This window comes from Ranitomeya imitator, chromosome 1 (genome assembly GCF_032444005.1).
Source record: "Ranitomeya imitator isolate aRanImi1 chromosome 1, aRanImi1.pri, whole genome shotgun sequence".
In the NCBI taxonomy this organism is placed as follows: domain Eukaryota; kingdom Metazoa; phylum Chordata; class Amphibia; order Anura; family Dendrobatidae; genus Ranitomeya; species Ranitomeya imitator.
The window spans coordinates 181,226,575-181,298,663 of NC_091282.1; positions in this window are offsets into that span (position 1 = coordinate 181,226,575).

The following is a 72,089-nucleotide window of genomic DNA, read 5'->3' on the forward strand; positions in this document are numbered from 1 at the left end:
TTTTAGATGCCATTTATTTACATTCCATTTGGGGCTCAACCTTACATACAGGTGTACTTAGGTATGTGTTCCATCCTCTTACTACTTTACTCCTTCCTCACCACACTTACTCCACTGCCATCTTATTATATATTTATATTATTCTCCGGTTCCCTGGCCACTATACGATCTATGTAGGTTCTGATTCTAGTCCCACACTGGCACTTATGTTCTACTTCTTGCGGTTCTATGTCCACATTCTATTTTGCAGCCTTTTTAGTACACAAACGGCGGTTATGCTGGTTGTATTCTACGATTATATATTATCTGACGTCCTATGACATTTTGTATTCATATGATGTATATACTTCTGTTTATTTGGTTAATTTTTGTTATCACTGTGTCCTATTTTGTTTACACTCCCTGTTTTTGTTTACATATATTTCTGTTTTGTATTTATTTTCTTTGTAGCACACTGATGAAGGTCTAGAGTTGACCGAAACGTTTGTGACTTTGTATGTAAATAAACCCCTCCATTTTGCATCACAATCCCTAGCAGTGTGCTAGTCACTTGTTTTCTATATATCAAGGTTTGGGCACCTTTCGACTGTGCACCTCCCCCCTCGGCTGTGCTTTGCATTTTCTATATCACATGCTGAACTTTGGTGTGACGAGGCCATAGTGGAAATATCTTATTATTATTCAACCACAAAATGCGGACAAACATGGGGCCATAATGATTAAATACCTTGTCTGTTTACATCATATGCATACAGTAGGGGAAATAAGTACTTGATCCCTTGCTTTTTTTGTAAATTTGCCCACTGACAAAGACATGAACAGTCTATAATTTTAAGCGTTGTGTGGTGCAGTGACCACTAATGGGTTGGGGAATACTCGCTTGGCAACGGGATAAATGCACACAGGAACACTTTTTGCACATAACAGTCTATGTGGTTTATTGTAGAGTCATAAGCCTTCCCACGAACAGTCCATACACACTGTATCAGAAGATGTCATTAGGTTGCGGTCACTAAACATGCTGGACCCCAGTCCGTCCAGTTACCAAGGGTGACCGCACAGTTCATAATGCTTCTTAGTACTCAGCTTTAATACGGAGTCTCTAAACACGCCCAACTTCTCTGCCCAGTTTCCGTGGGAGACCACACGCCAAACAGTTCATTATATCTACTGGAGAAGCTGCTTAACGGGGATCACCAATTTGCCTGACAGTCATACGCCAGTCGGTTCCAGACCCACCGAAGGACGGTAGCTTCCCCTACACAGCAGCCGTCACCGGCTCTGCAGATCCATGGCCTCACCTTGTGCTCTTCAGGGATCCGGTCCGCACACAGGACCTCCCAACACAGAGGCCACTCAGGATCAGGGCCTCACCAAGTGCTCTTCAGGGATCCAGTCCGTACTCTGGACCTCCCAACACACAGGCCTTACAGCCAAGAACCATTCAGGTTCATACACTCAGAGACCATGTGACACACACCCTGGTCACATTATGAATCTGTAACCACCCCCATAGGTGGGCGGTGAATGTGTGGTTAGTCAGACCCGCCCAGCTCTCCAACCAACCCTGCAAGACTCCCTTTAAAACTAAGCAAATACTTGTGGGACTACAGGTCCCAGAACAACCTTACTTCAGGCTTACAGCACAGAGTATCTTCCTCTGCGACACATACCGGCCATTCACAATAATGCCGGACTTTGTCTCATCACCACAGTTATGCCTGCGACTGCCATGCATTCCTATAGCCTTAATACAGTATGCCTCTGTGTGTATTTTGAGGAGACCATGCAGCGCGGCCTACCTGTAACAGGGGTCACTGCACCACAGTAGGTTAATTTTAACATTGAGAGATAGAATATAACAAATAAAATCCAAAAAATCACATTGTAGAATTTATATACATTTATTTGTGTGTTGCAGTGAAAAATTAGTACTTGATCCCTCTGCAAACAAGACTTAATACTTGGTAGCAAAACCTTTGTTGGCAAGCACAGCAGTCAGATATTTTATTTATGTAGTTGATGATGAGGGTTGCGCACATGTCAGGATGAATTATGGTCCACTCCTACTTGCAGATGATCTCTAAATAATTAAGATTTTGAGGCTTTTGCTTGGCAACTCGGAGCTTCAACTCCCTTCATAAGTTTTTTTATGGGATTAAGGTCTGGAGACTGGCTATGCCACTCCATGACCTTAATCTGCTTCTTTTTGAGCCACTCCCTTGTTGCCTTAGCTGTATGTTTTGGGTCATTGTATTGCTGGAAGACCAAGCCACAACCCATTTTTAATGTACTGGCAGAGGGAAGGAGGTTGTCACTCGGGATTTTACGGTACATGGCTCCATCCATTCTCCCATTGATGCGATGAAGAAATCATGTGCCCTTAGCAGAGAAACACCCCCAAAACATAATGTTTCCACCTCCATGCTTGACAGTGGGAAAGGTGTTCTTTGGGTCATAGGTAGCATTTCTCGTCCACCAAACATGGTAAGTTAAGTTAATGCCTAAGACCTCAATTTTTGTCTCATCTTACCACAGCACCTTCTCCCACTCACTCACAGAATCATCCTGGTGTTCATTGTCAAACTTCAGATGGGCCCGCACATGTGCCTTCTTGAGAAGGGGGACCTTGCGGGCAGTGCAGGATTTTAAACCTTTATGGCGTAATGTGTTACTAATGGTTTTCTTGGTGACTGTGGTCGCAGCTGCCTTGAGATCATTAACAAGTTCCCCTTGTGTAGTTTTAGGCTGATCTCTCACCTTCTTCATGATCAAGGATACCCTACGAGGTGAGATTTTGCATGTTGCCCCAGATCAATGTCGATTGACCGTCATTTTGAATTTCTTCTATTTTCTTACTATTGCACCAACAGTTGTCTCCTTCTCACCCTGGATCTTACTTATGGTTTTGTAGCCCATTCCAGCGTTGTGCAGGTCTATGGTCTTGTCCCTGACATCCTTATAAAGCTCTTTGGTCTTGCCCATGTTGTAGAGGTTATATGTCATGATTCCAATGGCAGGGAATCACAAAAGGACAAGCACCAACGAGCTCTAGGGTGATGGAACCTGAGCTGACCGCGACCCTAAACCTGAACACACAAATAACAATAGCCGGGGAACGTGCCTACGTTGATCCTAGACGTCTCGCACCAGCCGAAGATCTAACTTCCCCTATTAGAAGAAACACAGACCTCTCTTGCCTCCAGAGAAATACCCCACAGAAATAGCAGCCCCCCACATATAATGACGGTGAAATGAGAGGAAGGCACATACACAGTATGAAAACAGATTCAGCAAAATGAGGCCCGCTAAAACTAGATAGCAGAGGATACAAAAGTAAACTGCGCGGTCAGCAAAAAACCCTTCAAAAAACCATCCTGTAATTACTTGAACTCATGTTCCAACTCATGGAACATGAGGAGCAATTACAGCCCACTAGAGCAACCAGCAGCAAAGAAACAATTATATGCAAGCTGGACAAGACAAAAATAAAGCAAAACGTGGAACAAGAAAATCAAAAACTTAGCTTGTCCTGAAGATTACTGAAGCCAGAAGCTGAGGTAACAAAACACTCTGATAACCTTGATAGCCGGCGGGGAAATGACAAGAAAGCCCGGTTAAATAGGAAACTCCCAAATCCTAATAGAACAGGTGGACACCAGAGACAGCAGAACACAAATCACCCAGTACCATCAGTAACCACCAGAGGGAGCCCAAAAACAGAACTCACAACAGTACCCCCCCTTGAGGAGGGGTCACCGAACCCTCACGAGAACCACCAGGGCGACCAGGATGAGCCCTATGAAAAGCGCGGACCAAATCATCAGCATGAACATCAGAGGCAACCACCCAAGAATTATCCTCCTGACCATAACCCTTCCACTTGACCAAATATTGGAGTTTCCGTCTGGAAACACGAGAATCCAAGATCTTCTCCACAACATACTCCAATTCTCCCTCCACCAGCACCGGAGCAGGAGGCTCAAGCGAAGGAACAACAGGTACCTCATACCTCCGCAACAACGACCGATGGAACACATTATGAATAGCAAACGATGCCGGGAGATCCAAACGAAACGACACAGGGTTAAGAATTTCCAAGATCCTATAAGGACCGATGAACCGAGGCTTGAACTTAGGAGAAGAGACCTTCATAGGAACAAAACGAGAAGACAACCACACCAAGTCCCCAACACGAAGTCGAGGACCCACGCGGCGACGGCGATTAGCAAACTGCTGAGCCCTCTCCTGGGACAACTTCAAATTGTCCACCACATGACTCCAAATCCGATGCAACCTATCCACCACCATGTCCACTCCAGGACAATCAGAAGGCTCCACCTGACCAGAGGAAAAACGAGGATGAAACCCCGAATTACAAAAGAAAGGAGAAACCAAGGTAGCAGAACTAGCCCGATTATTAAGGGCAAACTCGGCCAGCGGCAAAAAGGTAACCCAGTCATCCTGATCAGCAGAAACAAAACACCTCAAATAAGTTTCCAAGGTCTGATTAGTTCGCTCCGTCTGGCCATTCGTCTGAGGGTGGAATGCAGACGAAAAGGACAAATCAATGCCCATCTTAGCACAGAACGTCCGCCAAAATCTAGACACAAACTGGGATCCCCTGTCAGAAACGATGTTCTCCGGAATCCCATGCAAACGAACCACGTTCTGGAAAAACAGAGGGACCAACTCAGAGGAGGAAGGTAACTTAGGCAAGGGTACAAGATGAACCATTTTAGAAAAGCGGTCACACACAACCCAGATGACGGACATTTTTTGAGAGACAGGGAGATCTGAAATAAAGTCCATGGAAATGTGCGTCCAAGGCCTCTTCGGGATAGGCAAAGGTGACAACAATCCACTGGCTCGAGAACAGCAAGGCTTAGCCCGAGCACAAACCTCACAAGACTGCACAAAAGAACGCACATCCCTCGACAAGGAAGGCCACCAAAAAGACCTAGCCACCAAGTCTCTAGTACCAAATATTCCAGGATGACCTGCCAACGCAGAAGAATGGACCTCGGAGATGACTCTACTGGTCCAACTATCCAGAACAAACAGTCTCTCAGGCGGACAACGATCAGGTTTACCCGCCTGAAACTCCTGCAAAGCACATCGCAAGTCTGGGAAGACGGCCGACAAAATCACCCCATCCCTAAGGATACCAGTGGGCTCAGAATTTCCAGGGGAGTCAGGCACAAAACTCCTAGAAAGAGCATCCGCCTTCACATTCTTTGAACCTGGCAGGTATGAAACCACAAAATTGAAACGAGAGAAAAACAGTGACCAACGAGCCTGTCTAGGATTCAGACGCCTGGCAGACTCAAGGTAAATCAGATTTTTGTGATCAGTCAAGACCACCACACGATGTCTAGCACCCTCCAGCCAATGACGCCACTCCTCAAATGCCCACTTCATGGCCAAAAGTTCCCGATTACCCACATCATAATTCCGCTCAGCGGGCGAAAATTTTCTAGAAAAGAACGCACATGGCTTCATCACCGAGCAATCGGAGCTTCTCTGTGACAAAACCGCCCCCGCTCCAATCTCGGAAGCATCAACCTCAACTTGGAAAGGAAGCGAAACATCAGGCTGACGCAACACAGGAGCAGAAGAAAACCGGCGTTTAAGTTCCTGAAAGGCCTCCACAGCCGCAGGAGACCAATCAGCAACATCAGCACCCTTCTTAGTCAAATCCGTCAAAGGCTTAACAACACTAGAAAAATTAGTTATAAAACGACGATAGAAATTAGCAAAGCCCAAGAACTTCTGCAAACTCTTAAGAGATGCAGGCTACATCCAGTCACAAATAGCCCGAACCTTGACGGGATCCATCTCAATAGTAGAAGGGGAAAAAATATACCCCAAGAAAGAAATCTTCTGGACTCCAAAGAGAAACTTTGAGCCCTTTACAAACAAGGAATTAGCCCGCAGGACCTGAAACACCTTCCTGACCTGCTGAACATGAGACTCCCAGTCATCAGAAAAAAACAAAATATCATCCAAATACACAATCATAAATTTATCCAGATATTCACGGAAAATATCGTGCATAAAGGACTGGAAGACTGAAGGAGCATTAGAAAGTCCGAAAGGCATTACCAAATACTCAAAATGGCCCTCAGGCGTATTAAATGAGGTTTTCCACTCATCACCTTGCTTTATTCGTATAAGATTATACGCACCCCGGAGATCAATCTTAGTGAACCATTTAGCCCCCTTAATGCGAGCAAACAAATCAGTCAACAAAGGCAAAGGATACTGATATTTTACGGTAATCTTATTCAAAAGACGATAATCTATACAAGGCCTCAAGGACCCATCTTTCTTGGCCACGAAAAAAAAACCTGCTCCCAAAGGGGACGAAGATGGACGGATATGTCCCTTTTCCAAGGACTCCTTAACATAATCCCGCATAGCAGTATGATCTGGCACTGACAGATTGAACAAACGACCTTTAGGAAATTTACTACCAGGAATTAAATCTATAGCACAATCGCAATCCCTGTGAGGGGGAAGCGAACTGAGCTTAGGCTCCTCAAAAACATCCCGATAATCCGACAAAAATACAGGAACCTCAGAAGGAGTAGATGAAGCGATAGAAATCGGAGGTGCATCATCATGAACCCCCTGACATCCCCAGCTTAACACAGACATTGTTTTCCAGTCAAGGACTGGATTATGAGTTTGTAACCATGGCAGACCAAGTACTAGAACATCATGTAAATTATACAATACCAGGAAGCGAATCACCTCCTGATGAACGGGAGTCATACGCATGGTCACTTGTGTCCAGTACTGAGGTTTATTCATAGCTAAAGGTGTAGAGTCAATTCCCTTCAAAGGAATAGGGAGGCTCAAGACTAAACCCACATCGCTTGGCAAATGACCAATCCATAAGACTCAGGGCAGCGCCTGAATCTACATAGGCATCGACGGAAATGGATGATAATGAGCAAATCAGAGTCACAGACAGAATGAACTTAGACTGTAACGTACTAATGGCAACAGACTTATCAACCTTTTTTGTGCGTTTAGAGCATGCTGATATAACATGAGCTGAATCACCACAATAAAAGCACAACCCATTTTTCCGCCTATAGTTTTGCCGTTCACTTCTAGACAGAACTCTATCACATTGCATTGTCTCAAGTGCCTGTTCAGAAGACACTGCCAAATGGTGCACAGGTTTGCGCTCCCGTAAACGCCGATCAATCTGAATAGCCATAGTCATAGACTCATTCAGACCCGTAGGCGCAGGGAACCCCACCATAACATCTTTAATGGCCTCAGAAAGGCCATCCCTGAACTTTGCAGCCAGGGCGCACTCATTCCACTGAGTAAGCACTGACCATTTCCGAAATTTTTGACAATATATTTCTGCTTCATCTTGCCCCTGAGAGAGAGCTAATAAAGCTTTTTCAGCCTGAATCTCTTGGTTAGGTTCCTCATAGAGCGAACCCAATGCCAGAAAAAACGCATCCACATTAAGCAACGCAGGATCCCCTGGTGCCAATGCAAATGCCCAATTTTGAGGGTCACCCCGCAGGAAAGATATAATAATCTTAACCTGCTGAGCAGGGTCTCCAGAAGAGCGAGATTTCAAAGAAAGGAACAGCTTGCAATTGTTCCTAAAATTCAGAAAACTAGATCTATCTCCAGCAAAGAACTCTGGAATAGGAATTCTAGGTTCAGACATAGGAGCATGTACAACAAAATCTTGTATATTTTGAACCTTAGCAGCAAGATTATTCAAGCTGGAAGCTAAACTCTGGACGTCCATGATAAACAGCTAAGGTCAGAGCCATTCAAGGATTAAGAGGAGGAAAAAAAAAAAAAAAAATCAGCCAGGCTGCAATTAGGGCTAGGCAGCAACCTCAGAGGAGAAAAAAAAAAAAAAAAAAACTTCCTCAGACTACTTTTCCTCCTACTTCAGCCCAAACATTTTTGGCCGGCTATACTGTCATGATTCCAATGGCAGGGAATCACAAAAGGACAAGCACCAACGAGCTCTAGGGTGATGGAACCTGAGCTGACCGCGACCCTAAACCTGAACACACAAATAACAATAGCCGGGGAATGTGCCTACGTTGATCCTAGACGTCTCGCACCAGCCGAAGATCTAACTTCCCCTATTAGAAGAAACACAGACCTCTCTTGCCTCCAGAGAAATACCCCACAGAAATAGCAGCCCCCCACATATAATGACGGTGAAATGAGAGGAAGGCACATACACAGTATGAAAACAGATTCAACAAAATGAGGCCCGCTAAAACTAGATAGCAGAGGATACAAAAGTAAACTGCGCGGTCAGCAAAAAACCCTTCAAAAAACCATCCTGTAATTACTTGAACTCATGTTCCAACTCATGGAACATGAGGAGCAATTACAGCCCACTAGAGCAACCAGCAGCAAAGAAACAATTATATGCAAGCTGGACAAGACAAAAATAAAGCAAAACGTGGAACAAGAAAATCAAAAACTTAGCTTGTCCTGAAGATTACTGAAGCCAGAAGCTGAGGTAACAAAACACTCTGATAACCTTGATAGCCGGCGGGGAAATGACAAGAAAGCCCGGTTAAATAGGAAACTCCCAAATCCTAATAGAACAGGTGGACACCAGAGACAGCAGAACACAAATCACCCAGTACCATCAGTAACCACCAGAGGGAGCCCAAAAACAGAACTCACAACATTTATAGTCAGAGTCTTTTATAAAGGTGACTATTAGGGTTGAGCGAAACAGGTCGTTCATTTTCAAAAGTCGCCGACTTTTGGCAAAGTCGGGTTTCATGAAACCCGATCCGACCCCTGTGCGGGGTCGGCCATGCGGTACGCGACTTTCGCGCCAAAGTCGCGTTTCAATGACGCGAAAAGCGCCATTTCTCAGCCAATGAAGGTAAACGCAGAGTGTGGGCAGCGTGATGACATAGGTCCTGGTCCCCACCATCTTAGAGAAGGGCATTGCAGTGATTGGCTTGCTGTCTGCGGCGTGACAGGGGCTATAAAGGGGCGTTCCCACCGACCACCATGTTACTGCTGCTGATCTGAGCTTAGGGAGAGGTTGCTGTCGCTTCGTCATGTGACGCCCAGGAGACCGGGATACCCAGCACCGGACCAATGGAGTCTGTCTCTTGAGGGGGATGTCACGGGTGGCTTGACCCGGTGCTGTGGCCTCAGGCAATGCACAGTGTAAGGGGTATCGTGAGGGGACAGGCACTTACTTGATCAGCAGCAGGTTCTCCCAGCGGTGACGATCCCGATCCTGGATAGATGGCTATTGTCCAAATGAAAGACTGAAGCACTGAAACGTTTAACCAGTTTACTTTAACATAAAGGGATTTACAACCAGTCCTGTCACCGGAGTCTGTATGGGAACTCTGAGTTACTTTGACCCTGCCGGGGTCTTCGCCTCTTATTGTGCGCAATTTCTGTGTGGCCCTGCTGCTGTATGTGAACTGGCTGCCGGCCCAATCTGTCCCCTCCGGGTCCTGGTTCGACGGGCAACCCGAGTCCTTTTATCGGCTTACCCCCTCTGGGAGTACCGCTGAACTCTGTATCTGTTGCTGCGTCCGGCCCTAGTGAAGCTGATATCACCTCACGTTTTTCCGGTTGCTGTATTATATATAATGAATACAGCCACGGATCCGGTATCCGTCTTTGCGCCTGTTCTGGGTAGTGATTAATGCTACCCGGTTCTCACAATGTCCTTTTTCTCTATCCCTCTTCTCCTCAGGCCGGTGATTTAGGCCTGGTAACAGTCACAGGGCTGTTAGATATTCAACTGTATGACCTCTCACTTTCAGCTCCTTGGCCCAACTGCCATTTCTTCTCTCAGACCAGAATGGATTAAGGGGAGTCTCTGGAGCTCCCCCTTCTGGCCGGAGGTGGTAGTGCAGTTTTGCTATCTTAATATTTGTGTTTAGTGTCAGTAACTATTTTTGTGGCAAATACCCCTAGGGGTGCCACAGTCAGAAGCAGGGATAGCATTAGGCCGGGTCCATTAACCACCAAACCGCTTGTGCTGTAGCGATTTCCACTGCCCAGCACTACCTTCAGTGTGCAGGGACAGTGGAAGCTACATTTTTTTTTTCCCCTCAGCGCTGTAGCTCATTGGGCTGCCCTAGAGGGCTCCCTGATAGCTGCATTGCTGTGTGTACGCCGCTGTGCAAACCAACTGCTTTTTTCAAAGCACAAATCCTCTTGTTCCTTCCTTTCTGCACAGCTATCTTTTTTGTTTGTCCACACTTTTTATTTAATTTGTGCATCAGTCCACTCCTTATTGCTGCCTGCCATACCTGGCTGAGATTACTGCAGGGAGATAGTAATTGTTGGACACTCCCTGTTTTTTTTTTTTTGTTTTTTTTTTGTGGGAGATTAAGATTGACATTTCTGCTAGAGTGCCATCCCTGTGTGTGCCATCTCTCACTCAGTGGGCCATAGAAAGCCTATTTATTTTTTTGCTTGATTTGGGTTATAAAATCTACCTGAAAAAATCACTACATCAATCAGTGGGAGAAAAATATTGGCCTCAGGGCTTGTGTGCCACTCTTGACTCCTGTGTGCATCATCACTCACTCAGTGGGCCATAGAAAGCCTATTTTTTTTTTGTTGCTTTATTTGGGTTCTAAATTCTACCTGAAAAAATTAATAAATCAATCAGTGGGAGATTAATATTGGCCTTTGGGCTTGTGTGCCAGTCCTGAGCGTGCCATCTCTCTCACAAATAGTGGGCCATAGAAAGCCTATTTATTTTTTTTTTTTTGGTTTCATAAATTCTCCCTGAAAAAAAAAAGGGAGATTAATATTGGCCTTTGGGCTTGTGTGCCAGTCCTAAGCGTGCCATCTCTCTCTCTCAGATAGTGGGCCATAGAAAGCCTATTTATTATTTTTTTTATTGGGTTTATAAATTTTCCCTGAAAAAAAATAAAAAGTGGGAGATAAATATTGGCCTCTGGGCTTGTGTGCCACTCCTGACTCCTGTGTGCGTCATCTCTCACTCAGTGGGCCATAGAAAGCCTGTTTTTGTTTTATTTGGTTTCTAAATTCTTCCTGAAAAAATCATTTTATTCTATTATTTTTTTTCCTAAAGTCTCCCTGAAAAAAAAAAAAAATCAAATCAGTGGGAGATTAATATTTACATTTGTGCTTCAGTGACAGTCCTGCGTGTGTGGCATCTCTCTCATTTGTTGCCACCAACAACAGAGTGTGTAACATTGTGCCTGATTTTCGTTGTGGTCTCACTCACCTGTAAAGGGGTAGCTAAATCATACTGAAGTTATAGCTTACCGTGTAAGTTGTGTGACAGCAACAAATACCGTTAGTTTGGTTACGTTTTTAAAACAATGAGGAAGTCTGGTGGAAGAGGTCGTGGCCGGGGGCGTTCATTGTCAGCTGGTAATGAGGGTAGTGGTAGTGGTGGAGCATCAGCTGGTCGTGGGAAAAAAAATATTGCACCTAAGTCTGGAGCTGTGGAGCCAGGTTCGTCGTCTGGCTACACAAGGCCTCGAACGCTCCCTTTTCTGGGAGTAGGAAAACCGCTTTTAAAGCCGGAGCAGCAAGAGCAAGTTTTGGCTTATCTTGCTGACTCAGCCTCTAGCTCTTTTGCCTCCTCTCGTGAAACTGGTAAATGTCAAAGCAGCGCGTCGTTAGTGGATGTTCACGGTCAGGGACAAGTCGCTTCCTTGTCCTCTTCAGCAAAAACAACAACAGAGAAGAATGCAGCAGGCGACACAACGGGTTACTCCATGGAGCTCTTTACACATACCGTCCCTGGCTTAGAAAGTGAAGCAGTTAACAGTCCATGCCCATTACAAGTTGAATCTGACATGGAGTGCACTGATGCACAGCCACAGCCAGACTACTATGCTGGTCCTTTGACTCAGACCACAACATTGCCCTCGCAGGGTAATGATCAAGAATCAGACCCTGATGAGACTATGTTTCCCCATCACGAACGCTATACCACCGACCGACACGGTGACACAGACGAAGTTGCACACGAGCTACAAGAAGAGGTAATAGATGACCCAGTTCTTGACCCCGATTGGCAGCCATTGGGGGAACAGGGTGCAGGCGGCAGCAGTTCTGAAGCGGAGGAGGAGGGGCCGCAGCAGGCATCAACATCGCAACAGGTTCCATCTGCCGGGCCCGTATCTTGCCCAAAACGCGTGGCAAAGCCAAAACCTGTTGGAGGACAGCGTGGCCATCCGGTTAAAGCTCAGTCTGCAATGCCTGAAAAGGTATCCGATGCTAGAAAGAGTGCAGTCTGGCAATTTTTTAAACAACATCCAATTGATCAGCGCAAAGTCATCTGTCAAAAATGTTCAACTACCTTAAGCAGAGGACAGAATCTGAAAAGTCTCAATACAAGTTGCATGCATAGACATTTAACCACCATGCATTTGCAAGCCTGGACTAACTACCAAACGTCCCTTAAGGTTGTAGCACCCTCGGCCAATGAAGCTAGTCAGCAACGCAACATCCCTTCCGGCAGTGTAGGGCCACAATTTTCCGCACCACCTGCAGTATCTGTGCAGGTTTCTTTGCCAGGCCAAAGCAGTCAGGGTCAGGGAATCACCAGTTTCGTAGTAGGAAACACTGCATCTAGGGCACCGGCGGCAACAATACCATCTCCCACCGTCTCTCAGTCTGCCATGTCCACCGGCACCCCCGCTAGTTCCACGATCTCCAGCTCTCCAGTCCAGCTCACCCTACATGAGACTATGGTTAGAAAAAGGAAGTACTTAGCCTCGCATCCACATACACAGGGTTTGAACGCCCACATAGCTAGACTAATCTCGTTAGAGATGATGCCCTACCGGTTAGTTGAAAGCGAAGCTTTCAAAGCCCTGATGGACTACGCTGTACCACGCTACGAGCTACCCAGTCGACACTTTTTTTCCAGAAAAGCCATCCCAGCCCTCCACCAGCATGTTAAAGAGCGCATCGTCCATGCACTCAGGCAATCTGTGAGCACAAAGGTGCACCTGACAACAAATGCATGGACCAGTAGGCATGGCCAGGGACGTTACGTGTCCGTCACGGCACACTGGGTGAATGTTGTGGATGCAGGGTCCACAGGGGACAGCAAGTTTGGGACAGTTCTGCCTAGCCCACGGTCTAGGAAACAGTTGGCTGTAGCCGTTCGCACCCCCTCCTCCTCCTCGTCCTCCTGCAGAAGCGAGAGCTCGTCCACAGACCGCAGTCGCACAACCACTCCATCCGCAGCTGCCACTGTTGTACACCAGGTCTCCCATTATGGGGCAGCTACTGGCAAACGTCAGCAGGCTGTATTGGCTATGAAGTGTTTGGGCGACAACAGACACACCGCGGAAGTTCTGTCCGAGTTCTTGCAGCAAGAAACGCAGTCGTGGCTGGGCACTGTAGATCTTGAGGCAGGCAAGGTAGTGAGTGATAACGGAAGGAATTTCATGGCTGCCATCTCCCTTTCCCAACTGAAACACATTCCTTGCCTGGCTCACACCTTAAACCTGGTGGTGCAGTGCTTCCTGAAAAGTTATCCGGGGTTATCCGACCTGCTCCTCAAAGTGCGTGGACTTTGCTCACATATCCGCCGTTCGCCCGTACACTCCAGCCGTATGCAGACCTATCAGCGTTCTTTGAACCTTCCCCAGCATCGCCTAATCATAGACGTTGCAACAAGGTGGAACTCAACACTGCACATGCTTCAGAGACTGTGTGAACAGAGGCGGGCTGTTATGTTTTTGTGGGAGGATACACATACACGGGCAGGCAGTAGGATGGCAGACATGGAGTTGTCAGGTGTGCAGTGGTCGAAGATTCAAGACATGTGTCAAGTCCTTCAGTGTTTTGAGGAATGCACACGGCTGGTTAGTGCAGACAACGCCATAATAAGCATGAGCATCCCCCTAATGCGTCTGCTGATGCAAAGTTTGACGCACATAAAGGATCAGGCGTCTGCAGCTGAGGAAGAGGAAAGCCTTGATGACAGTCAGCCATTGTCTGGCCAGGGCAGTGTACAGGACGAGTTAGCGGGCGAAGAGGACGAGGAGGATGATGGGGATGATTATATTTTTAATGAGGAAGCTTTTCCGAGGCCACTGGAAATTGGTGGCGCGGCAAGGCCGGGTTCTGGTTTTTGGAGGGACACAAGTGACGTAGATTTGCCTGCAACTGCCCCTCAACCAAGCACAACCGCAGATTTGAGAACTGGAACTTTGGCCCACATGGCGGATTATGCCTTACGTATCCTCAAAAGGGACACACGCATAACTAAAATGATGAATGATGACGATTACTGGTTGGCCTGCCTCCTTGATCCTCGCTATAAAGGCAAATTGCAAAATATAATGCCACATGAGAACTTGGAACTAATATTAGCAACCAAACAATCAACTCTTGTTGACCATTTGCTTCTGGCATTCCCTGCACACAGCGCCCGTGATCGTTCTCACACGAGCTGCAGGGGCCAGCAGACCAGAGGAGTTAGAGGGGCAGAAATCAGAAGTGGCGTTGGCCAGAGGGGTTTTCTGACCAGGTTGTGGAGTGATTTTGCTATGACCGCAGACAGGACAGGTACTGCAGCATCAATTCAAAGTGACAGGAGACAACATTTGTCCAGTATGGTTACAAACTATTTTTCATCCCTTATCGATGTTCTCCCTCAACCGTCATTCCCATTTGATTACTGGGCATCAAAATTAGACACCTGGCCAGAATTGGCAGAATATGCATTGCAGGAGCTTGCTTGCCCGGCAGCTAGTGTCCTATCAGAAAGAGTATTCAGTGCTGCAGGTTCAATACTAACAGAAAAAAGGACTCGTCTGGCTACCCAAAATGTAGATGATCTAACCTTCATTAAAATGAACCACAACTGGATTTCGAAATCTTTTGCCCCACCTTGCCCGGCTGACACCTAGCTTTCCTATGAAAAGGTCTTGCCTGTGGACTATTCTGAATGCCTTTTCCAATCTCGTAATTTTCTGCACCTGATTGTCCAACATACGACATGTTTACACCTCACTAAATGGCCAAACTCCCCACACGGGGCCGTGGTATCGACACTTGGCGACAGCACCCGTGAGAGTGCAGTTTGTCTGAAGAGGTGGGTGTGCCCGCTTTTGGTCGACGGCACTGCCACTGGGTCCCTCCTAGTACAATAAAGTGTCTCTGGCGGTGGTGGTGCGCACCCAACGTCAGACACACCGTTGTAATATGAGGGGCCCTGGGCCTGTACCGCCGGCCACAAGACAGTTCCCCCCCCCCCCAGCTCAAACAGTGCTCTACCACTTGCAAAATTATCTCACAGCTCCACCAATGTTTAGTCTATGCGCTGACATCCTTCAATGCCTGCCACTGACAATACCATTGTATTGACATTTTTGTTATGTTAGGCCTTCGAAGCCTGTCTGCGGTCACTCCTTCCACTATGCCTCCACTGACCACACCACTGCTGCCCGTGTACCCCTGGAACCAATTTAAAATTGCCTACAGCCATGTGTTATTATTTTAGGCCTTCGATGCCTGTCTGTGGTCACTCCTTACAATATGCCTCCACTGACCACACCACTGCTGCCCGTGTACCCCTGGAACCAATTTAAAATTGCCTACAGCCAGCCCAATTTTTTTATTTTAGGCCTTCGATGCCTGTCTGCGGTCCGTTCTTTCTACTACTACTACTACACTGACCAGGCCACTGCTGCCCGTGTACCCCTGGAACCAATTTAAAATTGCCTACAGCCAGCCCAATTTTTTTATTTTAGGCCTTCGATGCCTGTCTGCGGTCCGTTCTTTCTACTACTACTACACTGACCAGGCCACTGCTGCCTGTGTACCCCTGGAACCAATTTAAAATTGCCTACAGCCATGTGTTATTATTTTAGGCCTTCGATGCCTGTCTGCGGTCACTCCTTCCACTAGGCCTCCACTGACCACACCACTGCTGCCCGTGTACCCCTAGAACCTATTTATAATTGCATAGAGCATCCTTTTTTTAATAGTAGGCGTACAAAGTCTGTCTGCGGTTCACTATTGAAATTGTCCTCCACTGCCCAGAGCACTGCAGCTTGTGTACCCCTGTAACTTTTTTCTGCTGCAGTGAGCCACATTTTTGGTTTGAGTCCTACTACCTGTGTCTGTCTGCGCCACTCAATTCAGCTGTGTTCCTTTGAAAAAAGCTGAGCGTCAATAGTCTTGTTTTCAGCCTCTAGGAATTTTAAAACTGCATTGGGTGTACAACTTTGGTAGGGCCTACTAACGGTGTCTGCCTCCCCAAGGTGTTCCCCAGGTTTCCTCTCCATTGCTTCAATCTTCATGCTCTCGTTTAGTAGTTGTTGGAAACTACGCTGCATTAGGCCTACAAATTGGGTATGGGGTGTAGAGAGATGGTGTGTTCCACTCCAAGGTGTTCTCCAGGTTGCCTTTCCTGAGCTTCAATCTTCATGGTCTCGTTTAGTAGTTGTTGGAAACTACGCTGCATTAGGCCTACAAATTGGGTATGGGGTGTAGAGAGATGGTGTGTTCCACTCCAAGGTGTTCTCCAGGTTGCCTTTCCTGAGCTTCAATCTTCATGCTCTCGTTTAGTAGTTGTTGGAAACTACGCTGCATTAGGCCTACAAATTGGGTATGGGGTGTAGAGAGATGGTGTGTTCCACTGTAGAGAGATGGTGTGTTCCACTCCAAGGTGTTCCCCAGGTTTCATCGCCATTGGTTCGATCTTCATGCTCTCGTTTAGTAGTTGTTGGAAACTACGCTGCATTAGGCCTACAAATTGGGTATGGGGTGTAGAGAGATGGTGTGTTCCACTCCAAGGTGTTCCCCAGGTTTCCTCTCCATTGCTTCGATCTTCATGCTCTCGTTTAGTAGTTGTTGGAAACTACGCTGCATTAGGCCTACAAATTGGGTATGGGGTGTAGAGAGATGGTGTGTTCCACTCCAAGGTGTTCTCCAGGTTGCCTTTCCTGAGCTTCGATCTTCATGCTCTCGTTTAGTAGTTGTTGGAAACTATGCTGCATTAGGCCTACAAATTGGGTATGGGGTGTAGAGAGATGGTGTGTTCCACTCCAAGGTGTTCCCCAGGTTTCCTCTCCATTGCTTCGATCTTCATGCTCTCGTTTAGTAGTTGTAGAAAACTACACTGCATTAGGCCTACAAATTGGGTATGGGGTGTAGAGAGATGGTGTGTTCCACTCCAAGGTGTTCCCCAGGTTTCGTCCACATTGCTTCGGTCTTCCGACTCTCGTTTAGTAGTTGTAGAAAACTACACTGCATTAGGCCTACAAATTGGGTATGGGGTGTAGAGAGACAGTGTGTTACACTCCAAGGTGTTCCCCAGGTTTCGTCCACATTGCTTCGATCTTCCGACTCTCGTTTAGTAGTTGTTGAAAACTATACTGCATTAGGCCTACAAATTGGGTATGGGGTGTAGAGAGATGGTGTGTTCCACTCCAAGGTGTTCTCCAGGTTGCCTTTCCTGAACTTCTATCTTCAGGCTCTCATTAAATTGTAGTTAAATGGAACAACTGCATTTGGCGTACTAGTTGGTTTGGGGCCTACTATCGGTGTCTGCCACTCCTTGCTGTTCTCCTGGTTTCCTGTCCTGAAATTCCATTTTCAGGCTCTTGTTAAGTAGTTGTTAATGTTAGACTGCATTTGGCCTACTAGTTGGGTTGGGGCCTACTATCGGTGTCTGCCAGTCCTTGCTGTTCTCCTCAACTGAACAAAGCTGGGCCGCCTGTTTACTACGGTTGCCAATTTTGAACTGCATGTCGACTACTTACTGATTTGGGCCTACTCTCTGTGTCAGCCTCTCATTCCAGTTGTCCTCCACTGCAATGCCCCCTGGTTAGTCCTGTGTTACCAATTTTGAACTGCATTTAGCCCACTTTATTCTTTGGGCCTATATCTGTGTTTCCTCCTCATCCTGCCCATTGCCCAGCCAGTGATAGATGAGTCTGCTGGTACATTGACCCATAACGCAAAATTCCCCGTGCACGCTACACAGCAAGATTGTGACCCTGCTGAAAGTCTGGTTCCTCTTCCCGCATACCATACCACCTTACACGGGGACAAAGAGGAAGGTGCAGATGAAAGTGCAGGTTCCTTCATCAGGTGAGGGGAGGAATACTAGTTGGCGACGTCACTGGCACAGGGCCTCTCATAGTACGCAAAAGTGTTGCTGCCGGTGGGAGGCGCCCCGGCCGTGCAAACACACCGCTGTACTTTGAGGGGCCCTGTGCCAGTGCCAATGCCAACGAGTGGGCCCCCCCTGCTTGCTCAGGATCACAGCACTTGCAAAGTTTAAATACTTACCTCTCCCTGCTCCACTGCCATGACGTGGTCCAGATTTACTGGGCCCACAAATTACTTGAACCAGCCCTACCCCCCACAACTTTAGCCAAATGACCCCCAATTTCAAATGCCTTCCAATTATTATAAGGTAAATTACGATTGACAAGCTTCTTTAACAAGAATGGATGTTTTTGCCATTAAAATGGGCAGTGTAGGTGTTTTCCTGGCCTCCACTCACTGCCGACTATGCTCCCCCATTGACTTGCATTGGGTTTCGTGTTTCGGGCGATACCCGACTTTTCGCGATAATCGGCCGATTCCACTCGACTCAACTTCTAAGATAGTCGGGTTTCGCGAAACACGGCTCGACTCTAAAAAGGTCAAGGTCGCTCAACCCTAGTGACTATGTAAGACATCTGTCTTTAAAGCAGGTAACAAGTTTATTAGGAGCGAAATAACACAGAAAAATAGGAGTTCATGTCCATAAATAGTTACAAATCTTTATTAAATTTACAGCAAATATGGCAAAAAGTACACTGACAATTCACTTTAAAGTTAGATCACATATAAAACATCAAAAATGACGAGGAATGGTGGTAGCAAAAAGATGGCAAAAACACACTGCGTGGAGAAACCTAATGCTTAAGGTATTCTTAAAAGTGCATAGTGCCGCTAACAACTGGGCCTAAAATCGAAGCACTGTAATGCTCCTGCAATGGGTCAATTAACGTGTTATACAGAGTAACACCGGGCCCTGCGCAATGGCTCCGGAGACTGACATTCAATATACGTCACTATAATAAAAAGCCCATAATCCTTACCCAAATGACAGCAAATAGGATGCTCCACGCAGTGGCCGCTACGCGCGTTTCGCGTCAGCTTCTTCAGGGGGGGATCAACTGGGTTGTAGGAGCCAGAACTCTTAATAGTTGGTAGGGAATCAAATACTTATTTCTCACTGCAAAATGCAATTAAATTGATATAATTTATACAATGTGATTTTCTGGATTTTATTTTTGATATTCTATCTCTTAATGTTTAAATAAGCCTACCCTTAAAATTATAATCTGTTCATGTCTTTGTCAGTGGGCAAACTTACAAAATCGGCAAGGGATCAAATACTTATCTCCCCCACTGCATAAAGGTGTGGCCTGCCTTTCCTTTGAGCTGGGCATTTTATTGATATGATCTCCCATATCTGTGTGTTCACTAGTTGGACTCAGTCTGCCTCAGCCCTTACACATGCATGTCACTTTACAAACGGTAAGGTTTTTAATGTTAGAGTTAGGACTATCCCAATTATGGTCACCATGAAGAAATGGGATGGCTTTTGCATTTTTTCATAAGTACAGTATATTATTTTTATGCACTGTGCTATTTATTTATTCACTGCAGGGTATTTAATCATTATGTTTGTCTTTGTTTTATTTCTCCATGCTGTCTTGTAGCTTCAGCCCTTGATTCAACATCACAACTTTCACTTCCATATTAGAGACAGGGGAAGATGGTAATGGTGAGAGTCCACTATGGAGCGACATGGCACTATAACCAGGAATACTGCATTATTGCAAATGATGCACAGGCTGCCTGATGGCTGAGGGACCTCTGCCCAGAGAGGTGACACTGGGAAACTCTTAATCAAGTAAATAAGGTAGCACACTGCAGCGCTAAAACATGCAAACATGAAACACGAAAATTGAACTGCATTACTGCACTAGAAATATGAAAAATTAAAGTGTTTAGCGCATAAAAATGGCCAATTTTATGTGTACCTGGTAGCCACTTTACGGCATCTCTCTTACACCAGGTCCTACACTTGCCTTTCCAAAAAACTGGGAAACAAGGTTTCAATTGTGGGACACAATCAAATGTGGAGAGCTACTTATTCCTACTCAGAAAAAGGAAGAGGGGACAACTCTCCAGTATATTACGAGGTACTCTAACAGGGCCAATAAGGTTATAGCTATCCTTCAAAAGCACTGGCCCATCCTACTGATGGATGATGACGTTAGGGATAACATCAAGACCATATAGCAAGGTCAGTTCCCTAAAAGATAGATCAGTCTAGAGCCATTACCAGACTACTACCGCCCCATCTTGGTTTGAAGTTCAGACCAAGGGCTGCTTTAGATGCAGTGGGTGCAAAGCTTGTAGATCAATCATGCACGGCAAAGAATTAAAAAGCAATGTGACAGGGGAGGTTTACTCCATTAGAGACTTCATCAACTGGTACTCTAAATGTGCAGTCTACAAGGCCACATGCGAGTGTGGTGCTGTATATACAGGGAAAATTAGGAGGGAATTCTGGAAAAGGGAGGGTGAACATCTGCGCGATATTGTGAATGAAAGGGACACCCCAGTAGCCAATTACCTCAATCACTCACAGCAAGATGATACAAACAAACAAAATAAAGTTTATGGTAATAGACAAAATCACACATCCTGCTAGGGAAAAAATTGTGACAAAATTATATTGCAGAATGAGGTTAAATGGATATTCCACTTCAAGACAATTTATCCCTTCAGATTAAATGAACATGCTTTTCTATGCCCAATTCCTTTAATGCAGGTCTGAAAAAAGAAGAGTAGGGACAGATACCATTGGAGTGCAGGTGCCATTTTGCGAAGGTTTCTTAGGGTGACAACCTCCGCAATATGTAGTTGATAGATGAGTTCCAATTATGGTTCATGTCTGTCTCTTGATTTGTAAGGATTGTGAGGTTGGGTTCTTGGAGTGACCACCATGATTCATCATGAGTATTGATATTCATCATTTTTTATTGCTGCATAAGTACTGGGTTACTTTATTCCCAATACCACAGTTATTTGTCCAGGCAGGCTCCATTTATAGGTGTTCTGCTCTAATGTTGATTATTACGGAATGTGGATACCGGGCTATGGTCTTATGAACCCCATATGTTATGAGTCCTGCTTTTTTGCTATTTGTAAGTATTGTTAATGCTGGTTAAGAATCAATATTATTTTTTAATCATATTAGTATATGTGATTTTATGGGTAAGGAAGAGTGATCCCGAACCGCAAAGTTTGAGGTTCATACTGGACACCTAGTGTCCGATACCAAATAATAACATTTTACTGTATGTCCGGTTTCCTGTTTGGGTTCTCTAGTCTAATAAAGCTTGTTTAACCCCTAAAGCCCCAAGGGTGGTTTGCACGTTAATGACCGGGCCAATTTTTACAATTCTGACCACTGTCCCATTATGAGGTTATAACTCTGGAATGCTTAAATGGATCCCGGCGATTATCACATTCTTTTCTCATGACATATTGGGCTTCATGATAGGGGTAAAATTTCTTTGATATTGCCTACGTTTATTTGTGAAAAAAAATGGAAATTTGGCAAAAATTTTGAAAATTTCGCAATTTTCCAAATTTTAATTTTTATGCCCTTAAATCACAGATTTGTCACACAAAATACTTAATAAGTAACATTTCCCATATGTCTACTTTACATAAGCACAATTTTGTAACCAAAATTTTTATTTTGTCACGGAGGGACAAGGGTTAAAAGTTGACCAGCAACTTCTCATTTTTACAACACAATTTTTTTTAGGTACCACATCACATTTGAAGTCATTTTGAAGGGTTTATATGATAGAAAATAACCAAGTGTGACACCATTCTAAAAACTGCACCCCTCAAGGTGCTCAAAACGACATTCAAAACGTTTATTAACCCTTCAGGTGTTTCACAGGAATTTTTGGAATGTTTAAAAAAAATGAACACTTAACTTTTTTTCACAAAAAATTTAATTCAGCTCCAATTTGTTTTATTTTACCAAGGAAAACAGGAGAAAATGGACCCTAACACTTGTTGTGCAATTTATCCTGAGTACGATGATACCCCATATGTGGGGGTAAACCACTGTTTGGGTGCATGGCAGAGCTCGGAAGGGAAGGAGCGCCATTTGACTTTTCAATGCAAAATTGACTGGAATTGAGATGGGACGCCATGTTGCATTTGGAGAGCCACTGATGTGCCTAAACATTGAAACCCCCAGCAAGTGACACCATTTTGGAAAGTAGACCCCCTAATGAACTTATCTAGATGTGTGGTGAGCACTTTGACCCACCAAGTGCTTCACAGAAGTTTATAATGTAGAGGCGTAAAAATAAAAAATAATATTTTTTCACAAAAATTAAATTTTCACCCCCAAATATATATTTTCCCAAGGATACCAGAAGAAATTGTACCCCAAAAGTTGTTGTGCAATTTGTTCTGAGTACGCTGATACCCCATATGTGGGGGTAAACCACTGTTTGGGCGCATGGCAGAGCTCGGAAGGGAAGGAGTGCCGTTTGACATTTCAATACAAAATTGACAGGAATTGAGATGGGACACCATGTTGCGTTTGGAGAGCCCCTGATGTGCCTAAACATTGAAACCCTCCACAAGTGACACCATTTTGGAAATTAAGGAACTTATCTAGATGCGTGGTGAGAGCTTTGAACCCCCAAGTGTTTCACTACAATTTATAACGCAGAGCCCTGAAAATAAAAAATATTTTTTTTTCCACAAAAATTATTTTTTAGCCTCCAGTTTTGTATTTTCCCAAGGGTAACAGGAGAAATTGGACCCGAAAAGTTGTTGTACAATTTGTCCTGAGTACACTGATACTCTATATGTGGGGGGAAACCACTGTTTGGGCGCATGGCAGAGCTCGAAAGGGAAAGAGCGCTATTTGGAATGCAGGCTTAGATGGATTTGTCTGCAGGCGTCACGTTGCATTTGCAGAGCCCCTGATGTACCTACACAGTAGAAACCCCCACAAGTGACCCCATATTGGAAACTAGACCCCCCAAGGAACTTATCTAGATGTGTTGTGAGAATGTTGAACCCCCAAGCGTTTCACTACAGTTTATAATGCAGAGCCATGAAAATAAAAAATATTTTTTTCCACAAAAATAATTTTTTTGCCCCCAGTTATGTATTTTTCCAAGGGTAACAGGAGAAATTGGACCCCAAAAGTTGTTGTCCAATTTGTCTTCAGTACTCTGATACCTTATATGTGGGGGAGAACCACCGTTTGGGTGCATGGCAGAGCTCGAAAGGGAAGGAGCGCAATTTGAAATGCAGAGTTAGATGGATTGGTCTGCAGGCATCACATTGCATTTGCAGAGTCCCTGATGTACCTAAACAGTAGAAACCCCCCACAAGTGACCCCATATTGGAAACTAGACCCCCAAAGGAACTTATCTAGATGGGTTATGAGAAGTTTGAACCCCCAAGTGTTTCACTACAGTTTATAACGCAGAGCTGTGAAAAAATAAAAATCATTTTTTTCCCACAAAAATTTTTTTTAGCCCCCCAAATTTTTATTTTTCCAAGGGTAACATGAGAAATTGGACCCCAAAGGTTGTTGACCTATTTGTCCTTAGTATGCTGATACCACATATGTTGGGGTAAACATCTGTTTGGGCACATGGGGGAGCTCGGAAGGGAAGGAGAACTGTTTTACTTTTTCAACACAGAATTGGCTGGAATTGAGATCGGACGCCATGTCGCATTTGGAGAGCCCTGGTGTGCCTAAACAGTGGAAACCCCCAATTGTAACTGAAACCCTAACCCAAACACATCCCTAACCCTAATGCCAACCACACCCCTAACTCCAACTCACCGCTAACCCTAATCCCAAACATAACCCTAACCATACCCCTAAGGCCGGGATCATACACAGCGAGATACGGCCGAGTCTCGCAGGTTAAAACTAAGCTCTGGCTCCGGCACTCCGGAGCGGAATGTGCGGCCGCATAGCAATACATGGAACTGCACTCTCCGCTCTGGAGTGCCGATGCCAGAGCTTGTTTTTAATCTGCGAGACTCGGCCGTATCTCGCTGTAGTGTGACTCTGGCCTAACCCTGACACACCCTTAACTTTAATCCCAACCGTAAATGTAATCCAAACCCTAACTTTAGCCCCAACCCTAACTGTAGCCCTAACCCTAACTTTAGCCCCAACCATAACCCTAACCCTAACTTTAGCCCCAACCCTAACTTTAGCCCCAACCATAACCCTAACCCTAACTGTAGCCCTAACCCTAACTTTAGCCCCAACCCTAACTCTAACTTTAGCCCCAGCCCTAACCCTAACTTTAGCCCCAACCCTAACTGTAGCCCAAACCCTAGCCCCAACCCTAACTCTAGCCCCAACCCCAACCCTAACCCTAGCCCTAACCCTAGCCTGTTGTGAATTCTGTTGTCGGGCTCCCTCCTGTGGTCATGAATGGTACTTCGGCTGGTTCTGTCCATGGACTTCCTCTGGTGGGTGTTTCTGAGTTTCCTTCTACAGGTGACGAGGTTTATTCGTTAGCTGGCTGATCTATTTAACTCCACTTAGATCTTTGCTACATGCCACCTGTCAATGTTCCAGTATTGGTCTTGTTCACTCCTGGATCGTTCTTGTGACCTGTCTTCCCAGCAGAAGCTAAGTTCCAGCTTGTATTTCTTTTGTTTGCTATTTTTCTGTCCAGCTTGCTATTTTTATTGTTCTCTTGCTTGCTGGAAGCTCTGGGATGCAGAGGGAGCGCCTCCGCACCGTGAGTCGGTGCGGAGGGTCTTTTTGCACCCTCTGCGTGGTCTTTTTGTAGGTTTTTGTGCTGACCGCAAAGTGACCTTTCCTATCCTCGGTCTGTTCAGTAAGTCGGGCCTCACTTTGCTAAATCTATTTCATCTCTGTGTTTGTATTTTCATCTTTACTCACAGTCATTATATGTGGGGGGCTGCCTTTTCCTTTGGGGAATTTCTCTGAGGCAAGGTAGGCTTTATTTTTCTATCTTCAGGGCTAGCTAGTTCCTTAGGCTGTGCCGAGTTGCATAGGGAGCGTTAGGCGCAATCCACGGCTATTTCTAGTGTGTTTGATAGGATTAGGGATTGCGGTCAGCAGAGTTCCCACGTCCCAGAGCTCGTCCTTTATTATCAGTAACTATCAGGTCATTCCCTTTGCTCTTAACCACCAGGTCCATTATTGTCCTGACCACCAGGTCATAACACTAACCCTAACCTTAACCCTAGCCCTAACCTTAACCCTAGCCCTAACCCTAATGGGAAAATGGAAATAAACACATTTTTTAAATTTTATTATTTTTTCCTAACTAAGGGGGTCATGAAGAGGGGTTTGATTTACTTTTACAGTGGGTTTTTTAGCGGATTTTTATGATTGGCAGCCGTCACATGCTAAAAGATGCTTTTTATTGCAAAAAATAGTTTTTGCGTCTCCACATTTTGAGAGTTATAATTTTTCCAGATCTTGGTCCACAGAGTCATGTGTGGTCTTGTTTTCTGCAGGACGAGTTGATGTTTTTATTGGTAATATTTTCGGGCACGTGGCATTTTTTGATTGCTCTTTATTCCGATTTTTGTGAAGCAGAATGACCAAAAAACAGCTGTTCATGAAATTCTTTTGGGGGGTGTCTATACCGTTCAATGTTTGGTAAAATTGATAAAGCAGTTTAATTCTTCGGATCACTACGATAACAGCGATACCTCATTTATATAATTTTTTTATGTTTTGGCGCTTTTATACGATAAAAACTATTATAGAAAAAATAATTATTTTTGCATTGCTTTATTCTGAAGACTATAACCTTTTATTTTTTCGCTGATGATGCTGTAGGGTGGCTCGCTTTTTTCAGCGGTACCATGGTTATTTATATCCATCTTTTTGATCGCGTGTTGTTTCACTTTTTGTTCGGCGGTATGATAATAAAGCGTTGTTTTTTGCCTCTTTTTTTTTTTACGGTGTTCACTAAAGGGGTTAACTAGTGGGACAGTTTTATAGGTCGCGTCATTACGGCCGCGGCGATACTAAATATGTGCAGGTTTATTGTTTTTTTTATTTAGATATAGAAATGTATTTATGGGAACAATATTTTTTTTCTTTATTTAGGAATTATTTTATTTATTTATTTTTTTACACATCTAAATTTTTTTTTTTTAAATTATGACATTGTCCCAGGGGAAACATCACATTATAGTGACAGATCGCTGATCTGACACTTTGCAGAGCACTATGTCAGATCAGCGATCTGACGTACACTGTTGGAGGCTTACAGTGGAGATGCTCGGTACAAGGTGAGCACATCCCCTTGTACCGAGGGTCTCAGGGAAGGCCGCAGGGAGCCCCCTCCCTGCGTAATGCTTCCCTATGCCCCCGGAAAGCTGCGATCATGTTTGATCACAGTGTTCAGGGGGTTAATGTGCCAGGAGCGGTCCGTGACTGCTCCTGGCACATAGTGCCGGATGTGAGCTGCGATAGTCAGCTGACACCCATCCGCGATCAGCCGCGCTCCCCCTGTGAGCGCAGCCGATTGCATATGATGTACTATCCCATCACTGGGAATTAAGTCCCAGGTCACCTTGATGAAATAGTACGTCATATGGGATTAAGAGGTTAAGGGCTGCAGTGCAGCCAATCTACAAGCTTTTAGACTAAGGGAACTTTCAGAGCCATCACAGCCATATCAACTTTTGACATGGCTGTGACTGGCCAGCACAGCACGTGACCTGGCCTGTATAAAGTCCAGATCACTAGTGCCATTGCCATTATGCTTTCATTAGTGCAGGGATAGGATGTTGCAAGAGTGAGGGACAGATTCTGACTATCCACTCTGCAAACACAATGCTGTGTGTACTTGATAGGGGAGCCAGTGCTGTAGTCGTGGCTCTCAGGGGTGGCTGTTTTAGCGCTCCCTGGCCCTCCGTCACATGAACACAATGTCCCAGTGGTAGCGTACCTTTTTGTCCACTTTCCTGTACATCTGAGTCCTTTCTGATCCGCTGGGGGTTTCTTTCTTTAGATTCCAAATAAAGAGAGATAAAGTCACGTTCAAACTTGAAACAAATGATTTTACTTGTTTCCATTCTCAGCTCGTCCAGTTCACAATTAGGTACAGCACAGGTTACTTCACAAGGCACATCATTTTCTGTCCCTGTGCTATCCTTCTCTTCTTTAGGAATACTTCCGGGTCGCACTGTTGTCCCCGCTACTGCAGCACTTTGTCTGACCAGTCTGACTAACTGTAGGAGTTCCCGATCCGTTTTCACACCAGACACGCAGGCATCTTCCTAAGTAGCTGACTACCATCATGACACAGCTGCCCTGTATTCCTCTGCTTCTTAACAAACATTATTCTTAGGCCCTGGATGAGCTGGGCTCCTTTACTTGTAGAATGTTACGTGACTCAACTGCCCTGCATGGGCTGTGAGGATCTTCTGACTCAATACAGGAAATCCTTCTAGATACTCCAGTTGGCCCTTCCTAATTTAACTAGTTCCTATCATCCTATCCTATTGCTGTTTTTTACTATTGTGTCCCCCTTGAGTGGGCTAATTTGAATACTATACTTTCCCTAATCAATAACATATGTACATGGCATCAGGAATCTTATAATACACGTAACATTTAATAGTTACATACAGTATAGCAGCAGTGCATGTTAAACACATCAGTTCATTAGGGAAGTATAACATGGGCCAAGGAATATGGGTACAGCTAGTTCTTGTGCACCCTTTACAGTACATCCTCTGTAGATGCTATTTCTAGGGTAAAAGCAGCTGTGTGTACTCTGCAAACCCATCTGTGAAAGTACTCTGCTAAAGCTGCTGTGTGTACTCTGCATCTTCCGCCTGTGGGAGTACTGTGCCTTTAAGCTGCTGTGTGCACTCTCCACCCTCTTCTTGTGTATTATCCTTTAAGTACTCTGCTAGAAGCCACTGTATGTACTCTGCCCCCTCCACCTGTGGGAGTACTGTGCTTCTAAGCTGCTGTGTGAACTCTGCACCCCCCGTCTGTGGGAGTACTGTTAATTTAAGCCGCTGTGTGTTTTCTAGTAGTCTGAAAAATACATAATTGGCATCATTCATCTCATTGCTGTTAGTAGGACCTAAAATTATTTTTTCACCCCTGGTATGGTTTTTATACTACTTTTACAAATCAACATATCGCAGTCTCATTGTCATTTCTAAGCCCCAAAAATAATTTTTCTGGACTGGTGTTTTTAGTCTATGAAATAAAAAAATTTGGCATCAGCCGTCCTGTGGCCTTTTTTGAGCCTCCAAAATATTTTTTTAGGCCTAGTGTGTGTTTTTTTGTAGTGCTTTTGCAAATCAATATATTGCATCAGCCTTCTCCTTGTCATTTCTAGGCCACAAAAATAATTTTTCAGGCCCGATGTGTGTTTTCTGCTACTTTCACAAATGAATATATTGCATCAGTGGTCTCTTCATTTCTAGGCCCCCAAACTACATTTTCAGGCCAGGTGTGTTTTTTGTACTACTTTTACAAATCAATATATCACATCAGCCATCTTGTTGCCATTTCTTGCCCTCAAAAATAATTTTTCTGGACTGGTGTGTATTTTTTATTAGTCTGGGAAATGAAAAATCATTTTCTTGCTGCCATTTCTAGTCCCAAAAAATAATATTTCAGCTTTGGTGTGTGTTTTCTAGTAGTCTGAGAAATAAATAATTTGCATCAGACTTCTCATTGCCATAAGTAGTCCAAATAAATAATTTTTCTGTATCGGAAATACATACATCTTCTTGTCCGGTGTGTGTGTTTTAGTAGTCTGTGAAATAAACAATTTGCATCAGCAGGTTTGTTGCCATTTCTAGGCCAAACCAATTATTTTACTGTCTTGCTCTGTCTATATGAGCAGTGTGTGTAAAAAAGAAAAAATAATACAAGTTCCACCTTCTGCAGCTCAGTCTTTGCATGCTGATGATGTTTGGATCGGATCCGCACGCATGTGCAACTTGAGTCTTGGTGGGCTCCGGCATCTCTATGCTGCCATGGTGATGGGTCACATCACATGTTCCCTGTCATCATCGGCCGCATGACGCCGGCGCTCACTACTTCCGGGTCCTCCTGGCTGCGCATGAGGCATTTACTGTTATGACCTGGTGGTTAGGAGCACCCGGAACGACCTGATAGTTAAACCTCATACAGGACGAGCTCTGGGATGTGGGAACTCTGCTGACCGCAAGCCCTAATCCTATCACACACACTAGAAATAGCCGTGGAGCGCTCCTGACCAGACCTAGGCGCCTCGTCACAGCCTAAGAGCTATCTTGCCCTAGAGATAGAAAATAAAGCCTACCTTGCCTCAGAGAAATTCCCCAAAGGTAAAGGAAGCCCCCCACATATATTGACTGTGAGTAAAGATGAAAGTCACAAACGCAGAAATGAAACAGGTTTCAGCAAAGGGAGGCCAGACTTACTAAATAGACAGAGGATAGGAAAGGTAACTTTGCGATCAGCACAAAAACCTACAAAAGACCACGCAGATTGTGCAAAAAGACGTCCGCACCGACTCACGGTGCGGAGGGGCCACTCTGCATCCCAGAGCTTCCAACTAGCAAGGAAAAATCATGATAGCCAGCTGGACAAGGAAACAATGAACAAATAATGACTATCAGGAACTTAGCTTCTGCAGGAGAAGGCAGGTCACCAGAGAGATCCAGGAGCGAACTGTTGTGAATTCTGTGGCCAAGCTCCCTCCTGTGGTCGTGAGTGGTACTTAGGCTGGTTCTGTCTATGAGCTTCCTTTGGTGGATGAGAGTGGTACTGCGGCTTCTGAGTTTCCTTCCTCAGGTGTTGAGGTTAAGTCGTTAGGTGCTGCTCTATTTAACTCCACCTGGTGCTTTGATCCTGGCCTCCAGTCAATGTTCTAGTATTGGTCTTGCTTCCTCCTGGATCGTTCCTTTGGCCTGTCTATCCTGCATAAGCTAAGTTCTGCTTGTGTTACTTTTGTTTGCTATATTTTCTGCCCAGCTTGCTATATTGGTTTTTCTTGCTTGCTGGAAGCTCTGAGACGCAGAGGAAGCACCTCTGTACCGTTAGTCGGTGCGGAGGGTCTTTTTGCCCCTCTGCGTGGTTGTTTGTAGGTTTTTGTGTTGACCGCAAAGCTATCTTTCCTATCCTCGGTCTATTCAGTAAGTCGGGCCTCACTTTGCTAAATCTATTTCATCTCTGTGTTTGTATTTTCATCTTTACTCACAGTCAGTATATGTGGGGGGCTGCCTTTTCCTTTGGGGAATTTCTCTGAGGCAAGGTAGGCTTATTTTTCTATCTTCAGGGCTAGTTAGTTTCTCAGGCTGTGCCGAGTTGCATAGGGAGCGTTAGGCGCAATCCACGGCTACCACTAGTGTGGTGTGATAGGACTAGGGATTGCGGTCAGCAGAGTTCCCACGTCTCGGAGCTCGTCCTATGTTTTTGGTAAATGTCAGGTCACTTTGTGTGCTCTGAACTTCAAGGTCCATTGTGGTTCTGAATTACCTGTTCATAACAGTACTGGAGGCCCAAAGTACTAATGCTTCTCAAGCAATCCATGGCTATTTCTAGTGTGTGTGATAGGATTAGGGATTGCGGTCAGCAGAGTTCCCATGTCTCAGAGCTCGTCCTATATTATTTGTAACTATCAGGTCATTCCGTGTGCTCTTAACCACCATGTCCATTATTGTCCTTACCACCAGGTCATAACAGTACAGGTGGCCCAAAGTATTAATGCATCTCAATAGAGGGAAAAGAGAAGTTCTGAGACCATTTTTTTTTTCTTTGCACTGTGTTCTGTCTTTCTTTTCCCCTTTACATCAGGGTGGTTCAGAACACAGGTGTGGACATGGACATTCAGGGTCTGTCCTCTTTGATGGATAATCTCACTATAAGAGTACAGAACATTCAAGATTTAGTGGTTCAGAATCCTATGTTAGAACCTAAAATTCCAATTCCTGAGTTATTTTCTGGAGATAGAGCTAAGTTCTTGAATTTTAAAAATAATTGTAAACTATTTCTGGCTTTGAAACCCCGCTCCTCTGGTGACCCAGTTCAACAAGTTAAGATCATTATTTCTTTATTACGTGGCGACCCTCAAGACTGGGCATTTTCCCTTGCGCCAGGAGATCCTGCATTATGTAATATTGATGCGTTTTTTCTGGCGCTCGGATTGCTGTACGACGAACCTAATTCAGTGGATCAGGCAGAGAAAAATTTGCTGGCTCTGTGTCAGGGTCAGGATGAGATAGAGATTTATTGTCAGAAGTTTAGAAAGTGGTCCATGCTCACTCAATGGAATGAATGTGCGCTGGCAGCTATTTTCAGAAAGGGTCTCTCTGAAGCCCTTAAGGATGTCATGGTGGGATTTCCTATGCCTGCTGGTCTGAGTGAGTCTATGTCTTTGGCCATTCAGATCGGTCGACGCTTGCGTGAGCGTAAATCTGTGCACCATTTGGCGGTATTATCTGAGCATAAACCTGAGCCTATGCAGTGCGATAGGACTTTGACCAGAGCTGAAAGGCAAGAACACAGACGTCAGAATGGGCTGTGTTTCTACTGTGGTGATTCCACTCATGCTATCTCCGATTGTCCTAAGCGCACTAAGTGGTTCGCTAGGTCCGCCACCATTGGTACGGTACAGTCGAAATTTCTTTTGTCCGTTTCTTTGATCTGCTCTTTGTCTTCCTATTCTGTCATGGCATTTGTGGATTCGGGCGCTGCCCTGAATTTGATGGACTTGGAGTTTGCTAGGCGCTGTGGGTTTGTCTTGGAGCCCTTGCAGTGTCTTATTCCATTGAGAGGAATTGATGCTACGCCTTTGGCCAAGAATAAGCCTCAGTATTGGACCCAGCTGACCATGTGCATGGCTCCTGCGCACCAGGAGGATATTCGCTTTCTGGTGTTGCATAATCTGCATGATGTGGTCGTGTTGGGGTCCATAACCCAGTATTAGATTGGAAATCAATGTCTGTGTCCAGCTGGGGTTGTCAGGGGGTACATGGTGATGTTCCATTTCTGTCTATCTCATCATCCATCCCTTCTGAGGTCCCAGAGTTCTTGTCTGATTACCGGGATGTATTCGATGAGCCCAAGTCCAATGCCCTACCTCCGCATAGGGATTGTGCTATCGATTTGATTCCTGGTAGTAAGTTTCCTAAGGGTTGACTGTTTAATTTATCTGTACCTGAGCACGCCGCTATGCGGAGTTACGTGAAGGAGTCTTTGGAGAAGGGTCATATTCGCCCGTCATCGTCGCCATTGGGAGCGGGGTTCTTTTTTGTGGCCAAGAAGGATGGTTCGCTGAGACCTTGTATTGATTACCGCCTTCTAAATAAAATTACGGTCAAATTTCAGTACCCCTTGCCGCTGCTGTCTGATTTGTTTGCTCGGATTAAGGAGGCTAGTTGGTTCACCAAGATAGATCTTCGTGGTGCATATAATCTTGTGCGTATTAAACGGGGCGATGAATGGAAAACAGCATTTAATACGCCCGAAGGCCATTTTGAGTACCTGGTTATGCCATTCGGGCTTTCTAATGCTCCATCAGTGTTTCAGTCCTTTATGCATGACATCTTCCGAGAGTACCTGGATAAATTCCTGATTGTATACTTGGATGATATTTTGGTCTTCTCGGATGATTGGGAGTCTCATGTGAAGCAGGTCAGAATGGTGTTCCAGGTCCTGCGTGCTAATTCTTTGTTTGTGAAGGGGTCAAAGTGTCTCTTTGGTGTTCAGAAGGTTTCATTTTTGGGGTTCATTTTTTCTCCTTCTACTATCGAGATGGACCCTGTTAAAGTTCAGGCCATTTATGATTGGACACAGCCAACATCCCTGAAGAGTCTGCAGAAGTTCCTGGGCTTTGCTAATTTTTATCGTCGCTTCATCAATAATTTTTCTAGTATTGCTAAACCGTTGACTGATTTAACCAAGAAGGGTGCTGATGTGGTCAATTGGTCTTCTGCTGCTGTGGAAGCTTTTCAGGAGTTGAAGCGTCGTTTTTCTTCTGCCCCTGTGTTGTGCCAACCAGATGTTTCGCTTCCGTTCCAGGTCGAGGTTGATGCTTCTGAAATTGGAGCAGGGGCTGTTTTGTCGCAGAGAAGTTCTGATTGCTCGGTGATGAAACCATGCGCCTTCTTTTCCAGGAAATTTTCGCCTGCTGAGCGAAATTATGATGTTGGCAATCGAGAGTTGCTAGCCATGAAGTGGGCATTCAAGGAGTGGCGTCATTGGCTTGAAGGAGCTAAGCATCGCGTGGTGGTCTTGACTGATCACAAAAACTTGACTTATCTCGAGTCTGCCAAACGGTTGAATCCTAGACAGGCTCGTTGGTCGCTGTTTTTCTCCCGTTTTGACTTTGTGGTTTCGTACCTTCCGGGCTCTAAAAATGTGAAGGCGGATGCCCTGTCTAGGAGTTTTGTGCCCGATTCTCCGGGTTTGCCTGAGCCGGCGGGTATTCTCAAAGAGGGGGTAATTTTGTCTGCCATCTCCCCTGATTTGCGGCGGGTGCTGCAAAAATTTCAGGCTAATAGACCTGACCGTTGCCCAGCGGAGAAACTGTTTGTCCCTGATAGGTGGATGAATAAAGTTATCTCTGAGGTTCATTGTTCGGTGTTGGCTGGTCATCCTGGAATCTTTGGTACCAGAGATTTGGTGGCTAGATCCTTTTGGTGGCCGTCTCTGTCGCGGGATGTGTGTTCTTTTGTGCAGTCCTGTGGGATTTGTGCTCGGGCTAAGCCCTGCTGTTCTCGTGCCAGTGAGTTGCTTTTGCCCTTGCCGGTCCTGAAGAGGCCTTGGACACATATCTCTATGGATTTTATTTCGGATCTCCCCATCTCTCAAAGAATGTCGGTCATTTGGGTGGTTTGTGATCGCTTCTCTAAGATGGTCCATTTGGTGCCCTTGTCTAAATTGCCTTCCTCCTCTGATTTGGTGCCATTGTTTTTCCAGCATGTGGTTCGTTTACATGGCATTCCAGAGAACATCGTTTCTGACAGAGGTTCCCAGTTTGTTTCGAGGTTTTGGCGAGACTTTTGTGCTAGGATGGGCATTGATTTGTCTTTTTCCTCGGCTTTCCATCCTCAGACAAATGGCCAGACTGAACGAACCAATCAGACCTTGGAAACATATCTGAGATGTTTTGTTTCTGCTGATCAGGATGATTGGGTGTCCTTTTTGCCTTTGGCTGAGTTCGCCCTTAATAATCGGGCCAGCTCGGCTACTTTGGTTTCGCCGTTTTTCTGCAATTCTGGGTTCCACCCTCATTTCTCTTCAGGGCAGGTTGAGTCTTCGGACTGTCCTGGTGTGGATACTGTGGTGGATAGGTTGCAGCAGATTTGGACTCATGTAGTGGACAATTTGACTTTGTCCCAGGAGAAGGCTCAACGTTTCGCTAACCGCAGGCGCTGTGTGGGTCCCCGACTTCGTGTTGGGGATTTGGTTTGGTTGTCATCTCGTTATATTCCTATGAAGGTTTCCTCTCCTAAATTTAAGCCTCGTTTCATTGGTCCATATAGGATTTCTGAGGTTCTTAATCCTGTGTCTTTTCGTTTGACTCTTCCGGCTTCTTTTTCCATCCATAACGTGTTCCATAGGTCATTGTTGCGGAGATACGTGGCACCTGTGGTTCCATCTATTGATCCTCCTGCTCCGGTTTTGGTTGAAGGGGAATTGGAGTATATAGTGGAGAAGATTTTGAATTCTCGTGTTTCGAGACGGAAACTCCAGTATCTGGTTAAGTGGAAAGGTTATGGCCAGGAAGATAATTCCTGGGTCTTTGCCTCTGATGTCCATGCTGCCAATCTGGTTCGTGCCTTTCATGTGGCTCATCCTGGTCGGCCTGGGGGCTCTGGTGAGGGTTCGGTGACCCCTCCTCAAGGGGGGGGTACTGTTGTGAATTCTGTGGCCAAGCTCCCTCCTGTGGTCGTGAGTGGTACTTCGGCTGGTTCTGTCTATGAGCTTCCTTTGGTGGATGAGAGTGGTACTGCGGCTTCTGAGTTTCCTTCCTCAGGTGATGAGGTTAAGTCGTTAGGTGCTGCTCTATTTAACTCCACCTGGTGCTTTGATCCTGGCCTCCAGTCAATGTTCTAGTATTGGTCTTGCTTCCTCCTGGATCGTTCCTGTGGCCTGTCTATCTTGCATAAGCTAAGTTCTGCTTGTGTTACTTTTGTTTGCTATATTTTCTGTCCAGCTTGCTATATTGGTTTTTCTTGCTTGCTGGAAGCTCTGAGACGCAGAGGAAGCACCTCCGTACCGTTAGTCGGTGCGGAGGGTCTTTTTGCCCCTCTGCGTGGTTGTTTGTAGGTTTTTGTGTTGACCGCAAAGCTATCTTTCCTATCCTCGGTCTATTCAGTAAGTCGGGCCTCACTTTGCTAAATCTATTTCATCTCTGTGTTTGTATTTTCATCTTTACTCACAGTCAGTATATGTGGGGGGCTGCCTTTTCCTTTGGGGAATTTCTCTGAGGCAAGGTAGGCTTATTTTTCTATCTTCAGGGCTAGTTAGTTTCTCAGGCTGTGCCGAGTTGCATAGGGAGCGTTAGGCGCAATCCACGGCTACCTCTAGTGTGGTGTGATAGGACTAGGGATTGCGGTCAGCAGAGTTCCCACGTCTCAGAGCTCGTCCTATGTTTTTGGTAAATGTCAGGTCACTTTGTGTGCTCTGAACTTCAAGGTCCATTGTGGTTCTGAATTACCTGTTCATAACAGCGAACTGAACAAATGCAAAAACATTGACAGCTGGCATGGAGTAACGATCTGAGACGAGTTAAATAGAGCAGCCAACCAAAGGATAAACCACGTCACCTGTGTAAGGAACCTCAGAAGCAGCAGCTTCACTCATAGCAACCAGAGGGAGCCCATAGACAGAACTCGCCGAAGTACCATTCACGACCACAGGAGGGAGCTCGACAACAGAATTCACAACAGTACCCCCACCTTGAGGAGGGGTCACTGAACCCTCACCAGAGCCCCCAGGCCGATTAGGATGAGCCAAATGAAAGGCACGAACAAGATCGGCAGCATGAACATCAGAGGCAAAAACCCAGGAATTATCTTCCTGACCATAACCCTTCCACTTGACCAGGTACTGGAGTTTCCGTCTCGAAACACGAGAATCCAAAATCTTCTCCACCACATACTCCAACTCCCCTTCGACCAACACAGGGGCAGGAGGATCAACGGTGGAAACCATAGGCGCCACGTATCTCCGCAACAACGACCTATGGAACACATTATGGATGGCAAAAGAAACTGGAAGGTCCAAACGAAATGACACAGGATTAAGAACTTCAGAAATCTTATATGGCCCAATGAAACGAGGCTTAAATTTAGGAGAGGAAACCTTCATAGGAACGTGACGAGATGACAACCAAACCAAATCCCCAACACGAAGTCGGGGACCAACACAACGCCGGCGGTTAGCGAAACGTTGAGCCTTCTCCTGGGACAATGTCAAATTGTCCACCACATGAGTCCAAATCTGCTGCAACCTGTCCACCACCGCATCCACACCAGGACAGTCCGAAGGCTCAACCTGCCCTGAAGTGAAACGAGGATGGAAACCAGAATTACAGAAAAAAGGAGAAACTAAAGTAGCCGAGCTGGCCCGATTATTAAGGGCGAACTCAGCCAAAGGCAAGAAGGACACCCAATCATCCTGATCAGCAGAAACAAAGCATCTCAGATATGTCTCCAAAGTCTGATTAGCCCCTTAGTGACGGAGCCAAATTTTTGAAATCTGATCAATGTCACTTTATGTGGTAATAACTCTGGAACGATTCAGCATATCCCAGTGATTTTGAGATTATTTTTTCACGACACATTATACTTTATGATAATGGTAAATTTAGGTCGATATGTTTTGTGTTTATTTTTTAAAAATATTAGAAATTTGAGAAAAATTTAAACAAATTAGCAATTTTCTAACTTTGAAAGATTATCCCTTTAATCCAGATAGTCATACCACAGCAAGACATTAATAAATAACATTTACCACATGTCTGCTTTACATCTGCATCATTTGTAAAGTGTTCTTTTATTTTGTTAGCATTTTAGTCGGTTTAAAAATGTTGCAGTAATTTTTCATTTTTTCAAGGAAATTTACAAAATTTATTTTTTTAGGGACCTATCCATGTTTGAAGTGACTTTAGGGGTCCTATATATTGGAAACCCCCAATAGTGATACCATTTTAAAAACAGCACCCCCTGACATATTGAAAACTGCTGTCAAGTAGTTTATTAACCCTTCAGGTGATTTTCAGGAATTAATGCAAAGTGGCATAACAGAAATGAAAATGTCTATTTTTACCACCTAAATGCCTCTAACTTCTGAACAGGTTACAACAGCCGTCAGACTCTAAGGCCGCCATTTGGTCATGAATTGCCATGGCAAACATCAGGACCACAAAATCATGATCTGAGGGCACCAATTTGGATAAAGAGGGAGCTCCCACACTCTGTTAACCATTTATAATGATGCAGTCACTATTGACAGCAGCATCTAAGGGGTTAAACAGATTTAGACGGTGGAAACACTGATTGCGAGTGATGCAGCAAGTTGTCAGCTATAGTGTACAGCCGACAGCTGCTGGATTGTCACCTGTGTGGGGATGCTATTCTCTTATATCTCAGGTCAGTTAAAAGACGTATTGGCGGTCATTAAGGGGTTAGTTCGTTCGGTTTGGCCATTAGTCTGAGGATGGAAAGCCGAAGAAAAAGACAAATCAATGCCCATCTTAGCGCAAAAGGACCGCCAAAACCTCGAAACAAACTGGGAACCCCTATCCGAGACGATGTTCTCTGGAATGCCATGTAAACGAACCACATGCTGGAAAAACAATGGCACCAAATCAGAGGAGGAAGGCAATTTAGACAAGGGTACCAAATGGACCATCTTAGAGAAGCGATCACAAACCACCCAAATGACCGACATCTTTTGAGAAACAGGGAGATCAGAAATAAAATCCATGGAAATATGCGTCCAGCAGCGTCGGACTGGAGCACCTTGGGCCCACCAGAGAAAATCATTCTTGGGGCCCACTATGTAGCTACATAGAAATAGATACAAGACCACCAATTGTGCGGTAAAAAGCGCTAATATCAGGGTATAATATAAGGTAGTTCACGTCTTAATAATGTAGCAAGGGTTGGGGTAGCCCCCTCACAGAATATAATGTAGCCCCCTCATAAAATATAATGCAGTCCCCTCTCATAGAATATAATGCAGCACCCCACAAAATATAATGCAACCCCCTCAGGTATGACACAGTCCCCACCATAGAATATAATGTAGCACCCCATAGGGTATAATGCAGCCCCCCCCATATAGTATAATGCCACCCACCACAGAATATAATGTAGTCCCAAGAGAATGCAGTTCCACCACAGAATATAATGCAGCCCCCCCATAGAGTATACTGTAGCCCCCTCATATAGTATGATGTAGCCCCCATAATATCATATAGTACCTTGAGTATAATGCAGTCCCCCCACAGAATATAATGTAGCCCCCCAGGGCCGTATTTAGAGTTTCTGCTGCCCTAGGCACTTTTAGTGCTGCCTCCCCCTTTGGTGAGTATGACACTATCGGCATAGACTTTGGCAAGAATCGCTGATGTGAAAGTCGCCTTTTGCAGCAGATCCGGCAGTTTTTCTGCATCTGCCGCGTAACGGATTACTTACGGCAACACTGCGTTCGGCCTCATTCATTCCCTATGGGATTTGCGGCACATCCCCGTGATCTGGCAAATGTGGTACCATACCTCCCAACTTTTGAAGAAGGGAAGGAGGTATAACGTTTGCGGCGCGCGTAGTGCGCCGTGGCAAATTTTAGGCCACGCCTCTGACCAGACCCATTTCACAACTAGTCACACCCATATCCACGTCCCAACCGCAGCCGTTTAGCACTGCTGATCACACTGTTTGCTTATAATTATTGTATATAAAACAAAAATATGGCCACACAGTGCTCCATACTGTATAATGGCCACACATGATGCTCAATACTGTATAACGGACACCACACATGATGCTCCATACTGTATAATGGCCACACATGATGCTGCATACTGTATAATTGCCACACACAGTTCTTCATACTGTATAATGGCCACACATGATGCTCCATAGTGTATAATGGCCACACATTGCTCCATACTGTATAATGGCCAGACAGTGCTCCATACTGTATAATGATCCCACATAATGCTCAATACTGTATAATGGCCACAAATGATGCTCCATACTGTATTATGTCCATTGGCCACACATGATGCTCCATACTGTATAACGGCCACACATGATGCTGAATACTGTATAATGACCCCCCTCCTGTATGCATGGCTCATCTCCCTCCTATCCCATATACATAGCTCATATTACCCCCCCCCTGTATGCATGGCTTATATTCCCCCCTGTATGGCTCATATTCCCCCCGTATGCATGGCTCATTCCCCCCTGTATGGCTTATATTCCCCCCTGTATGGCTTATATTCCCCCCTGTATGGCTCATATTCCCCCCCGTATGCATGGCTCATTCCCCCCTGCATGGCTTATATTCCCCCCTGTATGGCTTATATTCCCCCCTGTATGGCTCATATTCCCCCCTGTATGCATGGCTCATTCCCCCCTGTATGGCTTATATTCCCCCCTGTATGGCTCATATTCCCCCCCGTATGCATGGCTTATATTCCCCCCTGCATGGCTTATATTCCCCCCTGTATGGCTTATAGTCCCCCCTGTATGGCTCATATTCCCCCCCGTATGCATGGCTCATTCCCCCTGTATGGCTTATATTCCCCCCTGCATGGCTCATATTCCCCCCTGTATGGCTTATATTCCCCCCTGTATGGCTCATATTCCCCCCTGTATGGCTTATATTCCCCCCTGTATGGCTCATATTCCCCCCTGTATGGCTCATTCCCCCCTGCATGGCTTATATTCCCCCCTGTATGGCTTATAGTCCCCCCTGTATGGCTCATATTCCCCCCCCGTATGCATGGCTCATTCCCCCCTGCATGGCTCATATTCCCCCCTGTATGGCTTATATTCCCCCCTGTATGGCTCATATTCCCCCCTGTATGGCTTATATTCCCCCCTGTATGGCTCATATTCCCCCCGTATGCATGGCTCATTCCCCCCTGCATGGCTTATATTCCGCCCCTGTATGGCTTATATTCCCCCCTGTATGGCTCATATTCCCCCCCGTATGCATGGCTCATTCCCCCCTGCATGGCTTATATTCCCCCCTGCATGGCTTAGATTCCCCCCTGCATGGCGGCTTATCTCTCTGCACCCGCACCTGCTCCTGCTCCTGCTCGGCGCGCCGGCTTATGTCCTCCTTCCTCCCCCCGTCCCCCCTGTCCCCCCCGTCCCCCATACTCACCTGTTCCACTGCACGGCCGTGCCGACATCCCTCGCGCTCTGTCCCGACTCCAGGCGGCGGCGCCGGTGCAGCAGCTTCTTCCTGCTTGAGCGGTCATGTGACACCGTTCATTAAGATCATGAATATGCGCATATTCATGATCTTAATGAGCGGTGTCACGTGACCGCTCGTTCAGGACGAGCTGCAGTGCAGAGGCCGAGACCATCGCTGGAGCAGGGTGAGTATTCAAGGCGGGTGGCGGGGGGGGGGGGCCCTGGAGCAGGGGGGGCCCTGGAGCAGTGGGGGCCCTGCCAGTAGGTGTCAGTGCCAGGGCCCACCGGAGGATCCTCCGGTTCCCCGGTGGGCCAGTCCGAGCCTGGCGTCCAGGACCTCTTCGGGATCGGCAAGGGCAAAAGCAACCCACTGGCACGAGAACAGCCGGGTTTAGCCCGAGCACAAGTCCCACAGGACTGCACAAAAGAACGCACATCCCGTGACAAAGAAGGCCACCAAAAGGATCTAGCCACGAAATCTCTGGTACCAAAGATTCCAGGATGACCAGCCAACACTGAACAATGAATCTCAGAGATAACACTAGTAGTCCATCTATCAGGGACAAACAGTTTCTCCGTATGACAATGGTCAGGTCTATCAGCCTGAAACTTTTGCAGCACCCGCCGCAAATCAGGGGAAATGGCAGACAAAATTACCCCTTCTTTAAGAATACCCGCCGGCACCGGAACACCCGGAGAGTCGGGCACAAAACTCCTTGACAGGGCGTCAGCCTTCACATTCTTAGATCCCGGAAGGTATGAAACCACAAAATCAAACCGGGAGAAAAAGAGCGACCATCGAGCCTGTCTAGGATTGAACCGTTTGGCAGACTCGAGATAAGTCAAATTCTTGTGATCCGTCAAGACCACCACGAGATGTTTAGCTCCTTCAAGCCAATGTCGCCACTCCTCGAATGCCCACTTCATGGCCAACAACTCCCGATTGCCCACATCATAATTGCACTCAGCAGGCGAGAATTTTCTAGAAAAGAAGGCACAGGGTTTCATCACCGAGCCATCAGAACTTCTTTGCGACAAAACAGCCCCTGCTCCAATTTCAGAAGCATCAATCTCAACCTGAAAAGGGAGCGAAACATCTGGCTGGCACAACACAGGGGCAGAAGCAAAACGACGCTTCAACTCCTGAAAAGCCTCTACAGCCGCAGAGGACCAATTGACCACATCAGCACCTTTCTTGGTCAAATCAGTCAACGGTTTAGCAATACTGGAAAAATTAGCGATGAAGCGACGATAAAAATTAGAAAAACCTAGGAACTTCTGTAAGCTCTTCACAGATGTTGGCTGAGTCCAATCGTAAATGGCCTGAACTTTAACAGGGTCCATCTCGATAGTAGAAGGGGAAAAAATAAAACCCAAAAATGAAACCCTCTGAACTCCAAAGAGACACTTGACCCCTTCACAAACAAGGAATTCGCACGAAGGACCTGGAACACCATTCTGACCTGCTTCACATGAGACTCCCAATCATCCAAAAAGACCAAAATGTCATCCAAATATACAATCATGAATCTGTCCAGGCACACTCGGAAGATGTCATGCATAAAGGACTGAAACACAGATGGAGCATTAGAAAGCCCGAATGGCAGGTACTCAAAATGGCCCTCGGGCGTATTAAATGCCATTTTCCATTCATCACCCTGTTTAATTCGCACAAGATTATACGCACCACGAAGATCTATCTTGGTGAACTAACTAGCCCCCTTAATCCGAGCAAATAAATCAGACAGCAGCGGCAAAGGATACTGAAATTTGACTGTGATCTTATTAAGAAGGCGGTAATCAATACAAGGTCTCAAAGAACCATCCTTCTTGGCCACAAAAAAGAACCCTGCTCCCAATGGTGACGACGATGGACGAATATGACCCTTCTCCAAGGATTCCTTTATATAACTCCGCATAGCGGCGTGCTCTGGCACAGATAAATTAAACAGATGGCCCTTAGGAAACTTACTACCAGGAATCAAATTAATAGCACAGTCGCAATCCCTATGAGGAGGTAGGGCACCAGATTTGGGCTCTTCAAATACATCCCGGTAATCTGATAAAAACTCAGGGACTTCAGAAGGAGTGGAAGGCAAAATTGGCAACAATGGAACATCACCATGTACCCCCTGACAACCCCAGCCGGACACAGACATAGATTTCCAATCCAACACTGGATTATGGACCTGTAGCCATGGCAACCCCAAAACGACCACATCATGCAGATTATGCAACACAAAAAAGCGAATATCCTCCTGATGTGCAAGAGCCATGCACATGGTCAATTGAGTCCAGTACTGAGGCTTATTCTTGGCCAAAGGCGTAGCATCAATTCCTCTCAATGGAATAGGATACTGCAAGGGCTCCAAGAAAAAACCACAGCGCCTGGCAAACTCCAAGTCCATCAAATTCAGGGCAGCGCCTGAATCCACAAATGCCATAACAGAATAGGACTACAGAGAGCAAATCAGAGTAACGGACAAAAGAAATTTAGACTGTACCGTACCAATGGTGGCAGACCTAGCGAAACGCTTAGTGCGCTTAGGACAATCGGAGATAGCATGAGTGGATTCACCACAGTAAAAACACAGCCCATTCCGATGTCTGTGTTCTTGCCGTTCAGCTCTGGTCAAAGTCCTATCACACTGCATAGGCTCAGGCCTATTCTCAGAGAACACCGCCAAATGGTGCACAGCTTTGTGCTCACGCATGCGCCGATCGATCTGAATGGCCAAAGACATAGACTCATTCAGACCAGCAGGCGTGGGAAATCCCACCATGACATCCTTAAGGGCTTCAGAAAGACCCTTTCTGAAAATTGCCGCCAGGGCTCATTCATTCCACTGAGTAAGCACAGACCACTTTCTAAACTTCTGACAGTACACCTCCGCTTCATCCTGACCCTGACACAAAGCCAGCAAGATTTTCTCTGCCTGATCCACTGAATTTGGTTCATCGTAAAGCAATCCAAGCACCAGAAAAAACGCATCAACATCACGCAATGCAGGATCTCCTGGCGCAAGGGAAAATGCCCAGTCTTGAGGGTCACCACGTAACAAATAAATAATGATTTTTACCTGTTGAACGGGGTCACCAGAGGAGCGGGGTTTCAAAGCTAGAAACAGTTTACAATTATTTTTGAAATTCAAGAACCTAGATCTATCCCAAGAAAATAAGTCAGGAATAGGAATTCTAGGCTCTAACATAGGATTCTGAACCACAAAATCTTGAATGTTTTGTACCCTTGCAGTGAGATGATCCACACAAGAGGACAGACCTTGAATGTCCATATCTACACCTGTGTCCTGAACCACCCAAAGGTCTAGGGGAAAAGAAAGACAAAACACAGTGCAAAGATAAAAAAATGGTCTCAGAAGTTCTCTTATCCCTCTATTGAGATGCATTAATACTTTGGGCCAGCTGTACTGTTATGACCTGGTGGTTAGGAGCACCCGGAACGACCTGATAGTTAAACCTCATACAGGACGAGCTCTGGGATGTGGGAACTCTGCTGACCGCAAGCCCTAATCCTATCACACACACTAGAAATAGCCGTGGAGCGCTCCTGACCAGACCTAGGCGCCTCGTCACAGCCTAAGAGCTGTCTAGCCCTAGAGATAGAAAATAAAGCCTACCTTGCCTCAGAGAAATTCCCCAAAGGTAAAGGAAGCCCCCCACATATATTGACTGTGAGTAAAGATGAAAGTCACAAACGCAGAAATGAAACAGGTTTCAGCAAAGGGAGGCCAGACTTACTAAATAGACAGAGGATAGGAAAGGTAACTTTGCGATCAGCACAAAAACCTACAAAAGACCACGCAGAGTGTGCAAAAAGACCTCCGCACCAACTCACGGTGCGGAGGGGCCACTCTGCATCCCAGAGCTTCCAATTAGCAAGGAAAAATCATGATAGCTAGCTGGACAAGGAAACAATGAACAAATAATGACTATCAGGAACTTAGCTTCTGCAGGAGAAGGCAGGTCACCAGAGAGATCCAGGAGCGAACTGAACAAATGCAAAAACATTGACAGCTGGCATGGAGTAACGATCTGAGAGGAGTTAAATAGAGCAGCCAACCAAAGGATAAACCACGTCACCTGTGTAAGGAACCTCAGAAGCAGCAGCTTCACTCATAGCCACCAGAGGGAGCCCACAGACAGAACTCGCCGAAGTACCATTCACGACCACAGGAGGGAGCTCGACAACAGAATTCACAACAATTTACATCACTGGTCCACTCTCATTGGCCACATCTTCCGTTTTAAGTGTCCTGCTATCTATGGACACCACCCCCTGATGAAGGACTCGATCCGAATTGGTATATCACCCAATGTGGCCATGCCTGTTATTTTGTTCATTTACGTTACCTTGCCATTGCACATGTCTAGGTTTCCATTTCTGCTTTGTCATTGTAGATTGTTGTGAGTTCTGTTTTTGGGCTCCCTCTGGTGGTTACTGATGGTACTGGGTGACTTGTCTTTCCTGGGTTTCTGGGTTCCACCTGTTCCATCAGCATATGGGAGTTTCCTATTTAACCTGGCTTTGCTGGCATTTCCTCGCCGGTTATCAATGTATCCAGTGTGTCTTGTTACCTCTGCTCCCTGCTCCTAGAACCTTCTGGACAAGCTAAGTTTGGATTTTCCTGTTTTGTGTTTTGCTTAATTTGTTTTTTAGTCCAGCCTGCAGATATGTGATTCTCTGCTGCTGGTTGCTCTAGTGGGCTGAAATTGCTTTTCATGTACCATGAGTTGGCACATGAGTTCAAGTAATTTCAGGATGGTTTCTTGAAGGGTTTTTCGCTGACCGCGCAGTTCACTTTTGTATCCTCTGCTATCTAGCTTTAGCGGGCCTCATTTTGCTGAAACTGTTTTCATACTACGTATGTGCTTTCCTCTCATTTCACCGTCATTATATGTGGGGGGCTGCTATTTGCTGTGGGGTATTTCTCTGGAGGCAAGAGAGGTCTGTGTTTCTTCTGATAGGGGAAGTTAGATCTTCGGCTGGAGCGAGACGTCTAGGATCATCGTAGGCACGTTCCCCGGCTACTTTTATTTGTGTGTTAGGTTCAGGGTCGCGGTCAGCTCAGGTTCCATCGCCCTAGAGCTTGTTTGTATCTGTGCTTGTCCTTTTTGTGATCCCCTGCCATTGGGATCATGACAGTATAACCGGCCCACAAAGTGTTAATTGTATTGGCTGAAGTAGGAGGATAAGTAGTCTGAGGAAGTTTTTTTTTTTTTTTTTCCCCTCAGAGTTTGCTGCCTAGCCTTATTGCAGCCTGGCTACTTCCTCCTCCTCTTAATCTTTGAATGGCTCTGATCTCAGCTGTTTATCATGGACGTCCAGAGTTTGGCTTCCAGCCTGAATAATCTTGCCACTAAGGTTCAAAATATACAGGATTTTGTTGTACATGCTCCTATGTCTGAACCTAGAATTCCTGTCCCAGAGTTTTTTTCTGGAGATAGATCTCGTTTTCTGAATTTTAGGAACAATTGCAAGTTGTTTCTTTCTTTGAAATCTCGCTCCTCTGGAGACCCTGCTCAGCAAGTCAAGATAATTATATCTTTCCTGCGGGGTGACCCTCAGGATTGGGCATTTGCATTGGCACCAGGGGACCCTGCGTTGCTTAATGCAGATGCGTTTTTTCTGGCATTGGGTTTGCTCTATGAGGAACCTAACCAAGAGATTCAGGCTGAAAAAGCTTTGTTGGCCCTCTCTCAGGGGCAAGATGAAGCAGAAATTTATTGTCAAAAATTTCGGAAGTGGTCGGTACTTACTCAGTGGAATGAGTGCGCTCTGGCTGCAAAGTTTAGAGATGGCCTTTCTGAGGCCATTAAAGATGTTATGGTGGGGTTCCCTGCGCCTGCTGGTCTGAATGAGTCTATGACTATGGCTGTTCAGATTGATCGGCGTTTACGGGAGCGCAAACCTGTGCATCATTTGGCGGTGTCGTCTGAACCGTCACCTGAGATAATGCAATGTGATAGAATTCAGTCCAGAAGTGAACGGCAAAAGTATAGGCGGAAAAAAGGGTTGTGCTTTTATTGTGGTGATTCAGCTCATGTTATATCAGCATGCTCTAAACGCACAAAAAAGGTTGATAAGTCTGTTGCCATTGGTACTTTACAGTCTAAGTTCATTCTGTCTGTGACTCTGATTTGTTCATTATCATCCATTTCCGTCGATGCCTATGTGGATTCAGGCGCTGCCCTGAGTCTTATGGATTGGTCATTTGCCAATCGCTGTGGGTTTAGTCTGGAGCCTCTGGAAGTCCCTATTCCTTTGAAGGGAATTGACTCTACACCTTTGGCTATGAATAAACCTCAGTACTGGACACAAGTGACCATGCGTATCACTCCCGTTCATCAGGAGGTGATTCGCTTCCTGGTACTGTATAATTTGCATGATGTTCTAGTACTTGGTCTGCCATGGTTACAAACTCATAATCCAGTCCTTGACTGGAAATCAGTGTCTGTGTTAAGCTGGGGTTGTCAGGGGGTTCATGATGATGCACCTCCGATTTCTATCGCTTCATCTACTCCTTCTGAGATTCCTGTGTTTTTGTCTGACTATCGGGATGTTTTTGAGGAGCCTAAGCTCAGTTCGCTTCCTCCTCACAGGGATTGCGATTGTGCTATAAATTTAATTCCGGGCAGTAAATTTACTAAAGGTCGTTTGTTCAATCTGTCAGTGCCAGAGCATACTGCTATGCGGGATTATGTTAAGGAGTCCTTGGAAAAGGGACATATCCGTCCATCTTTGTCCCCTTTGGGAGCAGGTTTTTTTTTCGTGGCCAAGAAAGATGGTTCCTTGAGGCCTTGTATAGATTACCGTCTTTTGAATAAGATTACCGTAAAATATCAGTATCCTTTGCCATTGTTGACTGATTTGTTTGCTCGCATTAAGGGGGCTAAATGGTTCACTAAGATTGATCTTCGGGGTGCGTATAATCTTATACGAATAAAGCAAGGTGATGAGTGGAAAACCGCATTTAATACGCCTGAGGGCCATTTTGAGTATTTGGTAATGCCTTTTGGACTTTCTAATGCTCCTTCAGTCTTCCAGTCCTTTATGCACGATATTTTCCGTGAATATCTGGATAAATTTATGATTGTGTATTTGGATGATATTTTGGTTTTTTCTGATGACTGGGAGTCTCATGTTCAGCAGGTCAGGAAGGTGTTTCAGGTCCTGCGGGCCAATTCCTTGTTTGTAAAAGGCTCAAAGTGTCTCTTTGGAGTCCAGAAGATTTCTTTCTTGGGGTATATTTTTTCCCCTTCTACTATTGAGATGGATCCCGTCAAGGTTCAGGCTATTTGTGACTGGACGCAGCCTACATCTCTTAATAGTCTACAGAAGTTCTTGGGCTTTGCTAATTTCTATCGTCGTTTTATAACTAATTTTTCTAGTGTTGTTAAGCCTTTGACGGATTTGACTAAGAAGGGTGCTGATGTTGCTAATTGGTCTCCTGCGGCTGTGGAGGCCTTTCAGGAACTTAAGCGCCGGTTTTCTTCTGCTCCTGTGTTGCGTCAGCCAGATGTTTCGCTCCCTTTTCAGGTTGAGGTTGATGCTTCCGAGATTGGAGCGGGGGCGGTTTTGTCACAGAGAAGCTCCGATGGCTCAGTGATGAAGCCATGCGCGTTTTTTTCTAGAAAGTTTTCGCCGGCTGAGCGGAATTATGATGTTGGTAATCGGGAACTTTTGGCCATGAAGTGGGCATTTGAGGAGTGGCGTCATTGGCTAGAGGGTGCTAGACATCGTGTGGTGGTCTTGACTGATCACAAAAATTTGATTTACCTTGAGTCTGCCAGGCGTCTGAATCCTAGACAGGCTCGTTGGTCACTGTTTTTCTCTCGTTTCAATTTTGTGGTTTCATACCTGCCAGGTTCAAAGAATGTGAAGGCGGATGCTCTTTCTAGGAGTTTTGTGCCTGACTCCCTTGGAAATTCTGAGCCCTCTGGTATCCTTAGGGATGGGGTGATTTTGTCTGCTGTCTCCCCAGACTTGCGACGTGCTTTGCAGGAGTTTCAGGTGGCTAAACCTGATCGTTGTCCGCCTGAGAGACTGTTTGTTCCGGATAATTGGACCAGTAGAGTCATCTCCGAGGTCCATTCTTCTGCGTTGGCAGGTCATCCTGGAATATTTGGTACTAGAGACTTGGTGGCCAGGTCTTTTTGGTGGCCTTCCTTGTCGAGGGATGTGCGTTCTTTTGTGCAGTCTTGTGAGGTTTGTGCTCGGGCTAAGCCTTGCTGTTCTCGGGCCAGTGGATTGTTGTCACCTTTGCCTATCCCGAAGAGGCCTTGGACGCACATTTCCATGGACTTTATTTCGGATCTCCCTGTCTCTCAAAAAATGTCTGTCATCTGGGTTGTGTGTGATCGCTTTTCTAAAATGGTTCATCTGGTACCCTTGCCTAAGTTGCCTTCCTCCTCTGAGTTGGTCCCTCTGTTTTTTCAGAATGTGGTTCGTTTGCATGGGATTCCTGAGAACATCGTTTCTGACAGGGGATCCCAGTTTGTGTCTAGATTTTGGCGGACTTTCTGTGCTAAGATGGGCATTGATTTGTCCTTTTCGTCTGCATTCCATCCTCAGACGAATGGCCAGACTGAACGAACTAATCAGACCTTGGAAACTTATTTAAGGTGTTTTGTTTCTGCTGATCAGGATGACTGGGTTACCTTTTTGCCGCTGGCCGAGTTTGCGCTTAATAATCGGGCTAGTTCTGCTACCTTGGTTTCTCCTTTCTTTTGTAATTCGGGGTTTCATCCTCGTTTTTCCTCTGGTCAGGTGGAACCTTCTGATTGTCCTGGAGTGGACATGGTGGTGGATAGGTTGCATCGGATTTGGAGTCATGTGGTGGACAATTTGAAGTTGTCCCAGGAGAAGGCTCAGCAGTTTGCTAATCGCCGTCGCCGCGTGGGTCCTCGACTTCTTGTTGGTGACTTGGTGTGGTTGTCTTCTCGTTTTGTTCCTATGAAGGTCTCTTCTCCTAAGTTCAAGCCTCGGTTCATCGGTCCCTATAGGATCTTGGAAATTCTTAACCCTGTGTCGTTTCGTTTGGATCTCCCGGCATCGTTTGCTATTCATAATGTATTCCATCGGTCGTTGTTGCGGAAGTATGAGGTACCTGTTGTTCCTTCGCTTGAGCCTCCTGCTCCAGTGCTGGTGGAGGGAGAATTGGAGTATGTTGTGGAGAAGATCTTGGATTCTCGTGTTTCCAGACGGAAACTCCAGTATTTGGTCAAGTGGAAGGGTTATGGTCAGGAGGATAATTCTTGGGTGGTTGCCTCGGATGTTCATGCTGATGATTTGGTTCGCGCTTTTCATAGGGCTCATCCTGGTCGCCCTGGTGGTTCTCGTGAGGGTTCGGTGACCCCTCCTCAAGGGGGGGGTACTGTTGTGAGTTCTGTTTTTGGGCTCCCTCTGGTGGTTACTGATGGTACTGGGTGACTTGTCTTTCCTGGGTTTCTGGGTTCCACCTGTTCCATCAGCATATGGGAGTTTCCTATTTAACCTGGCTTTGCTGGCATTTCCTCGCCGGTTATCAATGTATCCAGTGTGTCTTGTTACCTCTGCTCCCTGCTCCTAGAACCTTCTGGACAAGCTAAGTTTGGATTTTCCTGTTTTGTGTTTTGCTTAATTTGTTTTTTAGTCCAGCCTGCAGATATGTGATTCTCTGCTGCTGGTTGCTCTAGTGGGCTGAAATTGCTTTTCACGTACCATGAGTTGGCACATGAGTTCAAGTAATTTCAGGATGGTTTTTTGAAGGGTTTTTCGCTGACCGCGCAGTTCACTTTTGTATCCTCTGCTATCTAGCTTTAGCGGGCCTCATTTTGCTGAAACTGTTTTCATACTACGTATGTGCTTTCCTCTCATTTCACCGTCATTATATGTGGGGGGCTGCTATTTGCTGTGGGGTATTTCTCTGGAGGCAAGAGAGGTCTGTGTTTCTTCTGATAGGGGAAGTTAGATCTTCGGCTGGAGCGAGACGTCTAGGATCATCGTAGGCACGTTCCCCGGCTACTTTTATTTGTGTGTTAGGTTCAGGGTCGCGGTCAGCTCAGGTTCCATCGCCCTAGAGCTTGTTTGTAATCTGTGCTTGTCCTTTTTGTGATCCCCTGCCATTGGGATCATGACAGTAGATAGACTACCCACTATGACACTACTATGAATTACATATATTGCATATGCACTTTATTTTCTTTCATATAGGCAGTACAATGTTATGCTGACATTCCACTTTATCTTTCACTTTTAAAGGGGCACACACGCACTGTATTTTTTTGGCTGTATTATATTCATTTGTGTGCATTTGTTATCTGTTTGGCACTTTTACCAATTGTGTACTAGTCATGTATGCATCTTAGTCTCTTGGACACTTTTTTTTAGACCAGGTCGTGCAGCAGCACAACAGAGTCCAAGTCTTACATTTGGTGAACAAATGGAGAGGATGATACAGGAGTATCTAGAACTGAATATCAATACCATTAGGGAGGGTTTGGACCCTTTCACAATTAGGTCTTCCAAAATGGTTGAGTGGCCTGAGTTTGCCTTATATGCCTTGGGGGTTTTAGGCCATGTTCACACAGTGCGTTTTTTACTGAGGAACCGCAGCGTTTTTGCCGCTGCGGTTCCGCAGCTGTTTTCCATGCAGGGTACAGTACAATGTACCCTATGGAAAACAGGAACCGCTGTGCACATGATCCTGAATTTTAAAAAAAAAGCCGCGCTGAATAGCTGCGGGAAAAAAGAAGGAGCATGTCACTTCTTTTTTCGGAGCCGCAGCAGTTCTGCACCCATAGACCTCCATTGTGAGGTCAAACCCGCAGTAAAACCCGCAGATCAAAAATATATCTGCGGGTTTTATTGCGGTTTGTGGTGCCGAACCGCTGCAGCAGGAAGTGCGGGGAAGCGGGCGGAAGTGCGTGGGCGGAGTGTGGCTGCCGAGATCCCACCCCCCCATGCTTCGATGCCCCCCCCGTGCTCCGATGCACCCCCCGTGCTCCGATGCCCCCCCGTGCTCCGATGCCCCCCCTGTGCCCTAATCTTCCCCCCTTATACTTACCCGGCCTCCCGGTGTCCGTCCGGCCGTCTTCTCCCTGGGCGCCGCCATCTTGCAAAATGGCGGGCGCATGCGCAGTGCGCCCGCCGAATCTGCCGGCCGGCAGATTCGTTCCAAAGTGCATTTTGATCACTGAGATATAACCTATCTCAGTGATCAAAATAAAAAAATAGTAAATGACACCCCCCCCTTTGTCACCCCCATAGGTAGGGACAATAAATAAATTAAGAATTTTTTTTTTCCACTAAGGTTAGAATAGGGTTAGGGTTAGGGTTAGGGGTAGGGTTAGGGTTAGGGGTAGGGGTAGGGGTAGGGTTAGGGGTAGGGTTAGGGGTAGGGTTAGGGGTAGGGTTAGGGTTAGGGTATTTTCAGCCATTTTAACCCTAAAAAACTTCCTAGAAAACACACAGACTCTGCATAGAAAACTGCATAAAAAAAGGATCAAAAAACGCATCAAAAAACGCACCAAAAAAGCACAAAAAAAGGACAAAAAAAAGGACCTGCGTTTTCTGCCAAGAGCTGCGGTTTCAGTCCTGAAAAAAAAAGGATGGAAATCAGGAACGTGTGAACATACCCTTATTGTGCCCAGCAGCCAGCGTTTTCTCAGAACATGTCTTCAGCGCTGTTGGTGGTGTCCTAACGGATAAGTGCAGCCGCCTGTCCACTGAAAGTGTAGACTGCCAAACTTTCATCAAGATGTCCAAGTCATGGATCTCCAAGGACTTTTGGGCTGCAATTGCAGACTGTACAGAATAGGCGATATTTAGTGTTGAGCGATACCGTCCGATACTTGAAAGTATCGGTATCGGATAGTATCGGCCGATACCCGAAAAATATCGGATATCGCCGATACCGATATCCGATACCAATACAAGTCAATGGGATATCAAGTATCAGAAGGTATTCTCATGGTTCCCAGGGTCTGAAGGAGAGGAAACTCTCCTTCAGGCCCTGGGATCCATAGGGATGTGTAAAATAAAGAATTAAAATAAAAAATATTGATATGCTCACTTCTCCGGCGGCCCCTGGACATCACGCTGCTAACCGGGAGGCTTCTTTGTATAAAATGCGCGCCTTTAGGACCTGCGAATGACGTCCCGGCTTCTGATTGGTCGCGTGCCACCCATGTGACCGGCACGCGACCAATCAGAAGCCGGGACGTCATTCGCAGGTCCTAAAGGCGCGCATTTTAAACAAAGAAGCCTCCCGGTTAGCAGCGTGATGTCCAGGGGCCGCCGGAGAGGTGAGCATTTGTGTTGAGCATTCCGATACCGCAAGTATCGGGTATCGGCCGATACTTGCGGTATCGGAATTCCGATACCGAGATCCGATACTTTTGTGGTATCGGGTATCGGTATCGGATACATAGAGATGTGTAAAATAAAGAATTAAAATAAAAAATATTGATATATTTACCTCTCCGGCGGCCCTTGGACTCAGCGCGGGTAACCGGCAGGCTTCGTTGTTCAAAATCAGCGCTTTTAGGACCTGAGAATCACGTCCCGGCTTCTGATTGGTCGCGGGCCGCCCATGTGACCGCCACGCGACCAATCACAAGCCGCGACGTCACCGCAAGCTATTAACGCGCTCATTTTTAAAAATGAGCGCGTTAATGGCTTTCAAAGACGTAGCGGCTTGTGATTGGTCGCGTGGCCGCGACCAATCACAAGCCGCGACGTCACCGCAAGCTATTAACGCGCTCATTTTTAAAAATGAGCGCGTTAATGGCTTTCAAAGACGTAGCGGCTTGTGATTGGTCGCGTGGCCGCGACCAATCACAAGCCGCTACGTCTTTGAAAGTCATTACCGCGCTCATTTTTAAAAATGAGCGCGTTAATAGCTTGCGGTGACGTCGCGGCTTGTGATTGGTCGCGTGGCGGTCACATGGGCGGCCCGCGACCAATCAGAAGCCGGGACGTGATTCTCAGGTCCTAAAAGCGCTGATTTTGAACAACGAAGCCTGCCGGTTACCCGCGCTGAGTTCAGGGGCCGCCGGAGAGGTAAATATATCAATATTTTTTATTTTAATTCTTTATTTTACACATCCCTATGGATCCCAGGGCCTGAAGGAGAGTTTCCTCTCCTTCAGACCCTGGGAACCATGAGAATACCTTCCGATACTTGATGTCCCATTGACTTGTATTGGTATCGGATATCGGTATCGGCGATATCCGATATTTTTCGGGTATCGGCCGATACTATCCGATACCGATACTTTCAAGTATCGGACGGTATCGCTCAACACTAGTGAGCATATCAATATTTTTTATTTTAATTCTTTATTTTACACATCCCTATTGATCCGATACCGATACCTGATATCACAAAAGTATCGGATCTCGGTATCGGAATTCCGATACCGCAAGTATCGGCCGATACCCGATACTTGCGGTATCGGAATGCTCAACACTAGCGATATTACATTTTTTAGTGTGATGCATTAATGTCACGTAACTGCACTCTGTGATCTATTTAGTGTGGCTTCTGTGCCTGCTGTGGCTGCTGCTGCTGATGTTAACACAAATTTGTGGAAATGTGAATAGACATGGTTAGTCTTCATCTGCTAGGTAGTGGAAGATATGTCGATCCCAATTATACTATTTCTATTCTCGTAACAGTTTTTCCACTTCGGTGGTGTCAGACCCTCAATTTGTTAAATGTGAAAACTCTTGGTTGGGTGTCCACCTGCTGGATTAAGTGTAGTGGAAGACCTGTCAGTCCCTATTATACCATCTATACTGTGGTAAAATTGATGCCACTTTGGTATTGTCTGCCAATAAGTTTTGTGTTGGCCTAATGCATATTGATCTGTATGTATTGCAACAACTATTGTTTGTTTAATATGATGTGATTTATATATCTGCATGCATATTGTTCACATGTCAACAAAGTTAAAAAGAAAAAAGGAGTCCTCATTTACAGACAGGATGTTCCTCCTCCCCCTTCCCTGTAAGCACATTTCTTGTGTGTAGCTGAAGCTGAAAGGACTCACAGCAGATCTGTCTCTCTCTCAGAAACCAGATTGATCCTGTTCTCATGTTGTAATGCTGGATGTTCTTGATTCTTAATAAATGAACATTCTCTGTTGCTCGTTGTGGACATCACGCTGATTAACCCGCTGCTAACAGGTTATGGGCCCAGGAGTCAAAGCAATCCCAAACCTCCAGAGCACAGAGAAAGACAACAGCAAACTGAGAAGAAGTAAAATGGCCACCAGCAGAACTACCAATCCTGGAAATTCAAGTTGAAGATGCTGCTGATAAGAGAAGGTACGTGGAAATACACTCAGGACCTTAAGCCTGACCCAATACCACAGGAATGACTAGAAATGGATCAGAAAGCAGAGCACTATATCACTCAGTATAGAGGATGATCAGATTGTGCATGTGTGTAAGTGTGAATCTGCAAAGGAAATGTGGGAGCAGTTGCAGAAAGTACATGAGAGAATAAATTTAAAAAATAAACTTTATCTAATGAGAAAGCTGTATCAGTCTAAGCTACACAATGACCAGGACATGCAGGACTACATTGGAAATATTCTGGAGACCGTAGAGCGCCTGCGGGGCATTGGGGAAGATATGAAGGACTTCCATGTAGCAGCACTATTACTTAGTGGTCTCCCAGAAAGCTATGACACGCTGGTAACTGCACTAGATGCACACCCAGATGATGAGCTGACATTGGAATACGTCAGCGGAAAGCTTGTAGATGAATATAAGAGAAAGCCAGAAAATGTGAGCAGCAAGATATATAACAAGGAAACTGCTTTACAAACACATGATGTGCCCACCAGCAGAAACCACCTTAAAGAGACACGTGAATGTTTTGTATGCAAGAAGCCAGGTCATTTAAAAGCTGAATGCAGAGTCTGGAAAGCTAAAATGAATCAGTTGAAAAAGCAAAACAGCCAACAGAGAGTTAAGAGTGCTGTATCTGGAAACAATGATTCGGCAAATACTGAAGCTGCATTCACATCAGTCAATGCATTTAAATCAAAGCATGCGTGGTGTATAGATTCTGGTGCAACCAGTCACATGACCAATGCAGAGACTTCTTTACTAAGCTTAACCAAAATAAGTCAGAGAAAGTGATAATGGCAAATGGTCAGTGCATGAACTCAGAAGGCATAGGAGACGGTTATATTGATTGTAACATCTCTGCAACACAAAGTAGAAGGATCCATGTAAAGGATGTACTATATGTGCCTAGTCTTGAAAGTAATCTATTATCTGTGAAAAAGCTCACAAAACAAGGTAATGAAGTTACATTTAAGGAAGATAGCTGCATCATCTCAAAGGAGGGTCACACATTAGCAAAAGGAAAAATCAGAGATGAACTGTATCAGTTGAAATGTAAAGAGTGTGTATGCACAGCTAAGCAAGAACTGCACAAGAACTGTATTCATGTATGGCACAGGCGGCTTGCGCATAGAGACCCAGAAGCAATAAGAAAGTTATTTCAAGAACAATTAGCTGATAATATTACAATTCATTCATGTAATCAGACAATGAGGTGTTCCAGCTGTATCAAAGGGAAAATGTCCAGAAAGGCCTTTCCTAAGAAAAGTACTACAAGAACAGAACAACCACTAGATTTAGTACACACGGATATCTGTGGTCCGATGCATACTCAGACCCCTGGAAAGAAGAGATATTTTGTTACATTTATTGATGACAATTCAAGATAAACAGTTGTCTATTTACTTCACAGCAAAAATGAAGTTCCAGAGAAACTTGGAATAAATCTAGCTGAAGTACACAAGTTTGGAAGAATGCCAAAAACTTTACGTGCAGATAATGGAACTGAGTATACAAGTAATGAAACACAGAGCATTTTAAAGAAAAATGGAATCATATTTCAAACTACTGTACCATACAACCCTGAGCAAAATGGTGTAGCAGAAAGAAGGAACCGGACACTCTGTGAAAGCGCAAGGAGTATGTTATTTGATGCAAATTTGCCTACAGTATATTGGGGCGAAGCTATTATGACGGCTTGTTATCTTCAGAACAGACTACCAAGTAAAGCGACAGAGAAAACTCCATTTGAACAATGGAATGGTACAAAACCAAAACTACAACACATAAGGATTTTCGGAAGTAAAGCATTTGCACATGTTCCCAAAGAAAAACGAACTAAGTGGGAATCTCATGCCAAGGAAGGCATCCTGGTAGGCTACAGTGAAACCCAGAAAGGTTATAGAATTTTACACCCAGAGACAAACAAGGTCACAATAAGTAAAGATGTAGTGTTTGATGAAAACTTCGTGTCACCCAAGTTTTATGACATTATGCCAGTAGTCCAGATGAAGCAACAACAACAATCTCAATCACAATTACAAGACAACGAAGAAAAGAATGTAGAAGTCTGGCTGGAATCTTCAACCACTGAAGGAACAACAAAAGGCCTAAGTGAACCTGAAATTAGACGGTCGTCAAGATCAAACAAAGGAATACCAGCTAAACGTTTATCCTACATTGTGAAGACACTGCCTGAGTCAGAACCACAGTCATGGGATGAAATGCAGAAACTACCCGCCCATGAAAGAACAAAGTGGATCAATGCCGCGAATGAAGAATATATGGAGGCTATCTAGGGGGCCATCATACAGTATGGAGATTACAGTGTGGGGGTCATTATACATTGTTAGAGCCATCAAACAGTTTGGGGGCTACTAAGGGGTATCAGGTGCAGTAATAGGCACACATACGGTAGCAGCAACTCAGTATTGGGGTATCAGTGACAGTAATAGGAACACATATGGCAGCAGCAGCTCAGTATTGGGGTGTCAGGTGCATTAATAGGGTCACATATGGCCACAGCGGCTCAGTATTGGGGTATCAGGGGCAGTAATAGGGACACATGCGGCAGCAGCGGCTCAGTATTGGGGTGTCAGATGCAGTAATAGGGACGCATACAGTAGCAGCGGCTCTGTATTGGGATATCAGGGGCAGTAATAGGGACACATACGGCAGCAGCGGCTCAGTATTGGGGTATAAGGTGCAGTAATAGGGACACAAGGCAGCAGTCGCTCAGTATTGGGGTATCAGGGGCAGTAATAGGGACACATACAGAAGCAGCAGCTCAGTATTGGGGTATCAGATGTAGTAATAGGGACACATATTGCAGCAGCGGCTCAGTATTGGGGAATCAGCAGGATGAGGAGTTTGTGCAGGTTGGGAATAGATGGTGATGGGGCTGGAATATGAGAAGTGAAATGTGTCTTTGCTGTATTCTCTGCAGACGAGTCCTGGCTGGTAGAAGTTGTCATGTCGGTCTGGGCCAGATGGAAAAGATGGGAAAAAAGAACAATTCCATCAGAAAGGATGTCAGTGGTAAGTCATTATCTGTAACTGTAGAAGCGCTTGGATCAGCGCGAAACAGCTGTCGTCGTTCACCTGCTCACCTCCCGTCCATCTGCACTCCCTCGGACCGCAAGGCTGTATTTGTTCATGTTTTGAATAAAGAATTGGACCACAGATGGGTGAGTGCTGCCGCATTTTCTGTTCTGATCTACATTATCTGTAACTGTGCTGTGATCTCTTATATGTTCTGTTGGGCTGGTATCTGCCACTGACCATATGGTGGTAATATCCATATTGGTCTTTATATAGAGATTATCTTAAGTAATAGCGCTGTCATCTGCTGAGATTCTCCTCCAGTATTAGGGCACATCACCGATTTGTAATCAAGGTTACCTGGTTAGGGGCCCACTCAGAAGCTTGGCCCCCCTGAAACAAAACCCTAGCTATGCCTCTGCCAATACATAATGAAGTAAAATGAATGGGGTCATTCAAAAGTACAACTTGTCCCACAAAAATAAAAAGCCATCATATATCTATGTGGACAGAAAAATAAAACAGTTATGGCTATCGGAAGAAGGGGAGGTAAAAACAAAAAAAGCAAAAATTGGCCATGTCTGGAAGGGGTTAAAAAAAAAGTCTGCGTTAGGTTAAAAAATATATTTCCCTTGGCTGTGCCAGTGATAAGCAGCCTGCCTGTCTTTCAAGTTTAGATACTAAAGGTTCATTCATTGTAAAAGAATTGTGAACCAGCATTTTTAACCCCATTGCCCCCCAAGGTGGTTTGCACGTTAATGACTAGTCCAATTTTTACAATTCTGACAAGTGTCACTTTATGAGGTAATAACTCTGGGACGCCTCAATGGATCCTACTGATTCTCAGATTATTTTTTCGTGACATATTGGTCTTTACGATAGTGGTAAAATTGTTTTGATATAACGTGTTTATTTGTGAAAAAAATAAATTTGGCAAAAATATGGAAAATTTAGCAATTTTCAGACTTTGAATTCTTATCCCCTTAAATCAGAGATGTGTGATAGGGTTGGCAGATTGAAGTAAATAAGATAAATAATAAAGCGCAATCGCAACCCGGGGTCCACTATGCAGACAGGGAAAACTGCTGCTAGTAAGCAAGCGAAGGGACCGATTGCTTGCACACACTGAGTTAAACACCAATTAGTGTGAACAGCACATGGACTGAAATCGCACGCAGAAGCAAAACAGATGCACTGCAACAGAGCTGTGTCACTCACACACAAACGGAACAAATGCTCTGTGTTGTGAATTCTGTTGTCAAGCTCCCTCCTGTGGTCATGAATGGTACTGCGGCTGCGGCTTCTGAGTTTCCTTCCACAGGTGACAAGGTTAATTCGTTAGCTGGCTGCTCTATTTAACTCCACTTTGATCATTGCTCCATGCCACCTGTCAATGTTCCAGTATTGGTCTAGTTCTCTCCTGGATCGTTCTTGTGACCTGTCTTCCCAGCAGAAGCTAAGTTCCTGCTTGTTTTTCTTTGTTTGCTATTTTTCTGTCCAGCTTGCTATTTTGATTTTTGTCTTGCTTGCTGGAAGCTCTGGGACGCAGAGGGAGCGCCTCCGCACCGTGGGTCGGTGCAGAGGGTCTTTTGCGCCCTCTGCGTGGTCTTTTTGTAGTTTTTTGTGCTGACCGCAAAGTTACCTTTCCTATCCTCAGTCTGTTCAGTAAGTCGGGCCTCACTTTGCTAAATCTATTTCATCTCTGTGTTTGTATTTTCATCTTTACTCACAGTCATTATATGTGGGGGACTGCCTATTCCTTTGGGGAATTTCTCTGAGGCAAGGTAGGCTTTATTTTTCTATCTTCAGGGCTAGCTAGTTCCTTAGGCTGTGCCGAGTTGCATAGGGAGCGTTAGGAGCAATCCACGGCTATTTCTAGTGTGTGTGATAGGATTAGGGATTGCGGTCAGCAGAGTTCCCACGTCTCAGAGCTCGTCCTATATTATTTGTAACTATCAGCTCATTCCGTGTGCTCTTAACCACCAGGTCCATTATTGTCCTTACCACCAGGTCATAACAGTACAGGTGGCCCAAAGTATTAATGCATCTCAATAGAGGGATAAGAGAAGTTCTAAGACCATTTTTTTTTCTTTGCAGTGTGTTTTGTCTCTCTTTTCCCCTTTACCTCTGGGTGGTTCAGGATACAGGTGTAGATATGGACATTCAAGGTCTGTCCTCTTGTGTGAATAATCTCACTGCAAGGGTACAAAATATTCAAGATTTTGTGGTTCAGAATCCGATGTTAGAGCCTAGGATTCCAATTCCTGAGTTGTTTTTTGGGGATAGATCTAAGTTTCTGAATTTCAAAAATAATTGTAAATTGTTTCTTGCTTTGAAACCTCGCTCCTCAGGTGACCCTGTTCAACAAGTGAAAATCATTATTTCTTTGTTACGGGGCGACCCTCAAGACTGGGCATTTTCCCTTGCGCCAGGAGATCCGGCATTGCGTGATGTTGATGCGTTTTTTCTGGCGCTCGGATTGCTTTATGATGAACCAAATTCAGTGGATCAGGCAGAGAAAATCTTGCTGGCTCTGTGTCAGGGTCAGGATGAGGTAGAGATATATTGTCAGAAGTTTAGGAAGTGGTCTGTACTCAGTGGAATGAATGTGCCCTGGCAGCAATTTTCAGAAAGGGTCTCTCTGAAGCCCTTAAGGATGTCATGGTGGGATTTCCCATGCCTGCTGGTCTGAATGAGTCTATGTCTTTGGCCATTCAGATCGATCGACGCTTGCGTGAGCGTAAAGCTGTGCACCATTTGGCGGTATTATCTGAGCATAGACCTGAGCCTATGCAATGTGATAGGCATTTGACCAGAGCTGAACGGCAAGAACACAGATGTCGGAATGGGCTGTGTTTTTACTGTGGTGATTCCACTCATGCTATCTCCGATTGTCCTAAGCGTACTAAGCGTTTCGCTAGGTCTGCCACCATTGGTACGGTACAGTTGAAATTTCTTTTGTCCGTTACTCTGATTTGCTCTTTGTCATCCTATTCTGTTATGGCATTTGTGGATTCAGGCGCTGCCCTGAATTTGATGGACTTGGAGTTTGCCAGGCGCTGTGGTTTTTTCTTGGAGCCCTTGCAGTATCCTATTCCATTGAGAGGAATTGATGCTACGCCTTTGGCCAAGAATAAGCCTCAGTACTGGACCCAATTGACCATGTGCATGGCTCCTGCACATCAGGAGGATATTCGCTTTTTGGTGTTGCATAATCTGCATGATGTGGTCGTTTTGGGGTTGCCATGGCTACAGGTCCATAATCCAGTATTGTATTGGAAATTAATGTCTGTGTCCAGCTGGGGTTGTCAGGGGGTACATGGTGATGTTCCATTTTTGTCTATTTCGTCATCCACCCCTTCTGAAGTTCCGGAGTTTTTGTCGGATTACAGGGATGTATTTGATGAGCCCAAATCCAGTGCCCTACCTCCTCATAGGGATTGCGATTGTGCTATCAATTTGATTCCTGGTAGTAAGTTTCCTAAGGGCCGACTGTTCAATTTATCTGTGCCAGAGCACGCCGCTATGCGGAGTTATATAAAGGAATCCTTGGAGAAAGGTCATATTCGCCCGTCGTCATCACCGTTAGGAGCAGGGTTTTTTTTTGTGGCCAAGAAGGATGTTTCTTTGAGACCTTGTATTGATTACCGCCTTCTTAATAAGATCACAGTCAAATTTCAGTATCCTTTGCCGCTGCTGTCTGATTTATTTGCTCGGATTAAGGGGGCTAGTTGGTTCACGAAGATAGATCTTCATGGTGCGTATAATCTTGTGCGTATTAAACAGGGCGATGAATGGAAAACAGCATTTAATACACCCGAGGGCCATTTTGAGTACCTGGTTATGACATTCGGGCTTTCCAATGCTCCATCAGTATTTCAGTCCTTTATGCATGACATCTTCCGAGAGTACCTGGATAAATTCCTGATTGTATATTTGGATGATATTTTGGTCTTTTCGGATGATTGGGAGTCTCACGTGAAGCAGGTCAGAATGGTGTTCCAGGTCCTTCGTGCGAATTCTTTGTTTGTGAAGGGGTCAAAGTGTCTCTTTGGAGTTCAGAAGGTTTCATTTTTGGGTTTCATTTTTCCCCTTCTACTATCGAGATGGACCCTGTTAAAGTCCAGGCCATTTATGATTGGACTCAGCCGACATCTGTGAAGAGTCTGCAAAAGTTCCTAGGCTTTGCTAATTTTTATCATCGCTTCATTATTAATTTTTCTAGTGTTGCTAAACCGTTGACTGATTTGACCAAGAAAGGTGCTGATGTGGTCAATTGGTCTTCTGCGGCTGTGGAAGCTTTTCAGGAGTTGAAGCGTCGTTTTTCTTCTGCCCCTGTGTTGTGCCAGCCAGATGTTTCGCTCCCGTTTCAGGTCGAGGTTGATGCTTCTGAGATTGGAGCAGGGGCTGTTTTGTCGCAAAGAACTTCTGATGGCTCGGTGATGAAACCATGTGCCTTCTTTTCTAGAAAGTTTTCGCCTGCTGAGCGAAATTATGATGTTGGCAATCGAGAGTTGTTGGCCATGAAGTGGGCATTCGAGGAGTGGCGTCATTGGCTTGAAGGAGCCAAGCATCGCGTGGTGGTCTTGATGGATCACAAGAATTTGACTTATCTCGAGTCTGCCAAACGGTTGAATCCTAGACAGGCTCATTGGTCGCTATTTTTCTCCCGCTTTGATTTTGTGGTTTCGTACCTTCCAGGCTCTAAGAATGTGAAGGCTGCTGCCCTGTCAAGGAGTTTTGTGCCCGACTCTCCGGGTGTTCCTGAGCCGGCGGGTATTCTCAAAGAGGGGGTAATTTTGTCTGCCATCTCCCCTGATTTGCGGCGGGTGCTACAAAAATTTCAGGCTAATAGACCTGACCGTTGCCCAGCGGAGAAATTGTTTGTCCCTGATAAATGGACTAGTAGAGTTATCTCTGAGGTTCATTGTTCGGTGTTGGCTGGTCATCCTGGAATCTTTGGTACCAGAGATTTGGTGGCTAGATCCTTTTGGTGGCCGTCTTTGTCGCGGGATGTGCGTTCTTTTGTGCAGTCCTGTGGGACTTGTGCTCGGGCTAAGCCCTGCTGTTCTCATGCCAGTGGGTTGCTTTTGCCCTTGCGGGTCCCGAAGAGGCCCTGGACGCATATCTCTATGGATTTTATTTCGGATCTCCCTGTCTCTCAAAAGATGTCGGTCATTTGGGTGGTTTGTGATCGCTTCTCTAAGATGGTCAATTTGGTACCCTTGTCTAAATTGCCTTCCTCCTCTGATTTGGTGCCATTGTTTTTCCAGCATGTGGTTCGTTTACATGGCATTCCGGAGAACATCGTTTCGGACAGAGGTTCCCAGTTTGTTTCGAGGTTTTGGCGTGCCTTTTGTGCTAGGATGGGCATTGATTTGTCTTTTTCCTCGGCTTTCCATCCTCAGACAAATGGCCAAACCGAACGAACTAATCAGACTTTGGAAACATATATGAGATGCTTGTTTCTGCTGATCAGGATGATTGGGTGTCCTTTTTGCCTTTGGCTGAGTTCGCCCTTAATAATCGGGCCAGCTCGGCTACTTTGGTTTCGCCGTTTTTCTGCAATTCTGGTTTCCATCCTCGTTTCTCTTCAGGGCAGGTTGAGTCTTCGGACTGTCCTGGTGTGGATACTGTGGTGGATAGGTTGCAGCAGATTTGGACTAATGTGGTGGACAATTTAACATTGTCCCAGGAGAAGGCTCAACGTTTCGCTAACCGCTGGCGCTGTGTGGGTCCCCGACTTCGTGTTGGGGATTTGGTTTGGTTGTCGTCTCATTATGTTCCTATGAAGGTTTCCTCTCCTAAGTTTAAGCCTCGTTTCATTGGTCCGTATAGGATTTCTGAGGTTCTCAATCCTGTGTCGTTTCGTTTGACCCTTCCGGCTTCTTTTGCCATCCATAATGTATTCCATAGGTCGTTGTTGCGGAGGTACGTGGCGCCTGTGGTTCTATCCGTTGACCCTCCTGCCCCGGTGTTGGTTGAGGGGGAGTTGGAGTATGTGGTGGAGAAGATTTTGGATTCTCGTATTTCGAGACGGAAACTCCAGTACCTGGTCAAGTGGAAGGGTTATGGTCAGGAAGATAATTCCTGGGTCTTTGCCTCCGATGTTCATGCTGCCGATCTGGTTCGTGCCTTTCATTTGGCTCGTCCTGGTCGGCCTGGGGGCTCTGGTGAGGGTTCGGTGACCCCTCCTCAAGGGGGGGGGGTACTGTTGTGAATTCTGTTGTCAAGCTCCCTCCTGTGGTCATGAATGGTACTTCGGCTGCGGCTTCTGAGTTTCCTTCCACAGGTGACAAGGTTAATTCGTTAGCTGGCTGCTCTATTTAACTCCACTTTGATCATTGCTCCATGCCACCTGTCAATGTTCCAGTATTGGTCTAGTTCTCTCCTGGATCGTTCTTGTGACCTGTCTTCCCAGCAGAAGCTAAGTTCCTGCTTGTTTTTCTTTGTTTGCTATTTTTCTGTCCAGCTTGCTATTTTGATTTTTGTCTTGCTTGCTGGAAGCTCTGGGACGCAGAGGGAGCGCCTCCGCACCGTGAGTCGGTGCAGAGGGTCTTTTGCGCCCTCTGCGTGGTCTTTTTGTAGTTTTTTGTGCTGACCGCAAAGTTACCTTTCCTATCCTCAGTCTCTTCAGTAAGTCGGGCCTCACTTTGCTAAATCTATTTTATCTCTGAGGCAAGGTAGGCTTTATTTTTCTATCTTCAGGGCTAGCTAGTTCCTTAGGCTGTGCCGAGTTGCATAGGGAGCGTTAGGAGCAATCCACGGCTATTTCTAGTGTGTGTGATAGGATTAGGGATTGCGGTCAGCAGAGTTCCCACGTCTCAGAGCTCGTCCTATATTATTTGTAACTATCAGGTCATTCCGTGTGCTCTTAACCACCAGGTCCATTATTGTCCTTACCACCAGGTCATAACAGCTCTGCAACTGAGATGTGTCACTCGCACACAGAAACAGAATAGATGCTCTGCAACCGAGCTGTGTCACTCACACAAAGAAACGAAAGAGGTATGGTGCTAGATACGACCCCTGTTAACCTCACATACTAACAGGGTAAAAGGCAAAAACAGTGGTCACATATTCAGCAAATGCACTCAACCAACTCCAGAGGTGCCAGAATTCTAATGGCTAGACGCCAGCCCTGAATTCACACAGACAATCTCCTCTCCGGAGAGCTGGAACTCTAATGGCTTATCGCCGACCCTGAGCACATGCTGGAAAAGACCACACTGGTGCAATGTCCCATACACACAAGTGAGGATAATGATACTAGCGTGCCCGTGTGCGCCTCTGAGACCCTTTTATATATTCAGCTCATATCCAGGCTGACAGGACCTTGCTCGTGGACCAATCCGGAGCTGCCACATCACCAGAGCAGCTGACGACCCACCACCAATGAGACACAGCCACATCACGAGCATGCTCAGTAGGGTGATTTCTGGACTTAGCCTCCAGAGTCTCAGTTCGTCGGTGCCTACCGCTGGTTACCATAGACTTAGCTGAAGAGCCAGCAGTAACCAGACAAACAGCATGAGCCTGAGCAAGATGCTGTGACTGAAACCTATGCTCCGCAGCGGCCAAAGCTGAATAGGAGAGCGCAGATGCAGACAAGGCTTGGGATCTACCCTGTGCAGCTGGAGAATCCAGGCACCTAACATTGTGTCATACAAAATGGTTAATAAATAGCACGTCTACTTTACTTCAGCACAATTTTTGCAACTTTAATTGTTAGGAAATTATAAGTGTTAAAAGTTGACCAGGGATTTCTCATTTTTCCCGCAAAATTTCTAAAACATTTTTTTAGGGACCACCTCACATTTGAAGTAACTTTGAGGGGTCTATATGATGGAAAATTCACTAAAGTGACACCATTCTAAAAACTGCACCTCTTCAGTTTGCTCAGAATCACATTCAAGAAGTTTATTAACCCTTTAGGTTCTTCACAGGAATTTTTAGAATAAGTAAAAAAAATAAACAGTGTCATTTTGACTTTTTGAGTGTAAAATTTCCTGGAATCAATAGAGGACGCCATATCCACTGATGTGCCTAAATAGTGGAAACCCTCCACAAGTGACACCATTTTTGAAACTAGACCCCTAAAGGAATGTATTTAGATGTGTGGTGAGCACCTTTAAACCCCCAGGTGCTTTACAGATGTTTATAACATTGATTCATGAAAATGCAAAAAAAAAAAATCACATTTTTTTCCACAAAAATGTTATTTTAGCCACAATTTTTGCATTTTCATAAGAGTAACAGGAGAAATTGTACCATTCACTTTGCTGTGCAATTTCTCCTGAGTACACTGATACGGCAGCCCTTGCAAGGGAAGAAATGTCATTTGAGTTTTTGAATTTGAAATTTGCTGGAATCATTAGGCGGATGACATTTCCCATTTGGAGAGGCCATGATATTCCTAAACAATGGAAACCCCCGCAAGTGACCCCATTTTGGAAATTAGACCCCTCAAGGAATGTATTTGGATGTGTGGTGAGCACCTTGAACCCCAGGGGCTCCACAGAAGTTTATAATGCTGATTCATGAAAATAAACAAATTACATTTTCCCCACAAAAATGTTATTTTAGCCCAATTATTTTATTTTCACAAGAGTAACAGAAGAAATTGCAACTTACAATTTGCGGTGCAATATCTCCTGAGTACACTGATACCCCATTTGTGTGAAGCTCAGAAGGGAAGAGACGTCATATTAAAGGGCAGATTTTGCTGGATTGGTTTGAGTTTGCCATGTTACATTGGCAGAGGTGCCAGAACAGCAGAAATCCCCCACATGTGAACTCATTTTACAAACTACACTCCCCAATGAATTAATCTAGGGGTGCAGTTATAATATTGATACCACATGTGTCTCACATAATTTTATACCATTGAGCTGTGAAGAAAGAATAAATTACATTACATTTTTACCACCAACATTTTGGTTTAGACCCAGATTTTCATTTTCACACTCTCTCCTTTCTTATTATACATTTTATGATGCCCTGAATACAATGCGAATTAAATTGTCAAAAAGTTCACCTTTAACTAATTTTAATTGACAATCACAATTGCCTATTTTTCAATTAGGTATAAACTAGAAAGTGCTATTCTTCTTTTTTTCTAGGGAAGGTCTGATAACTAGTGTTGAGCGATACCGTCCGATACTTGAAAGTATCGGTATCGGATAGTATCGGCCGATACCCGAAAAGTATCGGATATCGCCGATACCGATACCCGATACCAATACAAGTCAATGGGACACCAAGTATCGGAAGGTATCCTGATGGTTCCCAGGGTCTGAAGGAGAGGAAACTCTCCTTCAGGCCCTGGGATCCATATTAATGTGTAAAATAAAGAATTAAAATAAAAAATATTGATATAATTACCTCTCCGGAGGCCCCTGGACATCACCGCTGCTAACCGGCGGCCTTCTTTGCTTAAAATGAGCGCGTTTAGGACCTGAGAATGACGTCGCTGCTTCTGATTGGTCGCGTGCCGCTCATGTGACCGCCACGCGACCAATCAGAAGCCGCGACGTTATTCTCAGGTCCTAAATTCCTAGAATGAGGAGTTTAGGACCTGAGAATGACGTCGCGGCTTCTGATTGGTCGTGTGGCGGTCACATGAGCGGCACGCGACCAATCAGAAGCCGTGACGTCATGGAAGTCCCTAAACGCGCTCATTTTAAGCAAAGAAGGCTGCCGGTTACCAGCGGTGATGTCCAGGGGCCTCCGGAGAGGTAAGTATATCAATATTTTTTATTTTAATTCTTTATTTTACACATTAATATGGATCCGATACCGATTCCCGATACCACAAAAGTATCGGAACTTGGTATCGGAATTCCGATACCGCAAGTATCGGCCGATACCCGATACTTGCGGTATCAGAATGCTCAACACTACTGATAACACATGAAGTCACAAATTAAATTTTGAACTTGTGATATTGATAAGCAAACCCCTTAAAATATTTTGTATTAATGACTCCATGCACTGCAGTACACGGCTACCTTACCATCCTTCGGGTAAGCCACTGACAAACAGGTACATTCTGGAAAATGAAGATTACACAGAAGTACTGTTTACTATAAATTCAATACATAATTCATATCTTTCTAAAGATTAAACCTTTCCAAAAAAACCATGAATGTCTCTTAACAGTTACCAATGTGCCGCCACGTGTGCTGCGAAAATAAATGTTATGTCGGCTCACACTTTCACTTTTTATGTTAGTAGTAAAATGGAAACAGCTGTCCTGGAGATGACTGAAATTTCACCGCATGACAAATGTGCTTTGCAAACTGTCATAATTTCAATGATATGAACTGTAATCTTCTTTCTTGCAAGGGAACGGATGGGTTCAGGAGAATATGTGCATGATACACGCCTTTTGGGGGAAACTATTGTAAATAAGAAAAAGGAAAGATTTTTATATGCAGAGAAAAGAAGTAATAGGATATATCCAATGAATGACTTTCTATAAAAATCTCAATTGAAAGGGAATGTCTTATGCATTTGTTGCAATAACTAGATGGCATCTGTAAAATACAAATAATGTTTTTTGCTTTTTTCATTTTTAGCAATACTTTAGGTTAGTATTCATACAGTCAGTTTTCATTCTCTCCTAATACAATGTGGTTGAGATTTAAAAGATACAGGAATATCTTTTATTTTCAAGAAGGACCTCCATTGTTTGTACAATGAAGAGAATAGACAGATGGGAATAAAGAAACAAGTACAAAATGAACTATCATTTCTTTTAGATTCCCAGGATGTGACTGTTTTATATATTTTTTGTAACTTATATAATGATCCTGATGAGAGGGAAATATGTAATCTCACCGCCATTTCAGAGTTGAAACCAAAAAATATGACCAACTTGTGGTCTCCAAAAACCCATGATTGGTCTGGTTTTCAAACTGAGGAAAGATGAGCAACTTCCCAAGAGGCTGGGAATATTTTCCTAAAACCCAGCTATAATTAGGAATGTTTTATTTACATTCTGTTAGAGAAAGTACTATAAGGTCTTATCACAGCTCCAATCTAATACGTAAAGAGACCTTCCACTTCTGCCAGCGATTGTTCTGCTTCATGTCAACAGATCAGCTTGTTCTCTTCCGTGCTAATCTGTCAATGGGCTGTGACTGCTTCATGCTGGCATTCCACAGCAGGGAGATGTATGTCAACTAAGCGCGACATTGGCAGTCACATCCCCTCAAGAAAGAGGAAGAGAAGCAGCTGCTCTGTCAATATGACTTTAGCAGAAGTGGCAGAATTTTTGGCAGGAGTGGTTTGTGAGCGCTCTGAGTCAGCAGAGATTGACAGCAAGCAGAACAGTTCTTAGGCCCATAATAGAAAAAAAAGTCCAAGATAAAGCCAAGAGACAAAGAATTCTCTCTTGGCTTTTTGTAATATTAAGCGGACATGTTCACAGTGCGTATTCAGATGGGGAGAAAAAATTAGAATATCATCAAGGTATTTCCAACGCAATCAGAAAATATATAATTCATGAAGTTTTGAAATTGAAACTTCACACTAGACCTTCAGTAGCTTGGATTGTCTGTCTCTCCACTATTCCTCCATCCTTGATTTCCAAGGTCTAGTGTGAAGTATCCACAATCAATTATGGTTTGGAGAGCCATGTCATCTTCTGGTGTAGGTCCACTGTATTTTATCAAGACCAAAGTCAGCACAGTCATCTACCAGGACATCTTAGAGCACTTCATGCTTCCCTCTGCCAGATTTTTGGAGATGGAAATTTCATTCTTCAGCAGGACTTGGCACCTGTCCACACTGCCAAAAGTACCAATTCCTGGTTTAGAAACAACAGTATCACTGTGCTTGATTGACCAGCAAACTTGTCTGACCTTAACCCCATAGAGAATCTATGGGGTATTGTCAAGAAGAAGATGACAGACACAAGACCCAACAATGCAGATGACCTGAAGGCTGCTATCAAAGCAACCTGGTCTTCTATAACACCTCAGCAGTGCCACAGGCTGATCGCCTCCATGCCATGCTGCATTGATGCAGTATTGATACAAAAAGAGCCCCAAACAAGTATTGAGTCCATTTACTGAACATACATTTCAGTAGGCCGACATTTCAGATTTTAAAATCAAATCCAAGCTGGTGTTATAAAGTTTTCTAATTTACTGAGATAATGACTTTTGGGTTTTCACTGGCTATAAGCCACAATCATCAACATTAACAGAAATAAACACTTGAAATAGATCACTCTGTGTGAATGACTCTATTTAATATATGAGTTTCACTTTTTGTACTGAAGAACTGAAATAAATTAACTTTTTGATGATATTCTAATTTTGTGAGATGAACCTGTATGTTTGGCAATAATTAGACACTGACAGCCAGTTAAATAGTCAGGTAATAACCCCGAACAGGAAACACTTGGAAGAAACCCAGCCCACCCTTACACTGATTGGTGGCTAGACTGTCATTCACAATACTAACAGCTCAACTTGCCCCTGCCTTAGATTGGACAATACTGACAGCTCAGCATGACACTGATTCTATAGGGCGGCTGAGCTATCACTCAGGGGGTCAAGAACACCGTGAGTGTTGGAATCGTAAAAATAGGTAAAATAAAAACTGAGAGTGCCCAGTGGTTGATACCTTTAATGGCAACTGAACAGGTATCAACCACTTAACACTCTCAATTTTAATTTTTCAATTTACTGGCTAACACTGAACAAAGATACACTTTTTCTTAATAGTAAACATATCTCTGATGCATTTGTAATATGAATAGGATATGGTCAGGCAACTCAGAACAACTAGAAACATTTCTACAGTAGCTTAATTCCAACTGTTTTAGGATTCACTTACATATACAGTCAGTGAGAAAGAAATAAGCTTTTTTGATCTAAAGGAATAGAAGAGTGGTTCATCCACACACTTTTAGAAAGCCGACAGCAGACAACACTTTATTATCTTTAAGTTACCTCTTTAGATTATTAATATGGGGAAGTCTTGTAAGGAAATTTAACCATTTGCATAGAAATTGTTCTTCATTCTAAGACTTAAAAAAAGGCCAAAGAATTGACTACGCAATTTAAAAAGTGTGGTTACTTTAATAAAGTAATTAATCATTTCCATAACCTGGTTTGTATTGACCACTAGGCACCGGAGGGCCGATGCCTAGGTCAGTGGATTGCAGGACGTGGCCCCAGGATTAAGATTTGGTTTTTAAACCTCCCCTCCTCCAGACTTTATAAGTAAATTAGCATATTTAGGGAGGAGGAGGGGACAGTGTCCTTGTATTCATTTGCATTAACATCTTTAAGATGCTAATACAAATTAATCTCCATGTGCACCAGGTCACTTCCGAGATCAGAAGATCTCCAATCAGCTCTTTGCCCTGACATGCAGTGGCGTGCGCATGCTCCTGATGACAATAACATGGCAGCAGGATAAGTTTACCTCATAGCGCTTCTGATGTCACTGCAGAGCGCCATAGACGAGGAGAAGTTGTCAGAACTGGGAGCATATTAACGCTCATAGATCGGAAGGTACAGGTGGGCAGCATGGGATGGGCTCAGTATTCCAGATATGCAGCCCAGTATGAAAGCGGAGCTTAGCATGGAAATGGGGTCAGCATGGGGTGGGCTGATTACAGAAAAGAGTACAGCTGTAGTGGATTCAGTATGGAAAAGGGTGTGAGGTGGACTTAGTATGGAAAAGGGGGCAGTGTAAAGTGGGTTCAGTATGGAAAAGAGGTGCATTGTAGGGTGGGCTTAAGTTGGAAATGAGGCAGATTGAGGTGGGTTCAGTATGGTAAAGGGGGCAGTGTGGGGTGGGCTGAATATGGAGAAGTAGTGTGGGGACTCAGTATGGTGAAGGATAACTTGAAGGAGACATTTTGAAGAGGGGGCAGCATGGGGTGGAAACAGTGTGGAGATCGGACTTCATAAGTGAGGAAGGGGCGGAGAGAAGCCGGAGTGAAGCGGGGATTCAGCGTGCGGGGAGCCAGGGATGCAGACCCGGAAATGACTCAGCGTTTTCGCTGATGCATCTGAGGCATGATGCTCTGGTATATGTGCCGAGGATGCAGGCGGCAGCTGAGTCCCGGCCACAAGACAAACCAGCGTTGGAGGAAGGCAACGTGTTGCTGCAGCAGTGCCGGCCCAGAGAGCCTCACGTTGGACAGACTACGGGAGCCAGCTGTGGAACTTACCCAGAGGGAGGA